The following is a 72089-nucleotide window of genomic DNA, read 5'->3' as shown; positions in this document are numbered from 1 at the left end:
GTGGCCATCCTGCATGAGATTATTTTAGGATCGGAAAAGATTCAGTCATTTTCAGGTTTAAAGAGCCCTGCTAGGGTTGGGCTCGGTCGCCTTAGGAATAGGGTGTTGTGTGCTCAAGATTTTGGTTGTGTCGCTCAAGTCGCGTGGCACCTAGGTTGGAAAGGAATAATTTCGAGGACGAAATCTAATTGAAGTGGGGAGAGTAGTAACACCCCATTTCGAATCGATTCCTAATTCGAGGTTGTGGCCCGAAGATCAGTCATCATAAGGCTTAGGGCTTTTGGAAATGTTAAATCTAGACCCATTGGGGTGCGACTAATGTAATCGAGGTGATCCAGGTGTTCGGTTTGTGTTTTGGAGCCTAGGGGTAATTTGGTAAAGTCTTAGTTCGGGCTTTTATGGAATTGGATTTTTGCTCGGAAGGTCTTAAGTCCGGTATGAGACTATGAGTTGATAAAAGTGTAGATCTTCTCGTTATCTTTTCGTGGATATAAGGATCATCGGAAATGGACTTGTAACGAAGAATTTATGGCCTTCGGAAGATTAGTGAAATTAGGGTATGGGCGTACGCGATTGTACGCATCGCGTACTAGAAGGAGGGCTAGTACGTGGGGCGTACGTCTTCAGTATGTTGTGTGTACTAAGCCAATTGGCCACGATCAACCTTTGGAGTACGCGTGGCGTACAAGAAGTATGTTGGGCGTACTCTAGTCAGTTCCAAACCCTATTTTAGGGTCTTGGACCCTATTTAAACTACTTATCTCATCATCTAACCCTATTATCTTCAACTTTCATCCCTCTAAACCTTAGAAATGAAACCCTACCTCCATTTGAGTGGGTTTTTGAGTTTTTGGGTGTTATTTCATGCTTTGGGTGTTCATAGAAGAAGAAGGAGCTTCTTGGAGAAGTGTGGGATTGCTTGAGGCTTTTGAATCTAGGCGTGTTGCATCTTGATCTACATCTTGAAGGTATAAAGTTTCTACCTTGGTGATCTTATATGTTAAATCTAGTTCATGGAGTATTTTGTGCATTTTGGAGTCTTTGAGTTAAAGATGGGTTTTTGATCTACTCCAGAAGCAATGAGTGCTACATCTTAACTCCATTCAGTCCCTAGGTTCATAAAAACGCAAGCTTATAGTGTATTTTTGTCCATGTGGCATTAAGAACTTTGTTAACTTCTTATTGAGCTTTTGAGTCCTTTTTTGCCATGCAAGCTGTCACACCCCCAAACCTGAACGGCGGAAACGTTCGGGGGCGGATGACTTCATGTGGTAACGTAACAAATGAATACATAGTAAAGAAAGCAATACAACCATCATATATATAATTGAAAGTTTACATTTGTCAAAAGTTACATGTTCAAAACCAATTACAATATGATGTCAAAAATACGAGATTAAACTGGCACCGCAGCATCCCTTCATCAAAAGCGTAATGAATACCTGAAATTACTGATTTCCTGGGACATACAAGTAATTTTGAAAGAGTAGATCAGCATTTAAGCTGGTGAGTTTCATAAGTATTTAAGTGACAATGTTTGTATGAAATGAAATGTTTTGTCTTTGTTTGTTTGTATTTAGAAAATCCTATATTTTCTACTAGTATAAAAGTAGCCTTCTCTCAAGACCAATGTTTGTTTCCAAAATGTATGTAAGTGTAAAATAACCAATGTGTTTTGAAAACCTTGTAAATCAATGCATTTTTAATACCCCATGTGAGTTTTATAACCATACTATTGACTCGGAATGCCTATACACAACGTTCTTCAGGCGTTGGAATGTTATGACGTTTGTCACCCCAAACGGTGGACTGCAGCTAACAGTCAGGGCGCGGGTTGTCAAGCCTGTATAGATCTATACACAAACACCATGCTCCCCCTCCAAGGGATTCTGGTATATAATACAGGACTTGAAATGTGTACTCGAACGTACATGAAGTTAGCGTCTCGCAAAACCGTGGTATAAAAACAGATCTACTTGTTAAAATGTTACGTTTGTTCTTGTATACGAAAGTGACTTCTTGAAATTCATGTTTCTAGTACATAAGAGTTAGAAATTTGTTTGTAAAACTATACCTATTATAGTTTTCTAAAAGTGTGTCTCGTTTGTTTAGAAATACCTAGAAAAGGAATCATTTGTTTATGAAAGCATAGATTTTTGGTGTAGAGTCTAAGATAGACAAGAATAATCTAAGAAAAGTTTAGTTTATACACGCATTACAACAATTTATATTTCAAAGGATGGAATATAACATATTTTGTATATATAAAAGTTCCCTATATAGTTTATAAATCACATGCGATTTGGATATATAAAAGCACATAAAATAATTGTTTATGTAACACACGATAATACTCGTGTGTTTACTTGTATTCCCCCCCCCCTTGAGAGCATATAAAAGCATTTAGAATATTTAAAAAGGTTGATTAAGGGGTATGAAACTCACTTGAAAGTTTGAAGATAGCGAGATGGAAAACCGGGCAGAGTTTCGTCTCGGGAAACGGATTTTCCTCGGGAATCTCGGGAGTAAAATCGACCCTCAGGACTTAAGCAAAAAGACCAGAGCTTCGGGTTTGAACGGGCACGGAAAACGAGGCAAGATTGTGAGAGAGAGGAGAGAAATGAGCATTTTTCTCGGAAGCCCTCGCATTCTATTTATAGGAAGGCTGAACCGCCTCGGTACGCGGGGCGTACGCTCGTACGCAGCGCGTACGCGTACGTCATGCATGACCGAAGCCTCGACTGCCTCGGCTTCGGATGGGACGGGTCGGTGGGGAGGCGGGTCGGATGGGACGGCGGGTCGGACGGGTCGGTCGGACGGACGGGTCGGAAGCCTCGGATAGGGTGACGTGGACGATCAGAGGCCAAGTCTCTCGGGTACGCAGGGCGTACGGGGGTACGCAGCGCGTACCTCGGATGAGGACGCTGACTCCTCTTCGGATAAGGTCCGAATTTTGAATTAAATAAATATATAATTTATTTAATAAACTTCAAAAATTCATATCTTCTTCATACAAACTCCGTTTTCGATGGTCTTTATATCCACGCATAGGTGAGACTACGCTCTACAACTTTCGTTTAGACTCCGTCGGCAAATTCCGAAATTATTTTTTTTATTATTTATATTAAACTCATCGTGTTTAAGGAATTTCTTTGAAAATTCATAACTTCTTTATCTGATGTCGGTTTTTGCCAGACTTTTTACCGCTGAAATACCATTGTCGAGACCTTCGATTCTCGTTTAGGTCATTCCGGCCAAAAGTCGCTCGATCTTCGATTCGAGTTTTTAGCTGTCTGTTGCTAAGCTGAACTTGGAAAAATCATAACTTCGATATATGAAGTCAGATTTGGGCGTTCTTTTTACGTACGATCATGGTTTAAAGACATTTAAACATAGAAGGAATTTAAGTAGAACTATTTGTACATTTTATTATGAAAGTAAATTTTATTACTCAAAAGTGGTTACAATACTTGACCCATTTAGGCCATTACAAGGAGTTGAAATATCGGGTTGTCACATCATCCCCCCGTTAGAGAGAATTTCGTCCCGAAATTTAAAGTAGTAAAGATACTAGTGAACATGAAATAGATGAGGGTACTTTTGTTTCATCTGATCTTCGCGTTCCCATGTGAATTCAGGTCCCCGCTTGGCGTTCCAGCGAACCTTCACAATGGGTATGCGACTTTGTTTTGTTTGTTTGACCTCTCGGTCCATGATTTCTACTGGTTCTTCCACAAAGTTGAGGCTCTCGTTGATCTCGATCTCGTCGAGTGGAATAACAAGAGTCTCGTCGGACAGACACTTTTTCAAGTTTGAGACGTGGAAGGTTGGATGGATGTTACTAAGTTTGCGCGGTAGGTTAAGCTTGTAAGCCACAGGGCCGATTCTGGCAAGAATCTCGAAAGGCCCTATGTATCTTGGATTTAGTTTCCCACGCTTTCCAAATCGTATTAAACCCTTCCACGGTGAGACCTTTAATAAGACGTGGTCTCCTACCTGGAATTCCAAAGGTTTCCTCCTTTGGTCAGCGTAGCTTTTCTGTCGGTCTCTAGAGGCTTTCAATCGCTCACGAATCTGAACGATCTTCTCTGTCGTTTCTCGTATGATTTCCGGACCGGTGAGAGTGCTTTCAGGAACTCTTCCTCTAGCTAATTGGGTCTCGCCAACTTCAGTCCAGCACAGAGGGGATCTGCACTTTCGACCATAGAGGGCTTCAAACGGAGCAGCCTTTATGCTTGTATGATAACTATTGTTGTATGAAAATTCGACAAGGGGTAAATGGATATCCCATGCCTTTCCAAAGTCAATCACACAGGCTCTCAGCATATCTTCTAAAGTTTGTATTGTTCTCTCACTTTGTCCGTCTGTTAGTGGGTGGTAGGCTGTACTCATGTCTAGCCTAGTTCCCAGGGAACTTTGTAGTGACTGCCAGAATCTTGAAGTGAATCTACTATCTCGATCGGAGATAATGGATATCGGAACACCATGCAGTCGCACTACTTCCCTTAAGTAAGTTCTTGTAAGCTTCTCCATTTTTTCAGTCTCCTTGATGGGTAGGAAATGCGCGGATTTGGTCAATCTGTCGACAATGACCCATATGGTATCGAGTCCACTTGTCGTCTTGGGTAACTTGGTTATGAAGTCCATAGTAACCCGCTCCCATTTCCATTCTGGTATCTCTGGTTGTTGTAGTAATCCTGACGGTTTCTGATACTCGACCTTAACCTTAGCGCAAGTAAGACATTTACTCACGAAGGTAGCAATTTATGCTTTCATGTTAGGCCACCAGTACAGTTTCTTAAGATCCAGATACATTTTATCTGAACCCGGGTGAACGGAATACCTTGAGTTGTGAGCTTCGATCATGACTACGTTTCTGAAACCACCATGTTTCGGGGTCCAGATTTGGTCCATGAGATAGTAGGCTCCGCCACCCTTGACTTCTAGATTCTTTTCCATTCCTCGCAGGGATTCACCCGCCACATTTTCAGGTTGCAAAGCTTCCATTTGTGCCTCCTTAATTTGTGTGGATAAGTGGGAATGGATGGTCATAGTCAGAGATTTGACCCTCCGACCAGTGTATTCTTTTCGACTGAGGGCGTCATCTACTACGTTGGCCTTGCCAGGATGATAACGAATTTCGCATTCGTAGTCATTTAGTAACTCAACCCATCGTCGTTGTCGCATGCTGAGTTCCTTTTGATCGAAAATGTGTTGAAGGCTCTTGTGATCGGTGAAAATAGTACTCTTTGTTCCGTATAAGTAGTGCCTCCAGATCTTCAGAGCAAATACCACTGCTCCTAACTCAAGATCGTGTGTCGTATAGTTTACTTCGTGTGTCTTAAGCTGTCGGGAGGCATAAGCGATAACCTTCCCTCTCTGCATAAGAACACAACCAAGTCCTTGATTTGACGCATCGCAATACACTACGAAGTCTTCTATCCCTTCGGGGAGGGATAGTATCGGTGCGGTGCACAAGGCCTGCTTTAGTGTCTGGAATGCCTTCTCTTGTTTCGCTTCCCAGTCAAAGGCCACGCCTTTCTGGGTTAATGAAGTAAGAGGTTTCGCAATGCTCGAAAAGTTCTTTATGAATCTGCGATAGTAGCCAGCTAGACCTAGAAATTGACGAATTTCTGTAGGTGTCTTTGGTGCCGACCAGTTCTCAATGGCCTTAATTTTGGAGGGGTCCACGTGTATACCTTTCTCGCTAACAACATGGCCTAAAAATTCGACTCTTCGAATCCAAAATTCGCATTTAGAGAACTTCGCATAGAGTTTCTCCGTTCGCAATGTTTCTAGGACTTTTCGTAGGTGCTGACTATGCTCTTCCTCACTTCGAGAGTAGATAAGTATATCATCGATAAAGACGATGACGAACTGATCCAAGTAAGGGCGGCATACCCTATTCATTAGGTCCATAAATACTGCTGGTGCATTGGTTAATCCGAACGGCATCACTACAAATTCGTAGTGTCCATAACGAGTTCGGAAAGCTGTCTTTGGAATGTCCCCCTCTAGAACTCGTAATTGGTGATATCCGGATTGTAGATCTATTTTGGAGAACTAGTTCGCCCCTTGAAGTTGATCGAATAGGTCGTCAATACGGGGTAGAGGATAGCGGTTCTTGACAGTAAGTTTGTTCAGCTCTCTGTAGTCGATGCACATACGGAACGATCCGTCTTTCTTCTTTACAAACAAGACCGGTGCTCCCCAAGGTGAGAAACTTGGTCTTATGAATCCTTTTTGAAGGAGTTCATTAAGTTGACTGGAAATTTCCTGCATCTCTTCTGGTGCGAGACGATAAGGCGACTTCGCTACTGGGGTAGCTCCTGGAACTAAGTCGATTCTGAACTCGACTTGGCGTTGCGGTGGTAATCCTGGTAGTTCTTCTGGAAAGATATCGGGAAAGTCGCGTACTACCGAGATGCCTTTGATGTCCTTCAGTTCTTGACTTGTATCAATGATGTGCGCTAGGAATGCTCGACAATCCTTCCGCAAGCACTTTCGAACTTGGATGCACGAAATGATGCGAAGGTTTGTACTAGATTTGTCGCCGAAGATAACTAATGTTTCGTTGTTAGGGAGATTAAGACGAACTGCTTTTTCAAAGCACATGATGTCGGCGCGAAGAAGACTCAACCAATCCATGCCGATTATGACGTCGAAACTTTTAATTTGGACCGGCATGAGATTGATTGGGAAAGAATGGCCGTCTAAAGTTAACGTACAACCCATGTATATGCAGTTAGTGTTTTCGGTTTTTCCATTGGCCATCTCTACAGTGAATGATTTTTCTAACTTGCTAGGTTTAGGTTTAAGTAAATGAATAAAATTTTGACTCACGAAGCTTCTCTCCGCTCCACTATCGAATAATATGCATGCATATGAATTATCGAGAAGGAACGTACCAGCAACTATAGTTGGGTCAGCTACAGCTTCGTCGTGGCCTATTGCCAAAACTCGTCCCACACCTCCGGTGCCTGCTGCCTTAGGACAGTTCCTCTTGTAGTGGCCCACCTCGCCACAACCGTAGCAAGTCTGCCCTACACCCGCACCAGGAACTTGAGTGATCGGCTTTGCGGGGTCCTTGCAGAAACGGGCTGTGTGTCCCTTCCTGTTGCAGTTGGCGCACTGCATTTCCCGACAAGGTCCACGGTGGTGGTAATTGCGTTTAGTGCACTTTGGGAGGGTACCTACATAAGGCTTTGTTGGGTAGGTATTTGTAGGAGCTGTAGTAGGCACAGTGGCAGCATTCACTGAAACCAGTTGTTTCTTTGCGGATTCTTGGGAAGACCCACCCTTCCCTTTATTTCACACTCTCTTCCTGCTATTGTGGTTGTTGTTGTTGTTGTTGTTGTTGTTGTTTCCTTTCTGTGGTTCTGGTACAGAAGTGGTTGAGTTCTGATGACCTCCGTAGTCAATCAGAGATTGTGCCAGTTCCTTAGCACTTTCAAAGGTGTCAGGTTTGGAAGCTAACACGCTTGATCGAAGTTGGGGCGTCAGTCCCCAGATGTACCTTTCTATTTTCTTGCTCTCGGGAGCAATCATATCTGGACAAAGAATTGCCAGCTCGCAGAATCTGTTGGTATAAGTAGCGATGTCGGTACCAACCATTCCGAGAGTCCATAGCTCGCGTTCAAGCTTTTGAATCTCTCCCCGTGGGCAGTATTCTCTCATCATCATGGCTTTCAGGCTCTCCCAGCTTATGGAGTTTTCCACGATTAGGGTAAGTACTTTAACGTGGCCATTCCACCAAGTCAAAGCTTTATCAATAAGGGTGAAAGTTGAAAATTTGACTTTGCTGTGCTCGGGACAAGAGCAGATTTCAAAGACTGCCTCCGTCCTTTCAATCCACTGTCTCAGGGCCATCACACCACCAGTTCCATAAAATATCCGGGGCTTGGCATTAGTGAAGTCTTTATAGGTACATTCTCGAGGTGGTCCATGACTCTCGCCATGGTTGGATGGGTATGTGCCAGATCCCGAGCCATTAGTACTCGAGTTATTGATCTGTGACATGGCAGCTGCCACCGCTGCGGTGACTGCTGCTTGGAACATAACATCATCAAATTGAGGTGGTGGAGGTGGTGGTACAGGTGTTTCCCCACCGTTGTTTCGCCTTGGGTTCCTACGCGGAGGCATCCTTCAACTATAGGTTGAAAAGACAAGGATAAGAATTTCATAGGATAGAAAATGTATGTGTCTCATGAACTAAATCGCTATAGTTCAACAACAGATGATAGTATGAGTCTTAAAATAGAAGAATGAAAGTTATTTGTAAGACTGAAGGTATGAAACAAGTATTTGGTTTCACAAAGACCATTCAAGGTTTGAACGAAATACTTAACATAGTAGTAATAGTGTCACTTATATTAATATAAAAGTTGTTACAACGATCATGAAAATTTGACCCCTATAAGGGTCTCCGATTACAAAGTTCGAGAAATTTAAAGAATTTTAGCCGAGGTCCTAAGCTATAACAAAATTTGAGTCCTTGACAAGCACTACTTGCGTCGTAGGTTGCGCTTGGAGCTTGACTCCGCATCTGATTGCTTCGACTCCATTAGATGCCTATCAAAAGCGGCTTGTTGTTCCCTCAGTTCGGCGAGGGCTGCTATCATTTGTGCTTGAAATGCTTCGTTTTGGAGTTGAGCATTGTCTTGTATCTTGTCCAGCCTACGGATGTCAGAAGTGTGAACCTGCACTTCCACATTGACATCCCGGAGTCGACTAGCTTGAACTCCATACTGATAGGACTGATTGGCTAACTTACCAACCATTACCGGGAGTGCTCGATCAGCCGAACCTCCGCCGCGGACATCATAGAAGTCCCGACACATGTCGTAGGGAGGGCGTAGGTTTTGCTGTTGGCTCCAATGGTGGAGGTGACTTCCCCAGACGGGAGTCGGTCCTTGAAAGTTCCTTACGAAGACGGGAGGTTGAATGGGTGGTGGATCGATAACTTCCGGCTCTGAGTCGGTACCGGAGTCATCACCCACTTCTATGGGTTCCTCGTCCTCTTCGGGATCATCTTCGATCCATCCTCCGTTGCCTTGGTTGGGAAAGTAGGGGTCGTCAGGGTGGTGAAATCCAGCCATTTGACTGTACGAGAAATAGGGTTATAAGAATTGAATAAAGTTGGAACATGTAAAACATGTAAGTTAAACTAGTTTAGATAGCATATACTCCTATAGTATTTAAATTCTTGTGTTTGATTCTTGAAATGGTTTGGTAAGGTTTGACTTGTTGCTTAGTACGATCATTCCTCGATATACGTTGGTCCAATCTCGGGCAAATATAGTTGATCACGCTATATTTGTCCCAAATCTGATTACATATATAGTGTCTTAATCGTAGTGTCAATTTGTCTAAATACTTGTTGTATAGTTAGATATCATGAAAATAATTTGTTGTATGCATGTAATTGTACTTAAATGAACTATCAATTTAAGTTAAACGTAACGCTGTTTAAGCGTAAAAAGAAAATTTGTTTTGTCAGAGAGTATTAGTCCCTTAAGCATTTATAGTTTGTATATCTTATGTGGTTCGATATACTTAGTTCACTATAAACATTGCTCTGATACCAATCTGTCACACCCCCAAACCTGAACGGCGGAAACGTTCGGGGGCGGATGACTTCATTTGGTAACGTAACAAATGAATACATAGTAAAGAAAGCAATACAACCATCATATATATAATTGAAAGTTTACATTTGTCAAAAGTTACATGTTCAAAACCAATTACAATATGATGTCAAAAATACGAGATTAAACTGGCGCCGCAGCATCCCTTCATCAAAAGCGTAATGAATACCTGAAATTACTGATTTCCTGGGACATACAAGTAATTTTGAAAGAGTAGATCAGCATTTAAGCTGGTGAGTTTCATAAGTATTTAAGTGACAATGTTTGTATGAAATGAAATGTTTTGTCTTTGTTTGTTTGTATTTAGAAAATCCTATATTTTCTACTAGTATAAAAGTAGTCTTCTCTCAAGACCAATGTTTGTTTCCAAAATGTATGTAAGTGTAAAATAACCAATGTGTTTTGAAAACCTTGTAAATCAATGCATTTTTAATACTCCATGTGAGTTTTATAACCATACTATTGACTCAGAATGCCTATACACAACGTTCTTCAGGCGTTGGAATGTTATGACGTTTGTCACCCCAAACGGTGGACTGCAGCTAACAGTCAGGGCGCGGGTTGTCAAGCCCGTATAGATCTATACACAAACACCATGCTCCCCCTCCAAGGGATTCTGGTATATAATACAGGACTTGAAATGTGTACTCGAACGTACATGAAGTTAGCGTCTCGCAAAACCGTGGTATAAAAACAGATCTACTTGTTAAAATGTTACGTTTGTTCTTGTATACGAAAGTGACTTCTTGAAATTCATGTTTCTAGTACATAAGAGTTAGAAATTTGTTTGTAAAACTATACCTATTATAGTTTTCTAAAAGTGTGTCTCGTTTGTTTAGAAATACCTAGAAAAGGAATCATTTGTTTATGAAAGCATAGATTTTTGGTGTAGAGTCTAAGATAGACAAGAATAATCTAAGAAAAGTTTAGTTTATACACGCATTACAACAATTTATATTTCAAAGGATGGAATATAACATATTTTGTATATATAAAAGTTCCCTATATAGTTTATAAATCACATGCGATTTGGATATATAAAAGCACATAAAATAATTGTTTATGTAACACACGATAATACTCGTGTGTTTACTTGTATTCCCCCCCTTGAGAGCATATAAAAGCATTTAGAATATTTAAAAAGGTTGATTAAGGGGTATGAAACTCACTTGAAAGTTTGAAGATAGCGAGATGGAAAACCGGGCAGAGTTTCGTCTCGGGAAACGGATTTTCCTCGGGATTCTCGGGAATCTCGGGAGTAAAATCGACCCTCGGGACTTAAGCAAAAAGACCAGAGCTTCGGGTTTGAACGGGCACGGAAAACGAGGCAAGATTGTGAGAGAGAGGAGAGAAATGAGCATTTTTCTCGGAAGCCCTCGCATTCTATTTATAGGAAGGCTGAACTGCCTCGGTACGCGGGGCGTACGCTCGTACGCAGCGCGTACGCGTACGTCATGCATGACCGAAGCCTCGACTGCCTCGGCTTCGGATGGGACGGGTCGGTGGGGAGGCGGGTCGGATGGGACGGCGGGTCGGACGGGTCGGAAGCCTCGGATAGGGCGACGTGGACGATCAGAGGCCAAGTCTCTCGGGTACGCAGGGCGTACGGGGGTACGCAGTGCGTACCTCGGATGAGGACGCTGACTCCTCTTCGGATAAGGTCCGAATTTTGAATTAAATAAATATATAATTTATTTAATAAACTTCAAAAATTCATATCTTCTTCATACGAACTCCGTTTTCGATGGTCTTTATATCCACGCGTAGGTGAGACTACGCTCTACAACTTTCGTTTAGACTCCGTCGGCAAATTCCGAAATTTTTTTTTTTTTTATTATTTATATTAAACTCATCGTGTTTAAGGAATTTCTTTGAAAATTCATAACTTGTTTATATGATGTCGGTTTTTGCCAGACTTTTTACCGCTGAAATACCATTGTCGAGACCTTCGATTCTCGTTTAGGTCATTCCGGCCAAAAGTCGCTCGATCTTCGATTCGAGTTTTTAGCTGTTTGTTGCTAAGCTGAACTTGGAAAAATCATAACTTCGATATATGAAGTCGGATTTGGGCGTTCTTTTTACGTACGATCATGGTTTAAAGACATTTAAACATAGAAGGAATTTAAATAGAACTATTTGTACATTTTATTATGAAAGTAAATTTTATTAGTCAAAAGTGGTTACAATACTTGACCCATTTAGGTCATTACAAGGAGTTGAAATATCGGGTTATCACACAAGCACGTAAAGTTGCCAAATTTACACGATAAGTAGTCTAATGGAATCAGATTGGAGAGTTTGTCATTTATCTAAACCAATTAAGGGCTTATTAGAGTGAAAAAGGGGTCTGAAGAATACACTGGGCGTATGTAAGTATACTCTCAACGTAATGCTTAGTTTGTGCATAAAATACTTGTACCATGTGCTTTGAGGCCATGTACGCGGGGCGTAATACCAAATTTAGCATTATTGGGCCATTTGAGTTTCGGCCTTGTTGGGCCATTGGGCTTCTATTTTCAGGCCATGATTAGGCTGGGGATTTTCTTGGTATCGGTCCCTTGAAAATTTTAGGCCCAATTAGGAAATCGGGCCATATTGGGCTTTTGTTGCTTTGTCTTGGGCTTTGGATTGTCATTCTGGGTTTTGGGCTTTCTATGCATGTTGGGCTAGGCTTTGATTATGGAACAGGTAAGGAAAGGGTAAAATGGTTTTTTACCCTTTAGGAAGTTAATTTATGGAGTGGGCCTCAAATTTTGGTTATCGGGTTAATTATTGATTAAGATTGTACTGTATTTATTGATAGTTGGTGCAAGGTTATCCGGTTCAGCTGTGCGAGCAGTCAATTGAGTATCAGCGGATTGAGGCTACTAAAACTGCCACCCAAACCACATAAATATGTTGAGATCATGGAATAGCAATGTGCTTCCATCTTGCTTTGTTGGCTACCATCATAATCATCATCCCATCATGCAAAACTTTGATTGGTTGACAAATGGCCTATCGTAATGACCCATGCCATCATGTTGACCAATGACCAAAATTGTTGGATGCCTGGACCATTGGATATGTATTACAGACATATATGGATTAGTATGCAACTAAGAGACATGAATAACATGTAATTTTTTTTAATTATTTTTTCTCCAAACTTCGAGGTCCTTTCAGCACTACTTGTTATGTAGGATAAGACAAGTGGCCTTATTGTGCATTTGGCGTGCATAGCACTCGGACCGATCAACAAGACAAAAATTGCAGTTTAATTCTTGTTCAAAAGGTGGGACACAAACTTGCTCTCAATATGTGGTTTTGAAAAGACATGAATGCTCCTATCATCGAAAATAGACTTAGAATGTTTGTCATGTCATGTCTACTTTCGTACTGTCCAGTTCTATCCCTAGACTTTGTATAATATTTATAATAATACATTATTAATTCTACATACTTTTATAAATATTGCGGTTCAAAACATGTGACGGGCTACAAATTTAAATCGATAACATTGCTAATAGAACAACTTTGTTAGATACATTGTTGTTATAAGAAGGGAGTGAGATTTTTTTTTATTACGTTGTGTCATAAGAATCAAAAACTTTGGCTTGTGAAGGTCATTTATTATTTATTAAGGGATAATGAGCTAGGTAATGGAGTGAATTATTACATCCCATAGTCATGTTTGGTTGACATTAAAAAATAGAACAAGCCGTTCAAATATGTTTGTAAGTTAAGGCTAATAAACCATTCAGCGAGAAGTTCATTTGTGTTCGTTTAGTTAAATAAATGAACAAACATGAACAAGTTTTTTCATTCTTTTAATACGAATAATAATCTTGTATGTTCTTTTACATCCGTTTATATATATTTTGTTATTATCCTTTAGGAAGTTAATTGTAACGCCCGTACATCCGGGCTAGGCAATTTAGAAATAATAGGGGTCGAAAATGAATTTTCGGCAAAAGATTATTTATAATAAATAGTCTTAACCAAGTTGTAGAATATGTCTCAAGGTTTCTGTACATATAAAGAACGCCGAAATCCGAGTTATAACGAAGAAGTTATGGCTTGTCGAAGTTTTTCGGCAAAACGGGCACGACACCGGGAGACGTAAATAGTGAACTTAAGATAGAGGAATTTTTAGCCTTAGTGATCTAAACAAAAGTTGTAGTATACATTAAACCGAGAACATCCATAAAAAGAACGCCCAAATCTGACTTCGTATGAGGAAGTTATGATTTTTCTAAAATTCGGCTTAGCAGTGCACAACCTGAAACTCGAATTTTAGTTCGAGCGGTTTTTGGTTTATGCGACCTAAATGAGAGTTGAATATCTCATTAATAGGAACTCAACGGTAAAAAGATAGACGAAAACGGAGTTCATATGAAGGAGTTACGAATTCTTCGAGGTCATTTAACAGTCTAAACGCTTCTACTGTTAAATTTGAGATCAGTTGAGAATTAGCCGACGGAGTCTAAACGAAAGTTCTAGATCTTGATTTTACCTACGCGTCGAAAAAAAGAACGTCAAAAACAGAGCTTGTATGCGAGAGTTATGATTTTTCTAAGTTTGAAGGCTGATACGTGATAGGGGTGACGTGGCACCACCAGAATTGGACACGTGGCACCACCAGAAGGCTGCCACATGCCCCAACTCGGCGAGTAGGTCCTCCTACTCGGCGAGTCCATCAGTCAGCACCCCTATAAATAGAGGTGTCGGGTTCCCTCATTTCCTCACCCCTCAGCCCTCTTCTTTCTCTCTCTATACTCTCTCTCTAAGCTCCCTAACCCCCCTAAAAGCCTAGGTAAACCCCCTAGCACCCAAAGGAAGCCCCGAGGCTCCCAAAGCCCCGAGAAAAGAGCCTTTCGGCTCGGGAACGCTGCTCCAGTGACATCCGGTTTTCGAGACCCGCTGTAAGTGAGCTATGCCTAACCTATCTTTAGTATAGCTTATGTTTTAGTATTAATGTTATTAGGACCTTATAATAAGTATTTGGGCTATTATTATAAGTTATATTGAGTGTTATTTAACGCTTATATAATAATAATAATAGCTAGACTATTAATTAGTCACGGTTAACGTTAGACTAAACCCTACTCATATTGATACTAGGTTTTGTCGAGAAAATTGTTTTAAGAGTAACGAAGTGTTGTCCGAGTGCCGACTCACCACCTTACCAGGTGAGTGCATAGTTACTTTCATCTTACACATAGATATGAAGTATTTTATATAAACTACGTTCTATGTGTGAATATTATCTGTATAATTGCTATCTATGCTGAATGAACAATTTTATACATGTTTTAAATGATTTAAACTGTATATGTATTTTATATCTACGATAATGTTGGGGTAAAACATGGGTAGATGTAATAGATGGAGTATGAGTTGGATGATGAGTTGATAGGTGAAATAGATCGTGAGTTGAGGGTGAGAGGTGGACGATATGAGAAGCCTTTTTCCCAAATGATGGCCCTGTCATTCAGCAGAGTATGGATGACAACCACGAACTATTCTAGACAGTCCAATGGAACACTAGCAGGCTCGCAACCTGTAGGTGTTGTGAACGATGTGTTCACCGGTGTACTCTAAAAACCATTTGAAATGTATTGCGAGTGGATACTGTCGATAAACGAAATAGCCCTGGCAGCTATGGATTTAGTGTCTGTTGAGCAAACCCTGGCAACTATAGATTTAGTGCCCGTTGAGTAAACCCTGGAAACGATGGATTTCATGCCGATACCTTAGGATGATCCTTAGGAATGAATTAACGAGGAGTAGTTGATTCTTAGGGTAGACCCTTAAGAGTAAAGAAGATAATGGCGATGGGTAATTGGGTTAACTGTTTGACGATTAAACATAATAATTATATTGTTGTGGGTTGAAAACCCTATGTACTCACCAGGTTTCCCAACCTGACCCACTCAGTTTATTTACTGGGAACAAATTCCGCAACATTTTTATTAAAATAAGTACTCTGAGTTTTATAAAGCATAAACAAAATCGGTCTTTTCTGGCCGTGAAAATGGGGATGTCACATTAATTTATGGAGTGGGCCTTGAATTTTCGGGTATCGGGTTAATTATTTATTAAGATTGTATTTATTGATAGTTGGCGCAAGGTTATCCGGTTCGGCGGTGCGAGCAGTCATTTGAGTATCAGCAGATTGAGGCTACTAAAACTGCCACCCAAACCACATAAATATGTTGAGATCATGGAATAGCAATGTGCTTCCATCATGCTCTATTGGCTACCATCATCATCATCATCCCTGTAACACCCCGTTCTTAAAATATCTATTTATGGGTTCCTGAGATCAAGAGTAAGGGCATTTCGGTCTTTTATGGGTATTGGGTTTTATTCGAAAAGGGTTTTCGGGTCGGGGTGTGTCGCTAGAAGCGTAGGTCTTCTCGCCACCTTTATGTGCATATAAAGTTCGTCAGGAACGGATTTAAGACGAAGGAGATGTTGTAAATTGAAGATATTGGCAACAATGGTCCCTAAGGGGGAACTTTAGCAAAAGGGTCCCATGCATGTCAGGCATGCATGCACGTGTTTGGCTGGGTACACCCAGCGTAAGCTGGATGTACGCCCAGCGTAATGGAGTAAATGCACGCGGAGGTCTCTCGACGTACGCCCAGCGTACTGGATGTACGCCCAACGTACGTCTATCATCCAGAAACCCTAAATTTAGGGCCAGCCACTATATAAGGGACATTATGGTTTCAAGCCTAGCATCCATAAACACTCTCTTACCCTAAAAAAACCCTAGATAACCGTCCCACCTCCATTGTTGGGTGTGTTTGACCTTGGAAAGCTTGTTTTGGCAAAGGAGAGCCAAGAAGAAGAAAGAGGAAGTTGTCAAAGAAGGAGTGGGGTGGCTGGAGCTTGTTGATCTGGAGAGGCATCATCTTCTGGAGCCCTTTTGTGGTAAAAAGTCTCTGTCTTGACAATCTTATTGTATAGATCTATGTGTTGTGAAGTTTTGACACCATTCTTGTCCCAAAAACCTCATCTTGATGCATGATTCGAGTTGGTCGAGAATAGTTGTCCTTTCAGACCTTAGGAGAGGTCTTGAGTAAGAAAAATGAGGTCCCAAGGACTTTGGTTGTCTCATATGTGATATAGGTAGGTCGTAATGGATTAAGACCTTGGGTTAAGAGCTTTATGGACGTCCCAAGTAATAAAGTTTGAGACTTTATAAGTCCTAGGCATATTTGGTCTATGGATCTGAAGTTTGGGCTTAAGAGCTTAAGCCATTAAGATATTATATGGAGTTGTAGTTCAGCGAGGTTACACCTCGCGTAAGTTTGGAGTACGCCCAGCGTAGTGGGTCTGTGTCCCGATTCCAATCCGTGAGCATCGTTGTACGCCCAGCGTACCAAGAAGGGTACGCCTAGCGTACTCCCTCTTTTGAGTTTTCATTTTGGGTCTTAAGAGATTGGGCTGTTATTGGGCTAATAGAGCTTGGGCCGTGACTGGATATTATGGATGGAGTAATTTGGACTCACTAATTATTATGGACCTTGGATCTAGGCCCATTTTGTGAGGTGGGCCCAATTTAGTAAATTGGGCCAATATTGGGCTTTGCTTTAGACTTTTGGTCTTTGGGCCATTAGTGGGCTTGAGAGCTTACCTAGTGTTGGGCCTTTCATAGTTTGATTGTGGGCCTTAGTCATGGACCAGATTGAGTTAAGAGTAAATTGGTCAATTTACCCTTGGAATGATATTGTGCTTGGGCTAATGGTTATTTTGCTGCTTTGGATAGTTCAGGATTTTTCTTGGTGAGACGGTGGTTCGGGCATCTGCTTATTCAGTATAGAGTTTCGGCAGTTGCAAGCTGAGTTATCCTCACTATATCGACAGGGTCTAAGGCACCAAGGCCGACCCTTTATCGGATGGAAATCCGGGTAGTTGTTTGTTATGTTATTGCTTTGTTATGTTTGCATCCTGGTAGTTAGGATGGTATATGTTAGAGACTTGGTTAGGGTCGGTACACTAGTTTCTAGGATGATACCATGCTAGTGATCGGTTAGGTCGGTATCCTGGTAGGGATGTGCTATGTGTGTGATCTGCGAGATTGGTTAATTAGTTGTGAATTGCTATATGATTATATGTTTATGTGCACATGGTTGTTTTACTGGGGTTGGGTTGAGGCGGGTCCTGCTTTGTGCTATAGGCCAACATACCCAGGGCGGACCAGTTGTCCCGAAGGCCCAGCGAGCGGTCCGGATAGGCTGTAGGCCCCAAGAGGGCGGACCAGACGTGCCAAGGCTCGAAGAGTGGACCAGGCCGACTGAAGGCCCAGTGCGGGCGGACCAGTCATACTGTAGACTCAGAGAGTGGACCAGGTGGATTGAAGGCCTGGTGCGGGCGGACCAATCACACTATAGACTCATTGTATATGGCTAGACTCGGAGGGTGGACCAGGTGGACTGTAGGACCGGTGTGGCGGACCACAGTAGACCCGAAGTGCATGGCTGTTCTGTTCTATCTATAATGTGATATGTGTATAGTGTTGCGGTTGGGATTTTGGGGGTATCTCACTAAGCTTTCAGGCTTACAGTGTTGGCTTAATGTTTCTGGTACTTCAGAAGTTCGTGGCAAGGCAAAGGCATGATCGTACCGCTCCTCATGTTTATGTTTTATGATATGGTTCTGGAAATACTTTGATAATAAATGTGTTGAAAACCTTTTTGTAATAACTTAATGAAATTGGGTTGTTTTTGAAAAGTTTAAATGGGTTGGAATTTTTAGAGCATTACAAGTTGGTATCAGAGCCTTGGTTTGAGTGAATTGGAGGAATATTCAGGTGAATCCAGTCTCAAATCAAGGTGAGTTTTCAAAAGAGAAATTAAAAATGGTTTTCAAAAATGAGTAAAGGAGGACACGGAGGTACGATCAGCCGGAGCCAGTAAGTAACCCCAAAATACCATACAAGTTATTTGTTTATAAGATATGATAGAACAGCATGCTAGTACTATGCTAGGGATCTTCAGGAATTGCATGATAGAGTTGCCTGATTTATGATGCCTGCTAGCCTAGGGTTTCTTTCTGTATGAGCTTTCCAGTGTTCCTCTAGGAGTGAGGGTTGATTGCTTGTTATGCATGTTCATCACTAGGGTGTTGTGGTGATACTTGATATAAATATGGGTAGGTGTGGAAGGCAGTATGGGCCCATACTACTGAAAGCACAGGACCCATACACGTATCAAGGAAGTCACAACCCCTAGGGCTGGGTTGGGAGTTGGTTCCCAGGTTAGTGAGAAGCATCTGATGTTTTGCAGTAATTTCAGTATGGTGATTGCAAGGCATGCTGAGAGTGGATCCGGATCAGGATCGGGAACAGGAGAGGGCAGTCAGGGTGGATCAGCACCACCCGAGGTTATCGGTCAGATGAGCACGGACGAGTTGGATGCTAGGATTCGTGAGATCCTGCATGATGAGGTTGCTGCTATGTTCCGGGCCGAGTTGCTGGAACTTTTTGGGTCGATTAAGACCGCCATGGTCGAGTATTTTGATGAGCGCTATGCGGCTCTAGCAGAGACAGCAGCCGCGGCAGCCACAACGGCTATGGCAGCGGCAGGGGGAGGAGCCAGTAGGGATTTCAGTATCGGGACTTTGATAACACGAAGCCCCTACCTTCGATGAAGTTCAGGATCCGATTATTGCTATGAGATGGTTGTCAGATGTGGAGGGATGTTTCTTCACATATTCATGCCCTGCTGATCAGAGGGTGAAGTGTGCTCTGAACCTATTGAGGCTCAGGGCGAAGGATTAGTGGAGATTGACCACAGGATCATATTCTGAAGCGTAGAGAGCTGCGGTTACTTGGGACCAGTTCCGAGACATGTTCAGTACTCGTTATGTTCTGCCGGTGGAACAGGAAAGATTGGCTCAGTAGTTTTTGGAGCTGAAGCAGGATAGAGAGACGGTGACGAAAAGCACTAAGATGTTCACGAAGAGAGCAATGTTTTGACCTGAGTTTGCTTCGGAGCAGGCTCAGATGACCCGATATCTGAGTATGCTCAAGAGGGACATTAGGCAGTTCGTGGCCACTCAGAGATGCGACACCTTGTTAGAGCTGCAGAAGGCCGCCAGGCGGCGTGAGCTGGAGATTGAGTTACAGTTGCGAGAGTAGAGGCAGGCCTCGGTGCAGTCGTATCCGGAGCCGAAACGGCCCAAGACCGTTGATTCTAGGCTTGGAGATCAGGGCAGCCGCACTTGTGGGAGGTGTGGGAAAGGTCACACCGAAGTTTGTAGGTCCGGTGGTGCTTGCCGCAAGTGCAGGAGATAGGAGAATTACGCGAGGGATTGTCGTCAGTCAGCCACGGTTCAGGATATGAGGATTTGCTACCAGTGTCACAAGGTTGGTCACATGCGGGCCAACTGTCCACAGCTTGTTGCAGGACCGGTGCAGGCTCCAGCACCGGCCACTTTGAGGATTGCGGGTGGAGGTCAGGGTGGAGCGGAGCCCCGAGGGCTCAGGGGCGTGCTTTTCAACTTACCGTAGAGGAGGTCAGGACAGAGCCGGATGAAGTTGTGGATATATTTTCGTTTCATTGGTGTTTTCTTATCATATTATTTATGTGGTGTTGTATTTTATTCGTCGTTATGCATGTTTCATGGTTTGGTTGAAAGTGATAGTAGGCAGGAGTTGTAAGTGGTTAGCATCCAAGGGATCGATAGTCAGAAATTGGTTGTAAGGTCTTATTGTTTAGTATAGCGATTGGGATCTGAGGAGGGTTCAGCGGAAAGTCGAACTCCTTTAGAGTTTGTAGGGTGTGATGCCGGAAAGTGATTTTATGGAGGTTGCTCATTTCATAGGAAATTAGTTCATGGATAAGAAGAGTATGTTGAGTTTAGATGATTGTTTTGTGCCGATTGAGTCACCGGTGGTTGGAAGTCAGTGCTCTAAGTGGGGAGAATTGGAAAATTCTCAGGAGGATCGACAAGCATTGGAGGTTGATTAGCCGTTGAGATTCGACAGTGTTTTCGTCAGCCAAGAGTGTGGGCTGGTGTGAGTAAGTGACAGACTAATGGGGGGCAAGGAGCAGACCATGGGTTCAGGAAAGATAGTGGTGGATGTGAGGCTTGGGTTTAGGCCTTGGAAAGGATTCCGAGATCGGAACGAGAGTTCGGAACCCCTAGGGGCTAGAACAGTATGTACGGGAAAGATTCCCTGGAAGGGTAGTTTGGAATGATGTATGACAGTTTGAGCGGTCTGGGGAGACTGAAGGCCGGAATGCGTACCAGTCAGGCCGAACAAGTTGAAGGCCCGGAGGGCGTTCCAGACATGCTGAAGGTTCTGAGAGTGGTCCAGATAGGCTAAAGGCCTGGTAAGGCGGTCCAGTCATGCTGAAGACTCTGTATGTGTTAGTGGATCATTATGAGGAGAATGAGGGAATATGTCGTCAGGATATGGTAATTGATATGGTCTGGCCCCAAGTATTGATCATGTTAGTGGAAGGAGTGCATGGACCCGAGAGTCCTTGCGAGCAGAATCAGAGTAAGCGAAGTTCGAGAATAGCAGTTGCTCTACATGGATAGTGTAGAGTGGAGTTTAGCTCAGTGGCACGCGCAGGCGCATAAGAGTTGTTGAGTGGATTTACTGGAAAGGAAAAGGTATGTAGCTCCGGAAGGAGCGTGGGTCCTCCGTTAGGGGAGGAAGTGTAGTAAATGGATGACCGACGTGCCTCGGTCATTAGTAGGAGGTACTAGATTGTACCAGATATATGGAAGCACCTACGGGTTGGCTGCTCGTTGAGGTAGTGGCAATTTTGAGTGATGCACAGGCATATTTTAAGTCTCCTTGGAAAAAGAGGAGGTTAGTGGCTCCAGATTGGATATTCAGAACAGAGGAAGGTGAGAAAGCAGGTTAAAAAACTCGGGAGTAGTTTGGACCGGTGCTGAGGACGGTATAAAAGATTTTGGTCGGAGGCCAAGGACTTAAAATATCTATTTATGGGTTCCCGAGATCAAGAGTAAGGGCGTTTCAGTCTTTTATTGGTATTGGGTTTTATTCGAAAAGGGTTTTCGAGTCGGGGTGTGTCGCTAGAAGCGTAGGACTTCTCGACACCTTTATGTGGATATAAAGTTCGTCGGGAACGGACTTAGGACGAAGGAGAGGTTGTAAATTGAAGATATTGGCAACAATGGTCCCTAAGGGGGAAGTTTAGCAAAGGGGTCCCATGCATGCCAGGCATGCATGCACGTGTTTGGCTGGGTGCGCCCAACATAAGCTGGATGTACGCCCAGTGTAATGGAGTAAATGAACGCGGAGGTCTATCGACGTACGCCCAGCGTCCGTGTATCATCCAGAAACCCTAAATTTAGGGCTAGCCACTATATAAAGGACATTATGGTTCCAACCCTAGCCTCCATAAACACTCTCTTACCCTCAAAAAATCCTAGATAGCCGTCCCACCTCCATTGTTGGGTGTGTTTGACCTTGGAAGGCTTGTTTTGGTAAAGGAGAGCCATGAAGAAGAAATAGGAAGTTGTTAAAGAAGGAGTCGAGTGGCTGGAGCTCATAGATCTGGAGAGGCATCATCTTCTGGAGCCCGTTTGAGGTAAAAAGCCTCTGGCTTGACAATCTTATTGTATAGATCTATGTGTTGTGAAGTTTTGACACCATTCTTGTCCCAAAAACCTCATCTTGATGCATGATTCGAGTTGGTCGAGAATAGTTGTCCTTTCAGACCTTAGGAGAGGTCTTGAGTAAGAAAAATGAGGTCCCAAGGGCTTTGGTTGTCTCATATGTGATATAGGTAGGTCTTAATGGATTAAGACCTTGGGTTAAGAGCTTTATGGATGTCCCAAGTAATAAAGTTTGAAACTTTATGAATCCTAGGCATATTTGGTCTATGGATCTAAAGTTTGGGCTTAAGAGCTTAAGCCATTAAGATCTTATGTGGAGTCGTAGTTCAGCGAGGTTACGCCCCGCGTAAGCTGGGAGTACGCCCAGCATAGTGGGTCTGTGTCCCAATTCCAATCCGCAAGCATCGTTGTACGCCTAGCGTACTCCCTCTATTGAGTTTTCATTTTGGGTCTTAAGAGATTGGGCTGTTATTGGGCTAATAGAGCTTGGGTCGTGACTGGACATTATGGATGGAGTAATTTGGACTCACTAATTATTATGGACCTTGGATCTAGGCCCGTTTGGTGAGGTGGGCCCAATTTAGTAAATTGGGCCAATATTGGGCTTTGCTTCAGACTTTTGGTCTTTGGGCCATTAGTGGGCTTGAGATGTCACACCCCCGAACCAGACGGCGGAAACGTCCGAGGGCTCTTGTTACTTAATTGAATACCATCACAATGATTATACATGAATCATAACATCATGCATCACCATGCATTGAAATATTACAACTGATATTGTTTACATTCAGTACATTGTTTTAAACATTACAGTTCCATAACATAAAACGTTTGATCATTAATCTAAGCAAATCACCATGATATAACTTGATACATATTCTTCTATTTACCTGTTACCTGAGAATACAAGTTATTTTGAAAACGGTCAACATATGAAATGTTGGTGAGTTCATAAGTAATGTTATGGAAAATGATTTTTGTGAAGTTTGAAAAACCAGAAAATCCGATATTTTCTGAAAAGAGTATTGTTTATAAAAAGTGTGAAGATCCGTAAACATGCTTGTCGATTTTGAAAACATGAATAATTGTAGAACTTTGTATACATCACATAGGTTAAAATGTTGAACACCCCGGGAAAACCCGATGTTTTCCCAATGCGTAAATTACATGAGTTGTTTATTGTTATACCGTTACGACGATTGTTTTTGATCACCCAGGTGACATTGGATTAATTAAGGGTTGTGAGTTGTTACAATCACGCATTATTGAAAATGACTAATTTATAACTACAAATTATGAACGATCCTTGAGGCATCGTCCATACTACTCACATAATCCAACCACCCTGACTTCTCTTGTTTAACGTCACGAATCTGCTTACTCGGTTTCTCATAGCCCCACAACCGAGGAGAAAGGAGGGTAAGAAGCCTCCTTTATTTCCATAAGTCATTCAAGGCTATCGGGAATGTGAAAGGCACTTGGCCTGACTCGTATTTAACTTCTCGACTTCGCTAGCAGTACTAATGGAACCTTAGGGCCCAACAGCACAATAGTGTTATTGAAAGTCCTTTTACATGGAGTTAGGTCATAGAAGGCCCATTACATGTAAGTGCGTCCCATTCGGGCCCAAAGATCATGTTATTGGGCTAGCAAGGCCCAACAAGCACAATTTGAGACTTTCAAGCCCAAAGATTGAATATTGACTCCTCGTAGTTATCGCGTGTTTATTGAAGTAATACGGTTTATTGATTTTTGGTATTGTTATTGATTCGAGACCGAATCAATTCGTTTGGTAACGATATTGGTTGTTGAAAGTGTATTTGTTATTACGTTTCGCCGGTAGTCATGGATCTCGTATTTTGTCTTAAGGGATTTGTTTGTTTAAAAGTAAAAATTTTACCTTTTCACAACCCTTCTTTTATAAAGTTAACACTTTTAGTCCTTTATATAAAAGAATTTTCATTTTAGTCCTTAAACCATTTTTCTTGACACTTTAGTATCATAACTTGTTGAAAAGACATTTTTAGCCCAAATTTGCTTTGTAAACAACTTAAGTCCTTCCAGAATGAAATTTTCTTGGTTAGAACCCCCATTTTCGCAACTTTTACAGTTTTGGCCCAAAATAGAAAATTTTTACATTTTTGATCCTTTTTGAATTTGAAAAACATTTTTGACCTTTGAAATGGTTTTAATACACTTTAAATCCCCTGTTTTATAGAAAACTTCCTTTTCAGCCCCTCAAACTTAAGAATCTCGCATATTGAGGCTTATTGGGCCGAAAAGCCCAAGTTTAGCCCATTAAGTGTGAAATTTACATTTTTAGTCCTTCAAAAATGTTTTGTTTCAGAAAAAAAATTATTATAGAAACTGTTTGGACTCTTTTGACCCTCCAGAAACTATAATTTGTCGGTTTGGGCCCTTAGTTTTGTATTTTTAACAATTTAAGCCCAAAAATGGGTTTTATGTCCAAGCATGTTCATCCTAACCATATGAGTTATTTTTCTTGACTTGATTAGGGTAAAATAGTTTAAGTTATGTTTATTTCCTTCCCTATGTTTTAGATCTCGGTTTTTACATACTTTTTGGATAACATTTTCATCACAACACATGATATCACACACAAACATGCATCAAATCACACATAGAATACATTTACATATAGATCTACACATTTACTTGTATTCTCCCCCATAAAAACTCATAAAACCGAAAAGAAAGGGGGTATGAAACTCACCTTGGGTGTGGTTTCGGTTTTGGAAGGAAAAGATGAGAAGAATTCGGTCTTAGCAACCTTTCTTTGAGGATCTCGAACTTGGATGCTTCCAAGGTGCTAGATCATAAGTTTGAATGAATTAAGATATGATTCTTGAATGAAAGGAAATAGCTAGCTTATGGATCTAACATCAACTTACCTTAGATGATGATTTTTGGTGGAAAGTCTCTTTGAAAAGCTCTTGATTCTCGAAAATTTGATGAAGAAAAGTGAGGATGTTCTTTGAGAGAGTTTGTTTAAGAAAATTGGATGAAGTGTGTGTGTTTGGGATGCTCTCGGCCAAGAATCAAGAAGAAGAAGAGAGAGAGAGAGAGAGAGAGAGAGTTGAGATGACTAACTTAGATGCATGGAGGTACGTGATGTATAAATGAGGTGGCAATCTCACAAGTCAACTCTTCATTCTTTGGGTTGGGCTTGGGCCGAGATTTGGAGAGGAAAAAGAAAAAGATTGGGCCTTGTATGCTTAAGCCTTTTTCATGGTTATGTTAAGTGATGTTTGGTTCAAATAAATATAAATGTGATTTTTATGACCTATTAGAGCTAAATTAGGTTAATTATGGCCCAATATGGTTCATTTAAATAATTTATTTCATTCTAGGCCCAATATGGCCCAAAATATTGAAATAAATGGAAGTGGGTCCAATTAAAGCCCATTTAAGAGTTCTAAGCCCAAGATAGTCAAATTGGAAGCTTATTGGTCCATTGGGCCCAATAAGGAAGTCCTAGTCCAAAATGGACCTAAACAAGAACTTCTAGGGTTTCCAATTGCTTGTTGACTATTTGAAATGCTTGTGTGAGGTGTTTGATTGAAATTCTGTTGTCATAGAGTAAGCATCATGCATGCTTTCATGTTTTTGATTCATAGTTAACATAAGTGTTGTAGTTACAAGGCACAAAATTTTCTAGTTGTGACATGAGAGCTTACCTAGTGTTGGGCCTTTCATAGTTTGATTGTGGGCCTTAGTCATGCACCAGATTGAGTTAAGGGTAAATTGGTCAATTTACGCTTGGAAGGATATTGTGCTTGGGCTAATGGTTATTTTGCTGCTTTGGATATTTCGGGATTTTTCTTGGTGAGACGGTGGTTCGGGCATTTGCTTATTCAGTATAAAGTTTCGACAGTTGCAAGGTGAGTTATCCTCGCTATATCGACAGGGTCTAAGGCACCAAGGCGACCCTTTATCGGATGGAAATTCAATTAGTTGTTTGTTATGTTATTGCTTTGTTATGTTTGCATCCTGGTAGTTAGGATGGTATACGTTAGAGACCTGGTTAGGGTCGGTACACTGGTTTATATGATGATGACATGCTAGTGATCGGTTAGGTCGGTATCCTGGTAGGGATGTGCTATGTGTGTGATCTGTGAGATTGGTTAATTAGTTATGAATTGCTATATGATTATATGTTTATGTGCACATGGTTGTTTGACTGGGATTGGGTTGAGGCGGGTCCTGCTTTGTGCTGTAGGCCAACATACCCAGGGCGGACCGGTTGTCCCGAAGGCCCAGCGAGCGGTCCGGATAGGCTGTAGGCCCCAATAGGGCGGACCAGACGTGCCGAGGCTCGGAGAGTGGACCAGGCCGACTGAAGGCCCGGTGTGGGTGGACCAGTCATACTGTAGACTCAGAGAGTGGACCAGGTGGATTGAAGGCCCGATGCGGGCGGATCAATCACACTTTGGACTCGATGTATATGGCTTGACTCGGAGGGTGGACCAGGTGGACTGTAGGCCCGGTGCGGCGGACCCGTCAGACAGTAGACCCGAAGTGCATGGTTGTTCTGTTTTGTCTATAATGTGATATGTGTATGGTATTGTGGTTGGTATTTTGGGGGTATCTCACTAAGCTTTCGTGCTTACAGTGTTGGCTTAATGTTTCAGGTACTTCAGGAGTCCGTGGCAAGGAAAAGGCATGATCGTACCGCTCCTCATGTTTATGTTTTATGATATGGTTCTGGGAATACTCTGATACTAAATGTATTGAAAACCTTGTTGTAATAACTTAATTAAATTGGGTTGTTTTTGAAAAGTTTAAATTGGTTGGAATTTTTAGAGCGTTACAATCCCATCATGCAGGACTTTGATTGGTTGACAAATGGCACAATCCTAATGACCTCATGCCATCATGTTGACCAAAGACCAAACTTGATGGATGCCTGGACCGTAGGATAGGTATTATAGACATATATGGATTAGTATGCAACTAAGAGACATGAACAACGTGTAAATTTTTTAAATTATTTTTTCTCCAAACTTCGAGTTCCTTTCATCACTACTTGTTATGTAGGACAAGACAACCGGCCTTGTTGTGCATTTGGCGTGCATTGCACTCGGACTACTCAATGAGACAAAAATTGCAATTTAAGTCTTGTTCAAAATGTGGGACATGAAATTGCTCTCAATCTATGTTTGTGAAAAAGATATGGATGCCCCTATCATCGAAAATAGACATAGAATGTTTGTCATGTCATATCTATTCCGTCCTGTCATGTTCTATCACTAGCCTTTGTATAATATTTATAGTAATACATTATTAATTCTACATACTTTTATAAATATTACAGTTCAAAACATGTGTCGGGCTACAAATTTAATTGGTAACGTTGCTAATAGAGCAGCTTTGTTAGATAGATTGTTGTTATGGGAAGGGAGTGAGAATTTTTTTTATTACGTTGGGTCATAAGAAATCAAAAACTTTGGTTTGTGAAGGTGATTTATTATTTATTAAGGGATAATGAGCTAGGTAATGGAGTGAATTATTACATCCCATAGTCATGTTTGGTTGACATTAAAAAATAGAACAAGCCGTTCAAATATATATGTTTGTTAATTTAAGGCTAATAAACCATTCAACGAGAAGTTCGTTTACGTCCGTTTAGTTAACTAAATGAACTGACATGAACAAGTTTTTTCGTTCGTTTAATACGAATAATAATCTTGTATGTTTATTTACATCTGTTTATATATATTTTGTTATTATACGAATAATAATTTTGTTGCTTTGTCTTAGGCTTTGGATTGTCAGTTTGGGTTTTGGGCTTTCTATGCAAGTTGGGTTGGGCTTTGATTATGGAATCCGTAAGGAAATGGTAAAATGGTCTTTTACCCTTTAGGAAGTTAATTTATGGAGTGGGCCTCGAATTTTGAATTATTGGGTTAATTATTGATTAAGATTGTATTTGTTGATAGTTGGTGCAATGTTATCCAGTTCGGCGGTGCGATCAATCATTTGAGTATCCGTGGATTGAGGCTACTAAAACTGCCACCCAAACCACATAAATATGTTGAACTCATGGAATAGCAATGTGCTTCCATCATGCTTTGTTTGGCTATCATCATCATCATCCCATCATGCAAAACTTTGATTAGTTGACAAATGGCACAATCCTAATGATCCATGCAAAACTTTAATAGGTGCTTCTGCATGGTGTGGGTATTCGCCTAGTTTAATATAATGGAGACTATTTAAATGAATGTTGTTCAAGTAGCAAAAGCCCTAATTTGAAGAGCCGACATCGCACCTCATCCGCCCAAGTCATCATCATCACCATCATTAGTATTGGACCACCACCCACTCTCCAAGCTGACACCACCATCACCGAATTCTCACCACCATCAAACAAACCCTTGATTTTTGTAGATGGAAATGATGGTTGGATTCACAGAAAACTCTAAAAAACACCATGTACCACCATTCACACACTATACCTGACATAGGAGAGGGAGGCGTTCTATGTGTAAACCCTAACACATAACTACCATCTCTTCTAGCCCAGTGAAACCTTAACATCACAGGACCACCATCGAAGAGAAATCCCAACTACTTACAACCTTCTCAGTGCGATTTGGGAGGTTAATGTCATGTGTTATAGATACATGGCTTGGAAAACGAAGGTACCAACCTTCTTCTAGCTAACCCTAAATCTCTTTCACCCATTGTGATTACACACTCACCTTCGTTGTACCCACAAACATACAGCCGCTTGCGCCTTCCTCCACCGCCCAACTACTAAGGCGTAAATAGGTGCAAAACCTACCATCATCGATTTTCTCAATTTTCTATTGCAGTGGCTGCCTCATTTGGAGACAAATAAAAAAAATAATAGTTATTTATTTTTCTAGGACTAACTTCCCGACTAAATGTAATTGATTCGGTTGGTGGATATGGACTTACAGGGACAAAAATTCTAAGACGACAGGAATTATTGATGAATTTGAGCTCAAAGTAATTGGGGAAATCATAATCAAGGCATGAACATGTTTTTTTATTTATTACAATTGTACACTCCCTTCGAAATTTAAGTTCCTTTTTTGACTGTTTAACCAAACAACACATTTTCATGGTAAAATTTTGGTTTTCTTTTACTTTCATACAGATCTAATAATGTTGAACGGATGAACCTCCCTCTTAGTAAAGGGATTTCAAGGTAACACATACAATATATAAAGATCTATCACTCAAAAGTCCATATCTTTGAGCTGAAATGTCACATTTATAATCACATAGTGCCCCAATACATAATGTTGTATTTAATCTTGCTTTTGTTTGGAGCAAAAAAACTAATGAAATGACATAAGGGACTAAGGATGTTGATGTAGTGGAATGCTTACCTAAATGTATTTTTGTCATTATTTGGCATTTGATATCATCATTTTATCATTTTCATTTGACTGTAATGTGGTTATCCTTCTTGCATGATATACACCCACAAGCACCACCACATAGAATAAAATCTTTGCTAAATCCTATTGATTCGAATCAAAAACTAGAATTGATATCAACAACAGGTCCACAACTCTATGTTTTCTACGAATTTTCTTGATTTTTCAAACATTGGTTTCACTCTTATGGTTTCTTATATGCTCTATGTTCCAATGATTTGTTTTAAGGCGATGCTTGGTTAGTTTTCATGATGAATCGGGAGGCTCAAGAGTTTATGTTCAAGTTTGTATGTGTACGTTCTGATTTTTCGGTATTTACCAGATCTATGGTTTCACTCTTTGGCAATATTGAGTTCGCAGGCGATATTCCAATGCATTAGAGCGAATAGAGTGGATGCAATTTTGAGAAAGCCTGCATCTCAAATCATATAGCACATACCAAGGTAATAACCAATTTTTCCTTTTTTTTTTGTTTTGTTTCTAACACATCAAACCTCTCGCGTCTTCATTTCGCTACCTGATTCCTGGACTCTCAGTAGTTCAGGCTAAGACAAGTTATTTAAATGACCAGTTTAATAACCCCTTATTATTTTCGTTTGATCCCCTCCGTCTTCATGTTCAATCCTACTTTCATTTTCTTAGTAGTTTCTATTAATTTATATTTTTCAATTAAACTAAAGAAAGCACTCGAGGATATCGATTTACATGTTGGTCTTCTTAGTTTTATAGGTAAAATCGTGAAAATATGTTTTGCATATTTTAGTTTTAATTCTTTCTTTGCATTGTGGAAATGACATGTTAAAGAAATGACAGGTTAATACCCTTTACCTATTTGACCTTATGAAAGTCTTAGTATGTAAAAGTTTATGCAGGGGTGTATATGTAAAATCATGATTTTGGCTTGTTTTGGTTGAGGATTAAGCTTCAATGAATGAAAAATTAAGACTCAAATTCCTCACAAAAGGAGTTGATAGGATTAAAAACCTTTTAAGTGGATTGTTGTAATGTGACCTTTTAGTTTTTACCTTCATTTATGCAAATGTGTAATTAATTCTTTTATTTTTAATGTTATAATATCTTAAAACTTAAACTGTGCTTGTTTCTTTGAACCGAGTTTTAACGAGCTGCATGTTGAAGATGGAACTGACTTTTATCCATTTCTATGTAGAAACAAGTCAAGTGAAGCATGTATACAAATCCTCAGGTGTAGACAAATGATTTGTAGTCTAACGCCAAGGTAATATGAGAACATATTGTGTATGTGTTACACTGAATCTGCATATTTGTTTTCATATAATTGTTTTACCTTTATACAAAATTTAAGAAGAAAATCATACTATATTATAAAGGAAACATTTTTCCTTTCACCACATTCATTTGAAACTCTCATGACTTTTCAATTTCTTTCTAATAATGATTATACGTTGATTAATAAGGTTAAATAAATATCAAACCTAAAGTGTAGTCATATATAAACTAAATTTCAATATTAAAAAATATCTTTACTTTTACTTATGAAGTTATGGTTTTTTTTTTTAACTTTTAGCATATTATACTTAATTTACTAGTTTTAATATATTGTTGGATGTAAACCATTATCATTTTAAAGCTATAAATTTTGAACAATTTGTATAAAATACTTAAATTATTAATTTAAATATCATATTACATGGTCAACTTAAATATAAATTTTAGTTTAACTTAAAAAACCCAAAAAATATTTTCTAAATAATTAAAAGTGATAAACTGTAATAATTCTAATAATGATTATAATTTGGTTAATAAGGTTAAATAAATATCAAACCTAAAGTGTAACAATAAATAAACTAAATTTCAATATTAAAATAATATCTTTACTTCTACTTATAAAGTTATAACTTTAACTTTTAACATATTATACTTAATTTATTAAATTTATTATGTTATTGTATGTAAACCATTATTAGTTTAAAACTACAACTTTTGAATGGTTTGGACAAAATACTTAAATTGCTAATTTAAATATAACACTACGGTGTCAACTTAAATATAAATTTCAGTTCTAGTTAAAAAAACGAAATGAATATTTTGTAAATAGTTAAAAGTGATAAATTGAATTGCTAAATGCAAGAACTAAATTGTAATCTCAATTTAACTAAAATATTTCTTAAAGATATTTTTATAATAGTTAAAAATTTTCAAATAAGTAGCTTAAAATAACTTATAATAACAATAGTTAAAAATAATTCTATATAAATGATTATATTGTTACCTTTAAAAGAAAAAAACAATGTTTGACGTTTTAAATATTTATAATGATAGAAATTAAAACATAAAACAAATAAATTTTAAAAAATTAATTAACAATAACAACAACTTTTAATAACATTAAACCATATATTATATTATATTTTATTCATGAGTAACTCGCATGTAGAAGTCATTCAAACGATTGACATTATGCAGTTATAATAGATGTATATATTATTATATAATTCAAAATAGTCAATATCTTATATCAATTTAAAATTATTATATAAATTTAACGACTGCGTTATAGTTATATTTAAAAAACATATATTTATAAAGATTTGAACTATATATGTATTTCTGTGCAACGCACGAGCATTCGCCTAGTTATAGATAAAGCTGAGAGGGGAGGTCGTCTGATGCCTTGATATATACAACAAAACCCAAATAAATATTTGATTAAAGTCGGGGGTAGTTTAGTAATTTTACTATATTAATTATCATATCCGGCAGTAGAATCATTGGTTTTGCAAACATTTATATATATGCTAGACATTTTATTATTATTCAATTTTCTTCATAGTAGCATTCTAAGCTGTCATATTTTTCCTAACTGTTGTTTACTCGTGCATGTAAGCGATGAAAGAGAACTACGATCATGCTTGACAATGTTAAGTTTTGAGGTTGGGTTTTTGCTGGTTGACTACTACAGTTCACATTCTTGGAGACTTTGTTAAGTTATTGGTCAAGTTTTGTTGCTAGGACTTGATTTCTTGCAAGGTGTTGTTGACCAAACTTCAATGCCTAATAAGAAAATAATTAAAACTAAAAATTGGATGACATAGTATACAAATAATTATAACTGTTTTGACCAAACTTCAACGCCTAATAAGAAAATAATTAAAACTAAAAATCGGATGACATAGTATACAAATAATTATAACTGTTTGTGCTACTATTTGCATTTATCCCTTTTAGTGAGTAATGTATTATAGTGTATTACTATATTTTTTTTCTATTATAACATTTCATTTTTATTTATTTTATCTACAACTTCTATATTTTTTTTGTCTATTGTAACATTTTTTCTTACTAAGTCTAACTCTAAATTTATAGCCTTGTTGTTTTAAAAAAATTATATGATACTCTTTTACATTAATTATTGTTATAAGGCCATCTCCCATAGTCATTCAATGGAGAATTGAATGGGTAAAAAAGGTTTATGTGGCAGAATGAGTATACAAAGCATTGTGGGGTGGATTGATTGAATGGGGGGTTTAATCCCCATTTAACGGTTTTTCTTCTTTTTTTTTTCTCAATTTATTATAAAAACTTATTTTTTTCTTTCTTTTTTTTCTCATTTTATTATAAAAACTTATTTTTTCTTTCTTATTTATTTATTTATTTATTTTTTTTGTTTTTCTCTCAATTTGTATAGAAAGTAATTTAATATTCTAGTTTTATTTATTAATACTATTTATAAAAAAATAATTAAAATGATGATGTGGAAATTCATTGAACTCTTAAGAGTTTAATGGAGTGTAGAGTTTAATGGATTAAATGATATAGTTAGTGGAATGTTGATGTGACAATCCATTCAACTCTTAAGAGTTTAATGAATTGAAGATGACCTAAGTCTAGATTGCTACTTTTGATGCAATAGTGTCCAAAAGAAATGATATATTGGATGGTACGAGCTTCCTTGCCCAAAACATACTCAAAGTAGCATGTCTAACAAAAGAAATGTTAGCAACTATTGACTCATAGATCATGTGTAGGCCAAGATGGTCACTTATTTCCATGTTTAAACTTAATATGGCTGGAGCCTCTCTTCATGGAAATTAAAGACATCGCATCGAATTTAGACTCTAAGCTCTCAATTGTAACCCAACTAAAATATCAAATTTTTTATTAATTTGGTTAACCAAATTGAATAAAGTCAAAATAATCTTATAGTTAACTTAAAAGTGGTTACGATTTGTCGGTTTTTAGGATTCATATATCTTGAAAATTCTTAATCATTTAGTCGTCCAACGAATTGATATTGTCGTATTCATGCGACAATTAAAAGTGCACTCTTTAAATTTACAAGTTAATCCCCCGCCTAATACTAAGGTTTCGTGAAGTTTCTTTCATAATTTATGCTTCTGGAGAGAAATTGAAGGTTCGATTTTCGAATGTAAGTAAAAAGCGATGACATGTTTCTTAAAAGGAAAATATCCATCGAAATAAAACTATTAACCTGAAATAGCCTGCCAAAAGAAAAATAATGGCCACATTAAAGTATTAGTGCAAAAAACTATTTTCAGTTGTCGTATCGCATATCACATGTTCCCCGATGAATTACCGACAAAAATTATTCGCGGTCGCCGCTTTGTGTGGATACACCACTAGTGTATATATATATATATATATATATATATATATATATATATATATATATATATATATAGAAAACTATTATTAATCAAGGAACCAAAGACTCAATCCAAAGCATCGGAATTTAAAGTGATCAACGACAAAAGAAAATGGTTGTAGACTTTTAAAATGGACACACATGCATCAGATTATAACAAAATTCACTTTCGTTTTTGTTTTAATTTTTTTTTAGATCATGTGTTTTATCGAAAAAAAAAACGAATATACCGTTGTATATGATTTTTCGTCATATTTCCATAAAAGATTCATATTGATATATAAAAAATGAACTTTTTAAAAAAAAAAAAAAACACTTCATTTTCTTTGTTTTTTGAAAAGTTAAGGTCTATTTTTATTGAAAAAGATAAATATATCAAAATTCATATTTTTTGAAACTTTTTAAATATAGATCCATAATTATGTTTAAAAAAAATCGAAATTTCAATACAGATTCACAGTGTGAATAATGTAAGTTAGATTTTCATTGTGAATTCTGAAAACTAAATTATACGCAGTTCAAATTCACAATGTGAATAAATCTATTTTTGATTTTATAAAACTAATTTACAAGTAATCAAAACGATTCATATGTAAATTTCACTTAATTTGTGAATGATCAAAGAGTTGAAATAGTAAGTTACATTCATACTATGAATGTTAAAATTGAAATATTTAAAGTTTAGATTTATAGTATGAATCGAAATTGATGGAGTTTTTTTTTTTTTTTTTTTTAATTTAACGATGTTGATGTTTATTAATAGAGAACAAAAAATTGGGATTTTTGGTATAATTAATTTTTTTGGATAAGAATAAACTTAAATATTGAAAAAAAAACAAAACGAAGTAGGTTTCTTTTCGGAAAAAAAGTTTATTTTTTATATATCAACATAGATCTCTATGGAAAGATGACGAAAAATCGTGAACAATGTTATATTCGGTTTTTTTTCCATAAAAATGTGGCTTAAAAAAATAAAAAATAAAAATAGGTGAGTTTTTTTGGTAAAGAGATGGGTTTTTAAGTATAATCCAATGTATTTATAACAAATACACATGTGTACATCCATTCCTTTGGCTGTTGATCATTATGATTTACGACGCTCACGAATGGTTCTTTAGTTTCTTGCTAATAATGGTTCTATATTGAACCTATATATATATATATATATATATATATATATATATATATATATATATATATATATATATATTATAAAACATATTAATCATATCTTGAATTTTAAGACGTATAAATTAGAAAACTTTTTGTACAAATCGATTATGGATAAATAAATCATTAATACTTGTCAAAAAGCTTGTTAATAAATATAATATGTAGCAAAATGACAATTTCAAAATATTAATATCATGTATATTAATTAATTTATAACCAGGCAATATATATATATATATATATATATATATATATATATATATATATATATATATATATATATATATAGGGTGAGGTTCAATAGAGAACCATAATTAATCAAGAAACCAAGGAACCAATTTTTTTTTCAACTTTTAGAACTTAAATTTTATCAAAAAAAAAACTAAAAATACAAAAATTCATAACTTTTTATCATTTTTCCAATGATATAAAATTCGAATTTTTTTTTTACGTCAAATTCACAATGTGAATCCAGATTCATACGGTGAATCCGAAAAATATTTTTCACATTCACAATGTTAATATATGAATTTAGATATTTTTAGATTTTTTTTTTCGATAAAGAATAAGATTTAGAAATTGAAAAAAAGATTTGGTTTATATATATATATATATATATATATATATATATATATATATATATATATATATAAAAGCTCTAAAAATAAATATTTATTTAAAAGTGGTAATTTTTTTCCTTGTAAGAAATTATTCACAAAAAGATCTATTTGTCGCCTCCGTTTTGCATGAGCACACATCTTTTATATATATATATATATATATATATATATATATATATATATATATATATATATATATATATATATATATATATATATATATATATTAGAGATCATTTTAAACTGCTACATAAAGATCACTTTAATAAATTTATCATTAAATAGGGACAATATCTACAAAATTTATTTCCAACTATTATACTATTAAATATGGACCATTACTGTTTATAGGACAATTTTTGTAAATTTATTATTAAATAGAAATCATTTTTATAAATTTATTGTTCTGATAATATTATATATTGGCCATTTCTATAATTTTATTATTATATATAAACGGTATTTATGATTTTTATATTTTTACATTTCGTGATTATACATGAATATTCTTTATTATTACACAATAGTATATGCATCTTGCCGATATATATATATATATATATATATATATATATATATATATATATATATATATATATATATATATATATATATATATATATATATATATAGATAGATAGAGTTTTAAATTTACAAAAAGATCATTTATGTAATTTTGTTTCACTATGCAGACAATTGTGTAAATTTATTATAAATAGAGATCATTTCTATACATATTATTTTCTGCTATTATAAAGGAATTTATTTCAAATTTTACTATTATATAGGGATAACTTCTGAAATTATAAGGGTAATGGTGACTGTGTGTGTTGTGTGTGCGTATCTGTGTTGTGTGTGTGAATTTTGTATATAATGTGTGTGAGAGTGTGTTTTGTGTGTGAGCCGTGAGGGTTGTTTTTTGGGCCATATAATAATAATAATAATAATAATAATAATAATAATAATAATAAAACAACTAACTAAAAAAATCAAATATAAATGACTAATGGTGAAATAGTTATTTTAGGTTTAGAATTATTATTTTAGATTAAATATGGTTAATCTTAATCTAAGGAATAATCGTGAATAAGTAAAAAAAAAATTAATTTAATTCCAAGTCATACCAACTAAATATTCAGAATATTTCGAATATTATAACATGATTAACCAAAATGTTTGGGATTTTATCTACTCCTCTATTATTTTTATATAAATAATTTTCTTTTAATTTTAATTTTATTTGGCTTAAAATATACAAACAAAAAATACATATATTTCATAGAAGAAGTGTGGTTAAAGAATTTAATTGTAACGTCTCAATTTTCAAACAAAGTTTTTCTTTTAAAAATAAAGAGTAAAACATCTATAAACCATTTTTCATAAAACCCAAATACCAATTTGATCAAAATCAAAAGGCGATATATTAATTTGTTTTAGGATAATAAAAACAGTGGAAGTTAGAAACACATAGCAACAATGATGCACGTATGGTACAGTTAAGCTCAGCCTTTACCACAATTAGTAGAACTACTTGAAAAACATCTAATGCACAACTATAAGCATTAAACCTAGAAAGTTCCCCAAAATACAACATACTGCAATATACATACAATGCATACAAACAAATGTTCTCCACTCTATTGTCAATCCACCTAATTAACGGTGCCTAACAGCTCCTGTGTCGTCTAGTCATCAACGACGACTAGTGGCTCTCGTGTCGTCTAGTCATCATCGGCGACTAAAGGCTCACGTGTCTCTAGTCATCAACCGAAAGTATATCAACATACCATACAATCATACCAATACTTTTGCTAATATCAACGAATCACCTTATAAATGTGGTAGTCATATGCAGTTGAAGAGAAAATAGTCAGTCAAACAAATTTTCTTACACGAGAATCAGACAATAACCATGCAATAAGGCTAGATCAAGAGTCCTCAGACTATCTAATTTAAACTACACATGACTCCTAGGGCATTTACTTAACGGTCTACCAATATTAACAACACATCAATCAAGCAATTAACATAAAATAGACCATGCTAGCCTACTTGTATAATCAACATACTACAATACATCTATATCCTGTAATATCGAAGACTCAATCTTTGATACTTTGAAATCTTGATATCACAGGAGATTAATACATGTTAAGTTGGTATTCCATCATATCTTGGATAGTAATAAGAATTTGGAATTATGAAATGAGCATCATTAGAATAATGTCCAATTGGTCTGTTAACAAATGAAAGACAATAGAGAGACATAGTATGCATGTTCATAACATGACATGACTGATGTATAATTCAAGGGGTTAGTTGATTAATCGAAAGATTATGCAATGAATAAAGTCATAAATATTATGGTGATTTAATAATAGAGATTATTTATATTCAATAGATTTGAGACCATAGTTAATTAGTTTATTATTATGTTTCACTTTGCATGTTTTACTTCCTGAATTATTTTATTGTTCGAAATTCCACAGTCGCTCATACTTTTGGAAGCAAGTAGTGAATTAAGACTGTCATGAATTAAATTGTAGATTGTATATGGCCATTAGACATTGCAATAAGATTGCTATAATGTCCATGAGTACTTAGAAAAATGGGGATTTTGAGTATTAGATAAACCCACACTTAGAGAATTACTTCATGGATTCTACAAGAGTAATTGTGAGATGATAATATATTTTATTCTTAAAATGGGATATATGAGTTGTAATTTACAAGTAGGTTGTTCATTAGTATTGTGAAAATGCATCAGTAACGTGATGTCATAAAACGTAGTGGCATGCATGATTTGGTGAGTTAAAAAATACAAGCATAAGTCGAAGTTTATTCGTTCCTTTTGCCCTAATGGGAAAAGCGGTATATTTGGTCCCCCCGATGATTAGTTGTTGACATCTGAAGTGATTGGCTAAGCCCAGACTTAATTGATATGTTCAATTAGTAGTTTGAATTCAGTCGTCATAAATCAAGAAATCAAGAAATCAAGAAACAAAATCTTAGACTATGAGATTGCTTATAATCCATGTCTCATGTCCATACGATATCTTGTAGAACAAAGGAAATGGCTTTGGAAAGCACTCTTTGCTGTTTGGTTATACTTGCAATTGTAGTTATAGACTTATCCATGTGGGAAACTATTAGATTAAGGTGTCTAAGCTCATAACTAAATTTCCATAAACTTTTAAATAGAAGCAAAGTCCTTTTTAGGTTTCCCTCATAATCAGAAATAACTAGAAATGATATTAGGAGATAGAGAGAAAAAAATAATTTGTTAATATATTATGTGATTAATATATAAATTGGAAGATAATTGATATGTTAATTTGTTATGTGATTAACAAATTAACATCAAATCAATAGTTGAATAAGTGATTTGTTAATTTATATGGTTAATAAATTAATAAGAAATCAATTAGAATTAATTTATTATTAATTAGAATTAATCTGAAATTAATATGGGATTAACTGGAATTAATTAAAGGTGATAGGGGTGAATTGTAATTGTTCAATAGTTGAAAAAAGAAGCAATTCTAGAACCCTCCATGGCATGGATGATTTTGGAGGCTCTTCTAGGGTTTCTGAAAGCCTACTGGTTGCATAAAAGGAAATGATTTGAATTGAGATTAAATCCATTATTTAATTAATTCAAATTTGCCTTTACATGAAAGTTACCTAAACTATAAATAGGACCCCAAGGCCATCAATTTTCATTCATGCCTTCACCTACAAGCATAGGAACAAAATTTCCTCCCATCTTCTCTCTCTCTCTCTCTCTCTCTCTCTCTCTCTCCTCTTCATTCTAGGGTTTCTAGGGTTTTGGGTGCGAGCCATTAGAGACACTAGATTTTTGGTGCTTGTTTTCCAAGTTTTTTGAGAAGGATATTTGTGTGATTATTTGCTACAATAATCAAGAGGTATGTAAACCCTAAATCTATGTAAATTTCGATTATTATAGAGTTGCTTTACGGTTCTTAAAGTTCATAGTTTATTGTTATCAATAGAGAAAACATAGATCCAAGTTAAGTAATTTTCCAACTCATACATAGATTTATAACCTATAAAACCCATCAGTACCTGCAGAAACGGGTGTTACACTCATGCTTTTCAGGTGGATTACATTTCTTGTTAAGCACTTAATCCCTTAAGACCTAAGCTCAAAACTTTCAGAATACTTCAAAATATGGAGTTAATTGATAAAGTTTCCAACTTTAGCCATCAGCATGCCTCTAACAAGCTTTCTGTAAAACCCTAGATCCAACGAGGCTAAAATGGAGAAATTTTGATGCATGGCTTAAAAGGAAAGGTGAACATGCACAAAAATCACCATAGAAGGTCCAGATTAACAACTAACATTGCATTTGGACCTGGAGTTGTCCAAAGTACATTGAATCTCAACAAAAAAGGACCCAAACATCTAAAATACTAGATCTAGTCGTTGAAAGATATGTATGCCCAATAGTTATTATAGAATAATATTTGATGGTGAAATATGATCTTATAGGGTCACACATTATAGAAAGTTACTACTAATTAATTATTTATTAAAGTAATTTGATTATTAATAAATATAATCAACACTTGTATTTAATTAGAGAATTATTATTTTATGAAAATAATACTTTAATAATTAATTGGAAATTATTGTTTCCAGGAAATAAAAATAAAAGAGAACAAAAACTAGTTATATTCAAATGGTCTAGATATATATGTCATGTACAAATTAAATGGACACTTTGAGTAATCGTTTAGTTTATATGTAACTAAATAGTTTGTAAGATAGAGTGCATGTAACATACATAAAATTTTGAAAATTTTAAAACTTTTAAATAAATCCAAAGCCATCATTTATTACATATTGTTTTCAAAATAAGTTTCACATTAGATTTTTCCCAAAAATCATAACATAAAATACAAGGACGTGCACGATCAAGCTTTTGCCTTCCCGCGATCATCTGAGGTACCTGAAACATAATCAAAACTGTAAGCCCAAAGCTTACCGAGTCTTCCCCATAATACCACCACAAAACATAACAGAGTACAACAAGCATAAACGAGCCTTCAGCCTGAATGGACCGCCTTGCAGGGCCAACATCCTATATGAACCGTTCGTTGGGCCTTCGACATGACTAGACCACCTCACAGGGCCAACATCCTATCTGAACCGCTCGTCGGACCTTCGACCTGACTGGACCGCCTCGCAGGGCCTTCAGTCTATCTGGGATGCCCTAGGTCTGTTGGCCTTTAGCACACATCAGAACCACCTCGTAGGGCCTTCAGTCTATCTAGGCTGCCCTGGGAATACTCACTGTACTTGTTGGGTCAAAGGCACCAAGGCTGACCCTTTTTGGATTGTTATCCTGGATATCGTATCTTTGAGTACTATAGTAATTGGTTAAATTTGAATCTTTGTAGATATGATAGTGTTATGCTTATTGATTTGTATGATCTGTGCTTGCATGTTGATTGATTATGTGTTTATGAGTTATATATATGTCGACATGTATGTATGTGGCCGGGTTGAGGCGGTCTTACTTTGTGCTGAAGGCCAACAGACCCAGGGTGGCTCGGATAAACTAAAGGCCCTACGAGGCGGTCCAGTCAGGACGAAGGCCCAGCGAGCAGTCCGGATAGGCTGTAGGCCCTGCGAGGCGGTCCAGTCATGCCGGAGGCTTAGGAGTGGTCCAGATAGGCTCTAGGCCCTACGAGGCAGTCCAATCAGGCCGAAGGCTCATTTATGCTTGTAGTTGTCTGTTATGTTTTTTGGTGGTATTTTGGGGAAGACTCACTAAGCTTTGGGCTTACAATTTTGGTTATGTTTCAGGTACTTCAGATGATCGTGGTAAGGCGCAGGCTTGATAGTGCACCTCCTCGTATTTTATATTATGATTTCTAGGAAAACTATGATGTGAAACTTATTTTGAAAACAATATGTAATAAATGATGGCTTTGGATTTATTTAAAAGTTTTAAAATTTTCAATATTTTATGGATGTTACAAGTTAGTAATTAGAGCCTTGGTTTGAGTGAATTGGAGGAACATTCGTGTGGATCTAGTGTCAAACTAAGGAAAAGATTTTCAAAATGATTTTCAAACGGTTTTCAAAATACTAAAGGAGGATGTGATGTGTATGATCAACCGGAGCCAGTAAGTAGACCCCAAAATACCATACTAATATTTGATATCGTGATATTTTAGAACAACATGCTAGTGATAGGCTAGGGATCTTCAGTAATTGCATGATAGAATTGTCTGATTATATGATGTCTGATAGCCTAGAGCTTTTCTTTTATAAAAATTGACATCATTACTTTAGTTGCTTAGTGTATGCATCATGGTTATACATAAGTAAGATCTTATAGCCTGAGAATGTTTGGTTTGGCCTTATTTCATGTTCTTGTTCGATGAAGGGCTTAGGGTAGGATCAAATTTTCGAATGGCTATAGGGTCTAGTGTTATGTATGACTAGTATACATGAGTGCTGCAGGGCTGGTGGAAGTTTCATGGATGAGTCGTAAGGGGTCAGTCGGCCAGTTGTGAGATGTTTAGCCTTTCCTCTAGGGAGTGAGGACTGACTGTTCTTCTATGCTTATGAGTATTGTTAGGTCGAGGTGATGATCCTTGAGACAAATACGGGTAGGGGTTGAAGGTAGTATGAGCCCGTACTATTGGAAGCACAGGATCCGTATGCATAACAAGGAAGTCACAACCCCTAGGGCTTTGTTGGGAGTTGGTTCTCTATTATTTATATGGATTATCTAATATCTTCCTAGTGTATTTTTAGTATGGTGACTACGAGGAAAGTTGAGATTAGATCCGGGTCGGGATTAGAGTCAGGCATGCAGATGGGATCAAATGAGTTGGATGCCAGGATCAAGGGGATCCTCCATGAGGAGGTTGTGGTCGGGATCAGATTCCGGAGATGTTCGGGTCTATCAAGACCGTGATGATGGAGTTCTTTGATGATCGCTACGCAGCCATTGCTGAGACGGTTGCTGTTGTAGACTCCACAACCGTGGCGGCTGCAGGTGTTAGGACAGTGCGGGTCTTTCAGTATCGGGACTTTGATAATACGAAGTCCCCGACTTTCAATGGATTCCGGGACCCGATTGTGGCCATGAGGTAGCTTTATGATGTAGAGGGGTGTTTCTTCACATGTTCATGCCCTGCTGACCAGAATGACAGGTGCACTCTGAACCTTCTGAGGTCCGGAGCGAAGGATTGGTGGAGACTTGTTACGGGATCGTACTCTGATGAGCAGAGGGTTGCAGTATATTGGGATCAGTTTAGAGAGATGTTTCGTACTCGCTACATTCCTTAGGTCGAGCGGGAGAGGTTGCCTAAAGAGTTTTTAGACCTGAGGCAGGGATCGGTGCCGGAGACGGAGATCAACCAGATGTTTACTGCGAGGGAGATGTTTTGCCTTGAGTTTGCTTCAGAGCAGGCTCAGATGAATCATTATTTAAGCGTGGTCAAGACGGACATTAGACAGTTTGTTTCCACTCAGCAGTGTGATAACTTGCTGGAGTTACAAGAGGCCACCAGGCGAAGTGAGCTTGAGATAGAGTTTTAGTTGAGAGAGCAAAGGCAGGCCCCAACCCAGCCGCAACCGGAACTGAAGCGGTTCAAAGGCGCTGATTCTTGGTCTAGAGGTTAGCGAGGCCACATTTGTGGGATGTGCGGAAAGGTTCACGTCAGAGCATGTCGATCTAGTAGTGGGTGCCACAAATGTGGCAATGAGCGGAATTATGCGAGGTTCTGCCTCCAGTCCGCCCCGGTTCAGGGTACGAGGATTTGCTATCATTGTGATCAGGTTGGCCATGTGAAGTACAACTGTCTGTTGCTCGCCGCCAAGCCGGCGCAGGCTCCCGTGCCAGCTACATAGAGGATCACTGACGGGAGTCAAGGCAAGGCGGAGCATCCGAGGGCCCGAGGTCGCGCTTTCCAGCTATGCTTATATGTTTGTACCTCTTTTAGGTATGTTCTTAGTGAACTCCTTTCTTGCTCCTGTATTGTTTGACTCGGGTGTGAGTCTGTATTTTGTATCTCAGTCCTTTAGTAGGGAGCTTGCTTTTCCTATGGGAGAGTTGGAGTGTCCGTTGCGAGTTTTTGTCGCCAACAAACACGAGATTTCTACTACTTCGTTTTATCTGGGTTACATTATGGAGATCTTTGGGGTATCCTTTTCGATGGATTTGATCCCTATTTCTATGGGGGACATTTGCATGATTATGGGTATGGACTGGCTGAGTCGTTTCGGTGCCATGATTGATTGTGAGGTTCAACGTGTGTTAGTTCGAACCCTAAGTGGGGGAGAGTTGGTTATTTATGGAGAGGGCACCATGATGGGTTCAGGATTTTGTTCGGCAGCAAGGGCTCTATAGTATATTAATCACAGGTGTGCGAGTTATTTGGTGTATGTGGTGGATACGCGGGGCAGGGATCAGGTTTCAGTTTCAGATGTTCCGGTCGTCAAAGAGTTCACTGATGTGTTCTCGGAGGAGTTACCAGGTGTGCCTCCTGAGAGGCAGGTCAAGTTCAGGATCGACCTTGTGCCGGGTGTGGCCCCTATTGCTAAGGCGTCATATTGATTGGCACCGCTTAAGATGCAGGAGCTGTCATCACAACTGCAGGAGCTGCTAGGCAAGTAGTTCATCCGTCTGAGCAGTTCTCTATGGGGAGCGTCGATTCTTTTTGTCAAAAAGAAAGATGGTTCACACCGGATGTGCATCGATATAGGTAGTTGAACAAGTTAATGGTGAAGAACCATTATCCCCTTTTGCAGATTGATGAGCTCTTTGATCAGTTGCAGGGAGCATCTTGGTTCTCCGAGATTAACCTGAGGCCAGGGTACCATCAGGTCAGGGTTAGGTAGGAGGACGTGGAGAAGACCGTGTTTCGGACTCATTATGGACATTACGAGTTCGTGGTGATGCCATTCGGTCTAACCAATGAACCTGCGATATTTATGGATTTGATGAATCAGGTGATATGTGCATATCTACATATATATTTTACATCATATCTTAATATTTTATGCTATATTTATTCTTATTATAGAACAAAAAGTACTTATTATGCTTAATATTTGTTATGTAGCATAAAGACATTCTTGGGATGGAAGCTGGAAGCAGGAAAATACGAGCTTAGACAAGAGAAGACACAAGAATTTTGTTGTTAGACAGCTTGACGCCTTGTTAGTAATTTGACCATATCTCCTGACTCGTAACTCCGATTAATGTGGTTCAAAATGATCTAAAAACTAGACACAATTTCGGATGACTTTCGTGTTTTGAGAAAAGTCGGATTTCTAACCACAACGATGTGGTGAATGGAATCTTCACGATTTTTTGACGTTGGCTTGGAGAATTTGTGATAAACACAAGGACCACGACGTGGTGGCCAAACTTTAGGAAGGTGTATATATATATATATATATATATATATATATATATATATATATATATATATATATCCGAACATAGGGTCGAATTGAGAGACTTGGAGGTGACTTTCTGGAGAAATATTATGTGACAACCCAAAATTTATTCCGTTATTGTAACCCTCTTCTGTTAATAGAATTTAATTTTTATTACATTTTCCGTCAAATTCTTGTGTTAAGTAAATCAACTAGGGTTATTGTCATAATTACATATGTGTCGGAAAACAAAAAAGCGCGCGAAAAACTCTCGATTCCCTCGAAAAACGAGGAGTTCATGGCCAAAGAGAGTTTACGGCCGTAAACTCGTGTACGACCGTAAACTCTGTTTGCGGTCAATGCCAGGTGGACCCCCACCCCCTGGCCGTAAACTCACCCTATATAAGGGATGAGTGGCCTCCATTTCAGCCTTTTTCACACTCTAAGAAGCTTTCTCTCTCTACTCTCTCTCTCTCTCTACAATTTCGAGTTTGATCAAGAACCCTCAAGAATGTAAGTGATTCTTCACCTTTCTTGTGTTTTAATCCCTTCTAAGTGATGAATCCATGTTTCATTCCATATAATTTCATCTTTTCTAGATATTCTCTCTCACCAAGAACACCAAGAACACACTAGTGTTTGGTGGCTAAAAATCGAATTCCAAGCCTCTTTCAGTAAGTAACTACCCTCTATGCTTGATATCCACTAGAAACCACTGATTTTTAACCTGGAAATCAACCCAAATCAATAACTTGAAATGGGTTTACGGCCGTACACCCTTCAATGGCCGTAAACTCCATTTTAGGTCGAATATTAGCCTTTAACCCTACGTTGAGCTTTGCACAAGGCTTAGAATAATTACAAGAGGCTAGAAAGGACACTAAAACACTGAAAATCACACTTCTTGTCGAAGTGTTTACGACCGCAAATCCATGGGCCTTAAATCCATGGACCGCAAACCCAGTTCATGGCCGTAAACTCCCTTTACGGCCGTAAACCGCTCTTTTGTGGGAAAAGCCTGTCTCATCGATCCAACCAATTCCCGATAACATTCCTTAAACGAAACCAAGTGTTTATCTAACGAAATCGCTAATATAAATACACATATGTATTTATTTGATATTAGGATTCCATTAAGTGCAACATACATCAACTCAAGGATCGTCCAGTTCAATCCTCTGCATCCAACCAACAGTGAGTTCATACCCCTACACTTTTCCGACTTTTTCATGTTTTTATGGGGGAATACAAGCTAAACATAAAAGTTTTCATAATTTAAAAACTGATGCAATTACAACGGTTTTGCATCAAACATTTAGATACAATTATCCCTTTTGTAATATGCGGATCATAAGGGATGTTTTCTAATCATAATTGCATAGTTTTCAAAACAGTATCTGAACGCAACAAACCATTCAAACTATAATGGGTATAGTTTGGGATTTCAATACCAACAGATTCAAACATATAAACTATGTCAGATTTAGTTTATTCATTTCTACGAATACAAACCTAGAGTATCTTGCTAAATAATTACTTTTTGTGTATAATTATTTATACTCTACACCGTTACAAACGATTTTCGAACTCGAGAACAACCGAACAACACGTAAACGAGTTAACATAGGATTGTGATACTTATCGTCGTTATGCCCCTCGAAGTACCAATAAATCCTCTCTTGTAGTATAACCAGAGTCTCCTGGAGGGAGAGCGTGAAATTTGTGAATCCATCTATTCGGGACCGACAATCCCACACCTGAACTGTTAGCTACAGTTAGTCAGGCACACCTCGGGTGACAAATTTTGTAATCGTATGACGCCTGAAGAAACGTCAAGGAGGTCACCGGCCATATTAGTATGGTTATACGACTCAAAATATGTATAAACTAACCTTTGTTTACTGGATTTCTTTCTTCCATGGTTTTATTTTAATTAAATAAAACTACTTATCTACTTACTGGAGGGTATTCCAGGGACTCAACCTTTAGTTTTATTTTAAGTAATAAAACTACTATACGTACTGGTGATAGCCAGGGTTTTCGAACAGATCTTACATATTGGTGGTAACCAGGGTTTTCAAACGGAACGATACTTTTCATACATAAATCAACAAACATGTTAGAAAATATTAGATTTTCTTGGAAAACATGCATACATATTTCAAAACTTGGTAACAATGGTTTTCGATACAAACGACATTTACTTATATTGGAAAGAAACCATTTATACCAATTCAGTGACTAGTTTTCAATACACAAAAACATGCTTATGAACTCACCAGCTTTATGCTGATACGTTTTCAAAACCGCTTGTATTCTCAAGGCAACGATAGACAGGTACCTTGCCAGCTTTTGGAGAAGACAGAGCATTTTGGAGTCTCGTCTTTATCTTTGTTTATATCGATGTATACAAACTATGTTTTCAAACAGATGTAAATATTCATATTGTAATTTAATGGTTGTGTTTACTTTGATTGCTATGATACGATTGTTGTGATACTACGCATGACGTCGCCGCCCCCGGACGTTTCCGCCGTTGTCTTTCTGACGGTTCGGGGGTGTGACATATTACGAAAAATAACCTATAGAAAACCCTTAGAATAGGAGAAAACGATTGGAGATCAAGATTTGAAGACATCTAGACGAAAACATCAATTTATTCAGTTTGATCATGTTTAGATTTATCTCTATTGAGTTTTTGTGTTTGATTTCTACCATGAGTAGTTGAATTTAGCTACTCCTGTTTAGCTAGATGAAGCTTCAACTTATGGAATAGTTTAATTAATTATGGATTTTACTTGTTGGTATTATGCTTGTGTTTGATTGTTAATACCTAGCATGCTAATATTTGGTTGTTTAGTTGCTTGAATTCATGTTCTGTTTAACTTAGTGATTATTAAATTACATGAACTTGATACCTAGTAATTTAGTGAATATTGAATTGCTAGAGCTAGGATCGACCCAATCTTAGATAAGTGATTAAAGTAATTGAATTTAGTTGTGCCGGAGAACATAAATTATGACCATAATTATGTTTGCATAATAAATCTTACATAGCCTATTCATAATCCATAATTGATTTTGTGTTTGATTGTTTGTGGCCATGCATAGTTTTACATGAATTAGTTAAATATTAGTAAATTTGGACTTAAATTACTAATAATATAATATTAGGTAACCAACTTTGATAATCCAAAATTATTAGTTAACCATAAAGAAGAAGTGGATTCGAACTAAACGAGAGTATTTTTAGTAATTGATTGAACCTTTGTTTAGTAATTAATTTTTCTGAACTTGCAAAATTAGATAAAAAACCTTTTAAATTATTGTTAGATTTTAGATTAATTTAAAGTAATTATTTTAGTTAATTAAATATGTTCCCTGTGTTCGACCCCAACTTACTTTACTACACTACAATCCGACTAGATACACTGCCTAGGTGCATATTAGTTAGTTAAGTTAGTTAGGTTATAAATTTAAAACTAGTAGGTACTTTTGTACACATCATTAGGTGTGCAGGCCGATTCTCGATTGCTCAGTTATCGTGTTCATTGATGATATCTTGGTGTATTCAAAGACCAGAGAGCAGCATGAGGAGCACCTTCATGAGCTTCTAGGGGTTTTGAGGAGAGAATGACATTATGCTAAGTTCTTGAAGTGCGAGTTTTGGTTTCGAGAGGTTCAGTTCCTTGGACACCTCGTTAACCAGGATGAGATTTTGGTCGATCCGGCCAAAATCGAGGCGGTGATGCAGTGGGAGGTTCCGAAGTCTCCCTCGGATATCACGAGTTTTCTGGGTTTGGAAGGGTACTACCGGAAATTTATTTAGGATTTATCCAAGATTGCAGTACCCCTCACTCGTCTGACGAGGAAGGGGGGGGGGATTTACCGTGGGGCCCTGAGCAACAATCATCATTTGATACCCTTCGACGGAGACTATGTGAGGCCCCAGTCTTGACCCTCCTGGAGGGAATTGAGGATTTTATGGTTTTTGTGATGCATCCATCACCGGCTTGGGAGCAGTCCTCATGCAGAAAGGACGAGTGATAGCTTATGCTTCGCGGCAGTTGAAGCCGCATGAGGTGAGATATCCCACACATGATCTTGAGTTGGGAGCGGTGGTTTTCTCTCTGAATATTTAAAAGCATTACCTTTATGGGGTCCGCTATACTATCTACATGGATCACAAGAGTTTGAGGCATATTATGGATCAGCCGAACCTGAACATAAGGCAGCGCAGGTGGCTGGACGTAGTCAAGGAAATGCGAGATCCTTTACCATTCGGGTAAATCAAACGTGGTGGCGGATGCCCTGATCTGCTATACTATCTACATGGATCACAAGAGTTTGAGGCATATTATGGATCACCCGAACCTGAACATGAGGTAGCGCAGGTTGCTGGACCTTCTGTTGAGGTGGCATGTATGAGGATATATGTGGATTCTCCATTTATGGGTTTGATTAGGGAGGATTAGACTGAGGGTGTTCGAGAGGAGAATTGGAAGATTGAGGGGATCAGGGGTGGGATCACCAGATATGTGCCAGATAGTCGTGGTTTGTTGACCCGTTGCGATCGGGTGTGGGTTCCTATGTCTGGTGGGTTCAGATAGATTATGTTGAAGGAGGCTCATAAGTCTCGCTTTTTCTATCCATTCGGGGGCTACCAAGATGTATTAGGATCTGAGGTTGAGTTATTGGTGGTCGTGCATGAATAGGGAGATCGCATGGTACGTTGAGAGGTGCTTGACCTACATGATGGTCAAGGCCGAGCATCAGAGGCCACATGACAAGCTGCAGCCTCTGGAGGTTCCCATGTGGAAATGGGAGAATATTTCGGTGGATTTCATCACCACGTTGCCAAAGACGGCAAAGGGTTTTGATGCTATTGGCGTCATCGTGGATCGATTGACCAAGAGTGCCAATTTTCTGGCAATTCGGGAGAGCTCGTCGGCCGAGACGTTGGCCGATGTGTATATTTGCGAGATCGTTGCTCGCCATGGGGTTTTGGTCTCTATTGTGTCAGACTGTGATGTTCGGTTCACCTCTCGTTTCTGGAAGAAGTTCCATGAGCAACTGGCACGAGGCTGCATTCCAGCACAACTTATCATCCGCATACCGAAGGCCAGAGCGACCGAACCATTCAAACTCTCGAGGATATGTTATGAGCATGCGTTATTGATTTTGGTGGGAGCTGGGACTCCTACCTACCTCTTGCAGAGTTCTCCTACAACAACAATTTTCCCTCTAGTATTGGTGCTTCACCTTTTGAGTTGTTGTATGGGGGAGGTGTTGTACTCTAGTCTGTTGGGACGAGGTTGGTCACATTGTCATGGGTCGGACCGAGGTGGTTTTTCAGACTATAGAGATAATTCATCAGATTAGGCAGAGATTGAAGACTGCTCAGAGTTGGCAGAAGAGCTATGCCGACCGACGCCTATCTGAGTTAGAGTTTCAGGTCGGCGACATGGTGTTGCTGAAGGTCACACCTTGGAAGGGTGTGATTCGCTTCAGGAAGAGGGGGAAGTTAGGCCCCTAATATATCGGACCATTCCGGATTGTTTCCAGGGTTGGCAAGGTTGTGTATAGATTGGATCTTCCAGAGGAGCTCAGTCAGATTCATAGCACTTTCCACGTTTCGTAGTTGCTAAAGTGCGTACTAGATGAGGATGCGGTGGTATCAGTAGATGACATCCAGGTTCATGAGTGCCTGAACTATGCTGAGAGGCCGGTAGATGTTCTGGAAAGGAAGGTAAAGGTTCTGCGTAACAAGGAGATACCTTTGGTAAAGGTACAATGGCAGCATCGGAAGGGGTCCATGTGGACCTGGGAGCCAGAGGCCGTGATGCCGGAGCATTATTCGGATTTGTTCACCGCAACAGGCTTCGAGGACGAAGCCAAGTCCAAGTGGGGAGAGTTGTAAAATCCTGATTCCTAGGTATGAGAATTTTTATTAAAAGGCAACATTTTTCCTTAGAACTCATCGAGTCGATGGCCTCAACTCGACGTGTTGAAAGTTTTTAGGCCGCGGATCTTTTTGGACCAACTCGACGAGTTGGAGAGAAAAACTTGACGAGTTGGTAGCTGATTATGAAACCCTAATTTTAGGGTGTTGCACCCTATTTAAAGGCCTTAAGTCCCAATTTTGGCCTCCCTCATCGCCTCCTCTGTCCAGAAACCCTAAATATCGTGCATCTTAACCCAAGTTGAGTGTGTGAGCTCATAAGTTGCTTCTTTTGGTCTCATTTTGAAAGAGCTTGAAGTTTTTGGTGCCTAGCTTGAGGGGGGAAGCTATAGATCCAGAATCTCCTTGAGTTTAGGTACTCTTTTGAGGTAAAAAGTCGAAAACTTGCTTATCTATTGCTTAGATCTCTTTCTTGGAAGTTTATTGTCATATTTGGCTGATTTTTTGGATCGAGTGTGGGTTGAGTATTTCCTGCAGTTATCACTTTAGATCTGGACGTCTTATAGCCTCATTGGACTTAAAGTTGCAAGCTTTATCAAATTCTAGGCGTCTTTCATGCTTTAGGTCCCTTATTAAGCCTTTCTTGAGTCTTGGATCCTCCTTGTGTTATGCATGGACGTAAAGTTAGCAACTTTACGTGGGTTTCCAACCCTTGGGTATCATATCTACATTTCAAAGCATTAGATTCGACAAGAAGGGGCTGAATGTCTTATGACTGAGAAAACTCGATGAGTTGTCCTGACAACTAGGCGAGTTGGCGAGGGTTTTCCTGCTTCTCTAGATACTGAAGGAACTCGACGAGTTGGTAGGTGCACTTGACGAGTTGGGTCAACATGGAATGTTGAACTTGACTGTTGACTTTGACTTTGACCATGGTTGACCAAGTTGGACTTTGAGCGCGTTTTGGGTATTTCGGGGTTTTGATAGAAATGGTCATGGTGGTTGTAGGCATTTGAGCCCGGAGCCGAGTTTTGGAGTTGGATTTTACTGGTTCAACACTACTTGTGAGGTGAGTATTCCTCACTATACTTTTTGGGTCGAAGGCACCTAGGCTGACCCTTTTTGGTTTGTTATCTTGGTTATCTTATAATTGAGTACTATAGTAATTGGTTAAATATGAATCCTAGTAGATAGGATAGTGCTATGCTTATTGATCTGTATGATCTGTGCTTTCTTGTTGATTGATTATGTGTTTATGAGTTATGTATATGTCGACATGTGTGTGTGTGTGGTCGGGTTTAGGCGGTCCTACTTTGTGCTGAAGGCCAACATACCTAGGGTAACCCGGATATACTGAAGGCCCTACGAGACGATCTAGGCAGGACGAAGGCCCGATGAGCGGTCCGGATAGGCTATAGAACCTGCAAGGCGGTCCAGTCATGCCGAAGGCGTGGGAGTGGTCCAGATAGGTTGTAAGCCCTGTGAGGTGGTCCAGTCAGGCTGAAGGCTCATTTATGCGTGTTGTTGTTTGTTATGTTTTGTGGTGGTATTTTGGGGAAGACTCACTAAGCTTTGGGCTTACAATTTTAATTATGTTTCAGGTACCTCAGATGATCGCGAGAAGGTGAAGGCTTGATCGTGCACCTCCTCGCAATTTGGCAGCCCTTAAAAGAGAGAAAAAATGATTAAAAAATTAACTAATTATTGCATCTTACTCTTCCTTATATACTCAGATACAAATGGGAAGGACCATACTTCCATTAAGTGTACAATTAAAGTCATGTAAGAGGGTATGGTGTAAAAATCAAGTCAAACAATCCAAACTCACATCCCATAAAAGGGTCTACGGTTTTGAATGTGTAAGCACTAATCAAGAGTGTGTTGCCCTGTAACATCCATAAAACATTGAAAATTTTAAAACTTTTAAATAAATCCAAAGCCAATATTTATTACATATTGTTTTCAAAATAAGTTTCACATCATACCTTTCCTAGAAATCATAACATAAAATACGAGGACGTGCACGATCAAGCCTTCGCCTTCCCACGATCATTTGAGGTACCTGAAACATAATCAAAACTATAAGTCCAGAGCTTACTGAGTCTTACCCAAAATACCACCACAAAACATAACAGAGCACAACAAGCATAAATGAGCCTTCAGCTTGACTGGACCGCCTCGCAGGGCCAATATCCTATCCGGACCGCTCGACGGGCCTTCGACATGACTGGACCGCCTCACAGGGCCAACATCCTATCCGGACCGCTCGCCGGTCCTTCGACTTAACTGGACCGCCTCGCAGGGTCTTCAGTCTATCTGAGTTGCCCTAGGTCTATTGGCCTTTAACACACATCAGGACCGCCTCGCAGGGCCTTCAGTCTATCTTGTACACCCTTGCTTAGAGTTGCATTATGCCACATGTTATTTTATGGTCAATTTAGATTAAATTATATTTATGTGTCATTTTGTGGTTTTTTTTTCATTTTATTAAATTTCATATAATATTTAAATATAATAAATGTAATACTAAATGCATATCCAATTCATTAATGCAATTTTCTTTATAATTTCTAAATTTCTAAATTGAATCAAATTATTTTAATTGTTTATGTATTTAAATTATTAGTTTAATTTATAAGATAAATAAACACTTGGATTTAAATAATTAAATATTTTTCTATTTTTCTTATAAATCCAAAATTTCTAATTTGTTAGATCTATATGTTTTTTTTAATAAACTCATATAATACATGATTCTCGCAACTGGTGACTATCGAAATACATTAATCAACACTAATAATTATAACTCGTTTTTAACAAATAACCGAATCAAACCGTCTCATAAATACCCTTAATTGTTAGAATATTATTACATAAATTATTAATCTTTTTTTTATTTATCTTTTTGTATATTTTATTTCTACTTCCATTTTGAGTAAAGACAACTAAAGTATTTTAATACACAAATAATTGGAATAAGATAGAAAACCACGTGTATATGTCAAATAGAAGATCGTACGTTTTCTATATATATAAAGATCTGATTTGATCAATGGAACCTTGTTTCTACCTCACCAACAACCCCATTTCTCTCTAAACACCGGAATCTCTCTTGTACAATGCTCCGACTTCAATTATGTGCACGCACGTTCGTCAGCTCCGGAGCCGGCGACTTCGTCGATCATCAAAAATTATTCTCTACTCAGCTCCGATGCTCATCACCTTCAATTTCATATTCCACTCCTACAGTAAAGCATTATCGTCGCCGGCGCTCGAAATCGGTTGTCATATCTTGTAATTCTTCTCGTGGTAGAAGATCTAAAGACTACGACTATCAAGATGGTGATGATTACTTGGAAGCTTCTGTTCTCATGACAGGTATCACTGTCCCTTTATCAGAATCTGATGTGACAGATGACAATCTAGATGATTGAAAGATTTTTATTTTGTTTTGAAGCTTCGAAGTTAATTTTCTCAGTTGAATTCTCCATATTTTACGAATTAGTTTTGTAGGTCGTCGTATCACTTGTTTAAAGTCCTCTCAATCTTATGTTTCGTCTGTGTGTAAAATTCTAACTGCACTCTGTATAGTGTAGTCTGCAGAACATTTACTGATTTATAGTTTGGAGTTTTATGTTGAGACTTGTGACTTGTGAGATCGTATAGGGAATATGTATGAATGGTTGTGCAATAGATTATATTACCAGAGCTCTACCTCTTTAACTTAACACGAGCAGTTAATTTGTATGACATTGCAAATCAAATTACTTTCAATTTAACATAATGTCAATTGCTAGTGGAGTTATTTATTAGGCTTCCAATTACAACAGTAGCTTACCTAATCTACTGCAAAATACTACTATAAGTTCAAAGGTCTTATCTAGTTCACTGGACAAGACAATTTTTCTAGGGCTATTTTCCATAACGAGGATTAGGAGGGCATTCATGTCTTTTACACAAACAAGAAACTAAGAGCTAGTTATATCCCACCTAGGATGCTTCTTGTCCACTGGTGTTCAATCTATTGAGTTGAATTTGTTATACTTTCTGTAACTAAATACTACTATATGTCTATAAAATGGTTGGGATAATGGGATTAGTTGAAGAAGTGTAACAATTGATGTTTTTAGTCAAATCTATAGTTTTGGATTATGATTATGAATCTTGGGTTCCTTTTATTTTTGTGCAGAAACACTAATGCACTATCAGATGCACATACAAGGATATCAAGAAGCAATAAATTGGAAACCTACTACAAGGTTGTTTCCAATATCTGGTCAAGGAAAAGGTCTTAGAAACAACATCAATACATTTGGACCCGAATTTCTTAGCCAATATCGAAATCCCACTATCTTTCTTAAAATTTCCTGTGATTGTGATGGAGATTATTTGCTACCAATTATTGTAGGTAAATAAATGCATTCATCATGCACAGTTATATTTAAAGTTTTATCCAAATATTGTTAATTGTAATAACACTTTATGTTAATATATTGTAGGGGAATATGCTGTTGAAAAGCTAATAAGCTCCACACTGGAAGATGAGGTTTAGGTTGTTTATGCTTAAAGAGAAGTTCAATCGAATTTCTATATTAACTTTTTTTTTTTGTTAAATTGCAGGGATTCCCAAATCATTTTCAGCTTGTGAAAAATATTGTTGGGAAACTTGGCTATGAAGTATGTACATGAATTTATCATGCACTTATATAATATTTTAATGGTGCAACAGAAAGAAGTTAAAGTAGGAAAAGACCTTTTGTTTCCTCTAATGCTGCCTTTGTCTTTTTTTTTTTTTTATTTTTATTTTTATTTTTATTTCAGGTAAAAATGGTACAAATTACAGAAAGAGTGGATAGTATATATTTTGCAAATATATGTTTTCACAAGGTAAATAAAGAACATATCACATACAACCCCATGATTATAATTTTCTACGAATAGATGAAGTTTATTTGAGTATTTGACAATTTTGACCTTGATTGAATTTCACAACTTGCAGCCAGGCACAGAAGATATTAGAGTTGATGCTCGCCCTTCAGATGCCATAAATGTAGCTAAAAGATGCAGGGTACCCAAATGCACCTTTAATAATTGGACTAGCTTTGTTGGCTTTGATAATGAGGACAAGAAGGGCATTCACGTCTTTTGTACAAACACTAGATAGAGGACAAGTCCTTGTCTACATAAAGTTACAATTTTTGTCTTATTGACATCAGTCCATGTCCCACCTTTTTGGACGAGACAAAAAATTACAGTTTTTGTCTTATTGACCGACATCAATCACTCTCCCACTTTTTGGGCGGGACACAAAATTACAATTTTGTCCTATTGACATCTGTCCATATCCTTGTCTCGTCTTGTTCCACCTTTTCTAGGCCGTACACAAAATAACAACTTTTGTCCCATTGACATCTGTCCATATCCCTGTCTCGTCTTGTTCCACCTTTTTTGGTGGGATAATAAATTTACAATTTTAACCTTCTGTATCTCACATATTTTATCCACTGGTAACGACTCACTCTTTATGCAGGCACCGATTTATGTAAGCAAACAAATTGTCTTGACTGATGCTGTTAAGATAGTCTACGGGGTGAACAAATTGCGCGATAAAAAACCGACATATGACGTGTTTTTGGACAGGTATACCCTCCACCTTTCTCCTGTTTCTGTAAAGTTAAAATCCCCAAAATACCCTTCCATGTCGTTAACATGGTATCAAATTTCAATTTCATTATACAGTGCCATAGATGGTCCAGATGTACTTGCTGAGGAGCTTGATTTGGTTACAAAAATGAATCTTGCTGTTAAGGATGAAAGATACAGTGATGCAGGTTTCTTTTTTTTCTTTTTTTTTTTAATATTTTTTATAGTTTAGCAATTCTTTTTAATGTTTCAAAAGCAAATCTGTAAATAGGATTTTTATTCTGCAGCTATGTGGAGGGACAAACTTTTGAAGCTACGTTTGCCAAAAAATGACCCATAGGATTTTTATAGCATTGTAATTTTAAGTTATTTCTTATTAAGAAATAATTTGAAAATACAATGCTATGATTAAAATTTTGGATAATGATGATGCTGATGTTATGAAAAAAGTTAAATTGCATTAAAAAAAATCCAGAAATATTCATGGAATTTGTTGGTGCTTGAATGGAACTTCCAACCATTTGAAGATACAGTAATGAAGATGATGAGATTACAGATCGAATCATCAAAATTCAAAACTATATGAATGTAAATATTTTGATATGTACAGCTTTAATGCCATTATTCATGTGGAAATTGATGGTGTTTTCTTGTAAATTATTATCGGCGGATGGTAATTTTATTATAAAAAAAAAGTGTAATGATATGTCTTTTAGAATGTTGTGAAATCTGAAATGTAACAATGATTTTGGTTTTACTAGTAAAGTAAAATGCGTGGGGTGACGATTTTGTGTACCAAGTGTGAATTCAAAATTTAGTGTAGGAGTTTTTCTTATCGGAGCTTTTTCCTTTTTTTTACATTGCTTGTAATTTACAAGCTCAATAGATAGACTATTTTCATATTTTAAATACCAATTTATTCATTTACTCTATAATTTGATGTGGGTAATGGTAGAGTGACAATGGGTCATTGGGTCGATCTGAATTGAGTTTGGGTTCAACTCATTTATTAATTGGGTTGAATATTCAATCAAATTCAACATTTTTATTTAAATAAGTGGATATTTCCATTCCAACCTAACTTTTTAGATAAATGAGTTGTTACTGGAACGATCTGTTTATGTAATTTTCAACCCAACCTATTAAGTAAATGGGTTAACTCATTTAAAATTAAAAAGTAAATAAAATAACTAAAAATTATATCATTTAAATTAGTTTTAAACTTAAATAAATTTTCAAAGTATAATAAAAACACAATCCTAATTCATAAATACAAGGAAATTATTCAAATAACATTAAAAATATTTTATAGAGTTTAAAGCGCAAAACATCCCATAAAGATATAGGGGCATAGTGAAATTTTGTTTATTTTATGTTATGTCCAAAAGAGTTTAAAGTGTACATCACATAAAAATGGAATGCCAACCTATTAAGTAAATGGGTTAACTCATTTAAAATTAAAAAGTAAATAAAATAACTAAAAATTATATCATTTAAATTAGTTTTAAACTTAAATAAATTTTCAAAGTATAATAAAAACACAATCCTAATTCATAAATACAAGGAAATTATTCAAATAACATTAAAAATATTTTATAGAGTTTAAAGCGCAAAACATCCCATAAAGATATAGGGGCATAGTGAAATTTTGTTTATTTTATGTTATGTCCAAAAGAGTTTAAAGTGTACATCACATAAAAATGGAATGCCAAAGTACATTTGTTTTTTTAAGTTAAACTCGGGAGTCCAAATATATTAAAAGTCTTATAAGAGAGATATTTGTTGTGGCTTATTGTTACGGCATTTCCAATCTATCACCAAACTCAATTTTTTTCTTTATTTTTCACCGTTCTTCTTAAACCCTATCCCATTTTTATATCCATTTTGGATATATGAATAATATTCCCCCATAATCAAAAAATAGAGTTGAAGTTTCGGTTTTAGTCTCTCTCTCTCTCTCTCTCTCTCTCTCTCTTTGTTTTTTTGTTTTTTTTTTGTTTTTTTTTTGTTTTTTTTTTTTAATTTATACATTTCTAGTTTATTTTTATCTACTAGTTATAATTTAAATCATAGTCACATAGTTCGCGGTACGCTCCGGTACGTATACGGGTACGGAGTACACAATTCACTAGGTTCTTGAAATGCGGTACGAAGGGGGGTAGGCTCATTTCGGTACGCTCGGAAACGCTCCGGTACGATATACCATATATTGTAATACGATGTACCGGTTAACATCAAAGCATATTAGTAATAAAATTAAAAATTAAAAATTGTAGAATATTACTTTAATTTTAGAGTACAGATTACATTAAAAGTCCAAAATATGGAATCAAACAAACATTAAAAATCGAAAACAGATTACTTCAAAATAGATTAGCAAACATCAAAACTTAGTTCACCCTTTGTTCTTTTTTCCTTTTCCACTATCTCTGTCTTCATCCTCCTCCAGTTCTTCCCAATCCATATATTTTAGCAATAAACTTGAGCCTTCCAAGTATGTTGATTCGGGATTCATGTCCCATTTCTTGTGTGGTCCCTTTTTATAAGCTTCAGATAATCTTGAAGTCAAACGAATATTTGAATGAACAAAAACAAGTTTGTCAGCCCTTGCACAGTTAAGCCGATTTCTCTTCACACCATGAATATAGGAATACGTGCTCCAATTTCTTTCAGCTGAAGAACTACTTATGGGCTATGACAATATTTTTTTTGCCAGTACAGCTAAATCCGGTGTTTCTGCACCATAGTGACCACCAATCAATTGCTTCCATTGTAACCGCATCCATTTGCGCTGAAGGTAATGCATAATGACCACTTTTCATGTGAAAAGTAGCCAATTGTTCTCGTAATAATCGTTCTTCATCTCTATTTTCTGCAATGCGATTAAAAGCTTGCATTACACCTTGTATAACTTCTTTATCAAGGTTTGGTGTTTTTCTTCGTATTCCACCCGATGCTAGCTTTTCAAGATAATGTGTATCGTAAAATCGGGTACTTAAAGCAAATCCTAAACAATGCAATGGGATGTTCATTTTCTCCCACCTTTTCAATACAATTTCCTCTACTTGAGGGAAGTACGACTCATACATACTTTCCATCATCACTTCTTTGATTTCTCCCAACATGTGTCCATCTTTTCATATATTTCACCCATTTTTGGGCCTTCACCATCACAAAATTTCACCACAAAAAATAGGCTTTGTGATGCGTAGAATATTTTCAACTTCAATCCAAAAGTCATCATCCCTAATATTGTCAACAACAAGCTGTCCAACTTATCTAGTGTGTTCATCACTTTGTTTCACCTAATCTCTCCATGAATTAAGAGAAATAGTTGTAGATAGGGCCTCCCTACAAAGGAGTAACCTCTTCAACAAAACGTAGTGAGAAGCAAATTGAGTTTTTGTTACTTTTAAAAGTGCCAACTTAGAATTGTCCCTAAAAATAGCTAAAGCTTGTCCATGGTTTAAGAAATATTTGACAGTCCTTTTCTCCTTTGTATAAGTGTCCTCTAACCAAATAAACGCACGTGAAAAATCTTTAAAAATCAAGTTTAACGTGTGAACACAACATGTTGACCAAAATATATGCTTGTATACCTTTTTGAGTTCCTTTCTCGCTGCTTTACAGTTGGCTGCGTTGTCAGTCACGACTTGGATAACATTACTTGGCCCAACAGATTCAATTGCTTCCCTCAAAAATTCTGCAATCCTTGCTCCTATTTTCTCCACCCCATAAAAGTCGTCGGCATGCATAAGCATAACACCACGGAAATTTATAGCAACAACATTGATCAACGAGTTGTGTTTGATGTTTGACCAGCCATCAGATACTATAGAAAGACCTTGTGAATACCATGTATCCTTAAATGGTGTGAGGCTCTTGTCAACATCTCTAACACATTCATCTAGTAGAACGGTCATTGCTTTCTCACTAGACGATGCTTTTTAGCCTTCAGGTGCTTTTCTTATAGCATTTATCATGTCACAAAATTGTGGATTACGCAAGACGTTAAACGGAATCCCGTTTGCACATAAAGCCTTCACAATTTGTAAATCAACCATGCTTCTCTCCATTATGGAAAATGATTGCTTTAGCGGTTTCTTAGAGTATAAATTCTATTTTTTAGTGACTACAAAACATTTTAAGGATTTAGAGACTCCAACTTTTTCTGCTTCATTCACCTTCTTCGACAACCGTTGATAAAGTTCTCGATCATTCAAAACAGTTGTACACCTTTTAATTTCTGCCTTTTTTCCTAGTTCAGCTCCAAAAAAATGAGTATGTATTAGACTATATGAGCTTGTAAACTTTCCATTATAATGATTACACACCCACTGTTTAGAGCCCCCTACGTTTTTACTGTTTCCAGGCCTTAAAAACCTAACTTCATCCATAAAACGCTTAGAATTGGAAGAAGAATCATGTACCGATTGTTGTGATGAACCCCCTGATTGCTTAGAATTCTGACTCCCAATTGGAACTTCGGCCTCTTCAACATTCTGGTCATCCTCGTCTGCAATATCAACAAAATCATCTCCATCTTCCTCACTGGTACATGCTCTGTGCTTCTTTCCAAAAACCATGTTTGGATTTCAAAAATTGTATGCAAAATTTTGTTTCTGTAAACCCGTTTCTGTGTTGTGGAATAGGAACAACACTCGATTGTGCTTGAGGCATGATTGAGCCTCTCAATTTATCAGTGATTTCCCTCCAATCGACAGACCTTCAGACTTCAATTGTGACTTTTGAAATACCGACTGCGAACCGTTTTACTACTGGAACGTGGGTCCAATTAAACACAATTGCGATCCAAATCGCCACTGGTACAGTGTACACATGAAAGGGGAATCGTCAATTAGAGGGATGAAATCGCGTACCAAGGCGTACCGGGAACGTTAGTGTACCGCGATTCGGTACAGGCGACTTAGTACGAAAATCGTGGCCCTATTAGTGATTTATGTGACTACGATTTAAATGCAATATTTAATATTTGTAATATCATGTTATATACTAATTTATATTAATTAATCATAAATATAAAGTTTAATATTTATTTATCAAATACATATAAAAAAACAAATATATATACTAAAGACTTGAAACACGGTAACATAAGTTATTAGAATTTATAATTGATATATATATATATATATATATATATATATATATATATATATATATATATATATCTTACAAACACGATAACATATTCTAATAAAACATCCAATACTACATGATATAATAATTACATGCATTATTTTATATAATAGAGTAATCGAATATGATCATGATCTTGATATATTTATTATAAATATAATCTTATTTATAATAAATTAATAATAAATTCAAATTATTATATATAAACATTTTATTTATGATAATATAATTTGTAATATTGTTGTAATGAAAAAATATAATATATATTTGTTAAAATCTAATTAGTAGAGAGGTGTATTTCACAATATATATATATATATATATATATATATATATATATATATATATATATATATATATATATAAGTTACAAAATAGAATAATCTAAGAATATACTTTTTGGAATAAAAAGTGAGATAAAAAATAAAACAAAATTATAGATGAAACACTATTTATCTTATTTTTTATTCTATTTATAGAGGGAAAATAGAAATGAGTTGGAGATAGTCTTAAGGTCGCAAGGGATATATTTTTGGGGTTTTGTACGGAATAGTCCCATTATTTTGGAAATTTTTTTAATAAAGTCCCAATATATATATATATATATATATATATATATATATATATATATATATATATATATATATATATATATATATATATATATATTAATGTTGATATTGAAACTTAGACAAAAAAAATTGATAAACACGTGTAGTTTTTAGGGTTAAATGCAAAAAAAATGCAACCTACTTTTATTAATTTGTTAGTTTGAAAAACCTAATTAATTATAGCAATGCCATTCAAATATAAAACAATTTTAAGGCGAAATTTTGATAATTTAAAAATATATTAAAAGTGTTATAAAAGAGATATTTGTTGTAACTTAGTTGTTAGGGCGTTTCCAATCTACATCCAAACTCTATTTTTTTTTCTTTTTTTTCCTTGTTCTCCTTAAACCTTATCGAATTTTCATATTCATTTTTGGAGATATGAATAGTATTCTCCCGTACTCAAAAAATGAAGTTGAAGTTTCGGTTGCCAATTTGAGTCTCTCTCTCTCTCTCTCTCTCTCTTTTAATTTATACATTTATAGTTTATTTTTATCTACTAATTATAATTTAAATGCTATATTTAATATTTGTAATATCACGTTATATACTAATTTATATTAATTAATTATAAGTATAGAGTTTAATATTTATTTATCGAATACATATAAAATATAAATATATACTAAAGACTTGAAACGCAGTAATATAAGTTATTAGAATTTATAATTGAAATATACATCTTACAAACACGATAACATATTCTAATATAACATCTGATATTACATGACATAATAATTATATGCATTGTTTTACATAATATAGTAATCGAATATGATTGTGATCTTGATATATATATTTATTATAAATATAATCTTATTTATATAATAACTATTTATCATAATTTAATTATAAATTCAAATGTATTATATGTAAAAATTTTATTTATGATAATATAATTTGTAATATTATTGTTATGAAAAAAATATAATATATAATTGTTAAATCTAATTACTAGATGAGTGTATTTGACACTATATATAAGGTACAAAAATAGAATACTTTAAGAATATACTTTTTTGGAGTAAAAATGTGATAAAAAATAAACTAGAATTAGAGATGAAATACTATTTACCTTATTTGTTTACTCTATTTATAGGGAGAAAATAAAATGGATTGGAGATGGTCTTAAGGTCACAAGAGATATATTTTAGGGGTTTTATGCAGAAAAGCCCCATTATTTTGGGAAATTTTTAATAAATTCTTAAAAAAAAATTCAACAGAAAGGTCCTATTATTTTAGGAAAATTACATAATATGTAATTTCTTGTTAAAATATAAAAAATGACTTTTTCGTTAGTTTTTACAAAATTGTAAAAAATCAGGACTTTTCCGTTCAAACAAAAAAAAACTTTTAGAATTTTATTAAAAAATTTCCTAAAATAATGAATTTTTTTTATATAAATCCCTATATTTTTGTCACAAAACATTTATTTATTATTTGCCACCAATAAGCACTATTCTTTAAAATGCCCATTAATTTGATAATGCTTGCATTTGCATTTAGACGCGGACAAATATTTTTTGTTTTTCGTTTTCAATTTTCAGAAAAACAAAATAAGTTTTAATTAGAAAATTTAGAAAATATGTTTAGATAAAACTTATTTAGTTTTCATTTTATGTTTTAGAAAATTAGAAAACGTGTTTATACGTGTATTTCTTTTTATCGATTTTCATTTTTTGAATACCATGGTGATGGTGGTGGTGGCGCGAAGATGGTGATGGTATTGGTGGTGATCATGCATGGTCGCGGCTGCAGGGGGTTGATATTGGTCGTCATGATGACAATGGCAGTGGTGTGGTGATGATGGCTACAAGGAAATTAATTTTGAAGATCGCTATAATAAAAAAAACTTCAATTTTTTAATAAAAACTTATGATTTGCAAAAAAAAAAAAGAAAAGTTTATTACGAAGAATAATGTGTTAAAAAGATTTTTTTTTTGTGGGTATCAAACTTTAAATATTGCACTTGTTGGTGGACCATTGTAAATTGGTAGCTATTTTGGAAAATAATAAAATTTTTGGGCAATTTCTTTTAGTCACTACATGCATGTTTCTCAAATCCAACGACAACAAAATCATCAAGACAGGGTGTGCATATTTTTTGGTCATTTTCGATATTTAAAAGGTATTAAAGACACTTTCAACTTTTGTGTCGCATACCATGTGCTCAGTCAAATTCCTCAAAGAAGTTTTCACAGTCTTCTTGGGTGTAGGGGGTCGATTTCATGATTCCTCAAAGAAGTTTTCACCAGTTTATATAACTCCAGTCTTTGGAAGATTAAGATGCGTGCATTACTAAAACAATAAGGTATCTGGCTTCTATTTACTGGGAAGAAGCCCAAAAGTGTAGATGATGGATAGTTAGAAGAAAATGCACATTCTATCATTTTGCTATCTCCTTTGGACGAGGATGAGGTACTACACAAGGTAGCTGATGAAGAAAGTGCAATGAGGTTGTGGATGAAACTCGAGTTTCTTTGCACTACAAAGTCTCTAACGAGTAAGTTGTTGCTAAGATAACCTTGTTCTCCCTTAGAATGAAGCTACATTTTGTTTTGAAATATCATTTAGACAGACAAAATTTGATCCTAATAGACTTAAAGAACCGAAAGGTAAAGATAGAGTACGAGGACACGACTCTCATCTTTTGGGGATGTAATAGAGTGATGGTGGAGAAATGGATTCCCAATGGATCGTGTAAGGTTACTTTATGAACCGATATTTCCACCATATGCCTAGGTTACCGAAAATACAGTCTAGGATAATCCAAAAGGACACTTGTGAATATAGGCACTGACACAAGCCAAATTGCTAGATGAATTATGAGTTTGTTATAGAAAAGGGAGGACTAAGAAGATCCTGATGATGAATCAATAGAGGAGTCGTATTTATACTTTGACAAATTAGGTTTCCGTCTTCAAATTAGTTAAACAAATCACGAATTAATGATATAAACAATGGTTTCCAAAACTGTCGAGATTTGTCACCGACTTATAGTTCGATCTTATATATGCATGCACTCAATGTTTAGCGAACATATAACATAAAGTACAAAGAATAAACCCTTAGCTAACATATTAGTTCCAATTACACAAAATGTCTGGTGACACTAAAATCACCAACAATCCTCCCCCATTTTAGTGTAACCCATGAACTAACATAAAATTATCTAAACAAAATAAAATAGTACATAAATGAAAAGGTCAAAACGATTGAATTCCATCTTAGTATCAAACAATTTAAATACGTGAGAATCAGGGTATCCTAAGAAAATAACCTATCAACCTAACTGAATACTTGAAAGTAAAATACAAACTAGTTTACTGAACTTTCTAGCAAAATACAATTTGACAGTATTATAAAACTATGTCCTAATCCTCTCATGACTGTATTAAGGCCAAGTTCTTAACCTTTTGAAATGCAGCTACACTTCACAATCACATAGGTAATTCCTTTAGTTCATGTATCTACACATACATTTTAGCAAAGGAATTATTAAGAAGTTAAACTTTAACATGGTCAACTGCAAAACTAAACACATGCCTGAGATTTATACTTTATGTGTTCCAATCTATAAATGTAAGCTTTCCATATTGAATTCAACTCCTAATGTCATATTAGAAGGGAATTGGGCGTCTCATCATTATAGAATTAAATGGACTTTAATCTCATCCCAAGAACAAACTTATGAACTAAGTTTCTTATTAGACCTTTAGTCAGGTGATCTGCCAAATTTTGTTGTGATTTCACAAAATCAACCGAAATCACACCATTCATGACTAATGCTCTAATCATATTGTGCCTAATACCTAGGTGTCTAGACTTGCCATTGTAAACTTGGCTATATGCCTTAGCCAATGCGGTTGCATTATCACAAAGGATAGCGATTGCTTTAGGATTTGACCACAAATGAATCTCATAGACTAAATTCCTTAGCACTTTTATTCTTTACTAATAGTATCTAACACAAAAAAATCAGATTCCATTATCAATTTTGTAATTCAAGTTTGCTTCTTGGAAGCCTAGTAAATGACACATCCCCCCCCCCCCCCAGCAAGAATATCCAACATGTAGTTGAGGAATGGTCCTCCATGTTGATTATCCAAATTACGTTTGAATGACCTTCTAAAACCGAAGGACTTCCCAAGTAACTCAAACCATAATCCATTGTTCCCTTGAGATACTTAAACACTCTATTAACTGCTTGTCAATGTTGAACACTATGATTACTAGTGTACTTGCTCAATTTTCCCAAAACAAAAGCAATTTCAGGCCTGGTACATGTCATTGAATACATCAAGCTACCAATAGCCTTAGAGTATTCTAATTGTGAAATATGAATGATAATGTTAGACATTAATTTCAAACTTGAATCCATAGGAGCACTCACAGGAGACAATCACTAAAATTGACCCGTTTGAGATTTTTCTCAACATAATGACTTTGAGTCATTACTAATCCCTTGTTCACCTTATTAATCTTTATAATAAGAATTATGCCAGCCTCTCCCAAGTCTTTCATGGAATTAGATGATAATAATTGCTTTGTTTCATCAATTTGATCCTAGTTAGTACCAAAAATCAACATGTCATCTTCATACAAACAAATGATCACTCCTGTACCAGTAGCATCATTATATCTACTCTAAAAAAATTTGTCACATTGGGTTAACTTGAATCCATAGGAAAATAATAACCTCATCAAACTTTTGATGCCATTGTTTGGGTGCTTGTTTCAGGTCATACAAAAATTTTACCAATTTACATACCATATGCTTTTACCGGGCATAACGAAACTTTCTAGTTGTTTCATGTAAACTTCTTCATCAAGTTCACCATTTTAAAATGTTTTTTTAACATCCATTTGATGGATAATTAGATTGTGGATACTTGCCAAAGAAATTAACAATCTAATAGTAGAAATACGCGGAAACGGAGCGTACGTATCAAAAATAGTCAACACCGGTTTTTTTCTTCCTAAAATATTGAAAGACCAACCGGGATTTGTACTTGTCAATAGTTCCATTAAAATCCATTTTCCTTTTGAAAATACATTTGCAACCAAGTGGTTTAGAACCTAGAGGCAAATCAGACAATACCAAAATGTTGTTCTCAAGAATTAACGATATTTCATCGTCAATTGATTCCTTCCAAAAGACAACACCTCGAGATTCCATGGACTCTTAAAATTTTTTAGGATCATCCTCAATACTATAACAATAAGAGTATTCAACACCAATTTTATGAGAGGTTTTATAGGTTACAAAAAATTATGTGGCGGAAAATAACCGAACTCTTAAGTTCACATGCAACCTAATAGGATAAGGATTAATGGAATAAGCTCTTAATGTAGTTTTGAGACCGGGCTATGTACGCTCGGCATACCTGGTGGTACGCTGCACGTACGTGGTTAGAACCCTGCTTTTGGTCAACATTAGAGTACTGAAAATTAGTATGCAATAGAGTACTGAAAATTAGTATGCAATTTTATATTTTAATAAAATCGGTGAAGTGTAAGCTTCCCGTAAACCAATATAGTATTGTTAATCCCTAAGTGAGTTATTATAACCATACTTAATGTGATTTTTATGCCTGTATGACGTTCTTCGGGCGTCGGAATCGGTAAGATATTTTTCACCCTAGACTGGCCCGTCTAGCTGTAGCGAACAACTCAGGTGTGGGGTTGTCGATCCCCGTATAGATCTGTACACAACTATCTCACTCTCCCTCCAGGATACTCTGGTTATAATGTAGGACTTAAAATGTACGCTAGGTAGGTACGGTGAAGTGAATGTATCACTAGAGCATTAACGGATTTACGCGAACTACGACTCCCTTTTATTGTATAACGAAATGATTTCAATATTTGAAAATTTAAGACAGTTGTTTTGTGAAACGTGTTTTATGAGTTTCATGACATACGTTTTATGACATGTGTCTTATGACACACGAAGTATATGTCATCAATTTGTTTTGTATACCATTTTGTGTAAACTACTTATAAGAACTTTATATAAATAGTCAATAATAATTATCTCTAGTAGTAACATGTGTTGTATAAATAACATAATATTCTTGGGTATTAAACCATCAAACATAGTAACGAAAAAGTTACGACTATTTTTACTAGAAAAGTTTAGTTTTTGAAAAAATCTCCAAGAGTTTGTAGCTTTTGCACAACTCATATTTTTCCTGTTGAAATTTTTGTAACACAAATTGGTTTATTTTGGTCAACTTTAGTGAATCACGATTTTTAATAAAAACCATATGATTGTCCTCAACAACTTTATATTTATACAATTTGTATATTTGTAAAGGTAAGACAAGTAAATATCCAAAGATCAAAACATATTTGGCCTTTTATATAACTATGCTTTTGAATATATCGACTTTAAGGCCGGTTTTTGTGTAAATAAAGTGTTAACAATCACATAGGTCACAATTTTTGTTTAGTAAACAAACGATATCAACCATTTTATATAAGAAATTGTTCACATCTAACATATAATCATAGTGCATGCATATGTCCAATGGACAAACTCATTTTAACTTATGACAAGCTTGTAAATCACAATTTCTATGTGTGTATGTATGAGGGTTTTGACATCATTTGCTCAAAACATTCCATAAACAAGTTGGTGCATGCAAATATCCGTTGGTTAAACGAAACTTGACTTGTATTCACCCACCCTCCCCCGCTCCCCCCCTCCCGAAAAGCATGAAAATACAAAAACTTGGGGTATGAAGCTCACCTTCGTTATTTTGTGTGGTAGTAGGAAGGAAAGAATGAGTGGTTTTCGAGCCTAGCCTTGCACAAGTTTGAAGAATTCTCGAAAATGATAGTGTTCTAACACACGGAAAATTGTGTGTAAACAAGATGAATTTGACAACAGATGTATGAAAATACTTGAGATTCATGAAGAAACTTACCAACAAAACCTAGGACCGATCTTGAGATAGTGTTCTTGGAAGAGGGTGATTTTATTCTAAAGAGAAGGAGAAGTTTGGAGTAGAAATGAAGTGGCAAGAGTGGGATATCCCACTCTTCGGCTGCAAGTTTAATAGGGAGGGGGAAGAATAGTGCATTGTTGTATGGTGGATAATCTAGTGCATTGCATGGAGGCATGGAAGGTTGTTACATGTTTTGCGTAGTTATTTGATGGTCCAAAAGGAGTAAAGTGGTGAGGTGTCACCAACAAGATCATCCTTCTTTTTCCTTATGCAAAAATCGAACCATATAGCTCAAAGGATGGGGTTCTCGGTTCTAGGGTGGCCGAAAACACTCAACACCCACTCAAGGTTTTCGGTTTTGATGATGTGGGATCTCAGGTTTACTATGGCCCATTAGGGAGGGTTTTCGGCCTCAATATCGTCCAAAGAAAATGGTTTTTGGCCTAGGGTTATTTGGGCCGAGAACTCCTAAGCACAAGCCCAAAAGATTGATTTGTTTTTAGCTATTAGATCTTATAAGAGGTTATTACAACTTGATTCTTAGTGTATGCATCTATGTACTCATATAATATTGGCATTTTTGAATTTCAATAATTTAATACAATAAGATTACATAGAAAAATTGTTTGTACACGGATACAATCTTGACCCTAATTTTACTAGTTGTGACATCATCCCCCCGTTAGGGGGAATTTCGTCCCAAAATTAGTTCTAGAGCGGCCTTCAAGAACTAGGGAAATGATTTGGATGCTTCTATTTCATATAGTCTTTGTGTTCCCAGGTGAACTTAGGTCCTTGTTTGGCATTCAATCGGACCTTTACGAAGGGTATGCGACTTTGTTTCATTCGCTTCACCTCCCTATCCATTATTTCTATAGGTTCCTAGACGGAATGAAGGTTTTCATTTACCTCAATCTCATCAAGTAGGACAATGAGAGTTTCATCAGATAGGCATTTCTTCAGGTTTGACACATGAAAGATAGGGTGTACATTGCTGAGCTCTGGTGGTAACTGCAACTTGTAAGCCACCGGACCGATCCTGGAAAGGATCTCGAATGGTCTGATGTATCTTGGATTCAAATTTCCCCACCTTCCAAAGTGTATCATCCCTTTCCAGAGAGAGACCTTTAGCACTACACGATCACCGACTTGAAATTCTAGGGGTTTCCGTCGTCTGTCTGCGTAGCTCTTTTGTGGGTCTCTGGATGCCTTTAGTCGTTCCCTAATATGAACAATCTTCTCAGTTGTTTCCTTGATAATCTCTGGCCCGGTTAGTGTGATATTTGGTACTCACCCTTTTGCAAGTTGTGTATCCCCCACCTCAACCCAACAGAGAGGTGATCTGCATTTACGTCTGTATAGAGCCTCAAAGGGAGCGACCTTGATGCTTGTGTGATAGCTAGTGTTGTACGAGAATTCGACTAGTGGCAAGTGGGTATCCCACGCCTTGCCAAAGTCTATTACACAGGCTCTTAGCATATCCTCCAATGTTTGAATGGTCCTCTCGGTTTGTCCATCTGTTTGGGGATCGTAAGCAGTACTCATATCTAGCTGAGTGTCACACCCCCGAATCAGACGGCGGAAACGTTCAGGGGCTTGTGCGTGACTTCATCCTTGTAGTATCATCACATAGTATATAATTGAAACATAACATCAACATCATCACACAAGTAATATAACAACATACATTGTTTACATCGAGTATTGTGTTTAAATATTACATGCCAAAGTAATTAAAGTATGATGGAACAAAATATAACAAAACATCCATTAAACTGTTCAGACCAACCTGCTTCAACGGTTTCCTGAGAATACAAGTTAATTTTGAAAATGTCAACCTAAAAATGATGGTGAGTTCATAAGCATCTTTGAGAAAAATGATTTGTATAACTTTGTAATCACAAGAAAATCCTGTATTTTATTAAAACAGTTTAGTGTGTTTGTGTTTGATCTTGTATTAATGCATGTGTGTTTTTGTTTAATAGAATTCCAAGAGTAATTGAAGAAAATGTAAAGAGAATGTACCCCGACAACCATATGTTGCCTATAAAAGAGAATGTTGGTATATCAACCCCGAGGTTGAGTATTGACACGAGTATGTTTCCGAGTAATCCAAAGAGAAAAGAGAATGGTCTCCCGTAAATTTCATAATGTTAATTCCTCTAAGTGAGTCGTTATAACCATGCTAGATAATGACAAGTTCTCTTGTCTTGGCATTTATGAACGCGGACGAAAAATAGAATAAGGTTTTTGGTCACCCTATACTGATGTAGTCTAATTGTAG

The 72089-nt window shown here is 36.7% G+C and overlaps 2 protein-coding genes across 2 annotated transcripts; one reads left to right on the top strand and one right to left on the bottom strand.

The window, feature by feature from the left end:
• Positions 1-54488: 54488 nt before the first annotated feature.
• LOC145097194 (Wound-responsive family protein) lies at positions 54489-57876 on the top strand. Its single transcript, XM_079034715.1, has 9 exons — positions 54489-54816; positions 55628-55846; positions 55938-55984; positions 56059-56115; positions 56260-56325; positions 56438-56506; positions 56969-57078; positions 57178-57269; positions 57369-57876. Exons 1-9 carry the CDS (start codon positions 54558-54560, stop codon positions 57419-57421), a joined length of 972 nt encoding a protein of 323 aa, XP_078890841.1. The 5' UTR covers positions 54489-54557; the 3' UTR covers positions 57422-57876.
• Positions 57877-60386: 2510 nt separating this feature from the next.
• LOC145099464 (uncharacterized) lies at positions 60387-61004 on the bottom strand. Its single transcript, XM_079037037.1, has one exon. It carries the CDS (start codon positions 61002-61004, stop codon positions 60387-60389), a length of 618 nt encoding a protein of 205 aa, XP_078893163.1.
• Positions 61005-72089: the final 11085 nt, after the last annotated feature.

Source organism: Lactuca serriola, chromosome 4 (assembly GCF_051521515.1).
Source record: "Lactuca serriola cultivar US96UC23 chromosome 4, Lser_US96UC23_V15, whole genome shotgun sequence".
Lineage (NCBI taxonomy): Eukaryota > Viridiplantae > Streptophyta > Magnoliopsida > Asterales > Asteraceae > Lactuca > Lactuca serriola.
The sequence above is the reverse complement of the archived record's forward strand: the minus strand, read 5'-3'. Positions and strand labels throughout refer to the sequence as shown.

Coding starts and splice junctions, on each gene's coding strand:
- LOC145097194 (XM_079034715.1), top strand. CDS start 54,558: ATGCTCCGACTTCAATTATGTGCACGCACGTTCGTCAGCTCCGGAGCC. Junction 56,116..56,259: donor TTGGGAAACTTGGCTATGAA/GTATGTACATGA, acceptor TTTTTATTTCAG/GTAAAAATGGTACAAATTAC. Junction 57,270..57,368: donor TGAAAGATACAGTGATGCAG/GTTTCTTTTTTT, acceptor TTTATTCTGCAG/CTATGTGGAGGGACAAACTT.
- LOC145099464 (XM_079037037.1), bottom strand. CDS start 61,004: ATGACCGTTCTACTAGATGAATGTGTTAGAGATGTTGACAAGAGCCTC.